The 72,089-nt window shown below is 37.9% G+C and overlaps 5 protein-coding genes across 5 annotated transcripts; 3 read left to right on the forward strand and 2 right to left on the reverse strand.

Moving 5' to 3' along the window:
* The first annotated feature begins 8,133 nt into the window (after positions 1 to 8,133).
* Positions 8,134 to 15,606, forward strand: LOC127977496 (extracellular calcium-sensing receptor). Its single transcript, XM_052582382.1, has 6 exons — positions 8,134 to 8,222; positions 8,333 to 8,618; positions 8,778 to 9,350; positions 9,695 to 9,817; positions 10,053 to 10,176; positions 14,699 to 15,606. Exons 1-6 carry the CDS (start codon positions 8,134 to 8,136, stop codon positions 15,604 to 15,606), a joined length of 2,103 nt encoding a protein of 700 aa, XP_052438342.1.
* A 6,805-nt stretch (positions 15,607 to 22,411) lies between these two features.
* On the forward strand, positions 22,412 to 26,630 carry LOC127977346 (extracellular calcium-sensing receptor-like). The gene is made up of 6 exons (XM_052582221.1): positions 22,412 to 22,638; positions 22,895 to 23,192; positions 23,453 to 24,286; positions 24,460 to 24,681; positions 25,517 to 25,640; positions 25,735 to 26,630. Exons 1-6 carry the CDS (start codon positions 22,412 to 22,414, stop codon positions 26,628 to 26,630), a joined length of 2,601 nt encoding a protein of 866 aa, XP_052438181.1.
* An 18,608-nt stretch (positions 26,631 to 45,238) lies between these two features.
* On the reverse strand, positions 45,239 to 46,970 carry LOC127977396 (extracellular calcium-sensing receptor-like). Its single transcript, XM_052582293.1, has 3 exons — positions 46,643 to 46,970; positions 46,272 to 46,395; positions 45,239 to 46,134 (listed from the first exon to the last, which is right to left on the reverse strand). The coding sequence occupies exons 1-3, from the start codon at positions 46,856 to 46,858 to the stop codon at positions 45,239 to 45,241; spliced, it is 1,236 nt and encodes a 411-aa protein (XP_052438253.1). The 5' UTR covers positions 46,859 to 46,970.
* On the reverse strand, positions 46,933 to 48,407 carry LOC127977397 (extracellular calcium-sensing receptor-like). Its single transcript, XM_052582294.1, has 2 exons — positions 48,141 to 48,407; positions 46,933 to 47,881 (listed from the first exon to the last, which is right to left on the reverse strand). Exons 1-2 carry the CDS (start codon positions 48,405 to 48,407, stop codon positions 46,970 to 46,972), a joined length of 1,179 nt encoding a protein of 392 aa, XP_052438254.1. The 3' UTR covers positions 46,933 to 46,969.
* Positions 48,408 to 61,435: 13,028 nt separating this feature from the next.
* Positions 61,436 to 64,767, forward strand: LOC127977387 (extracellular calcium-sensing receptor-like). Its single transcript, XM_052582265.1, has 6 exons — positions 61,436 to 61,551; positions 61,688 to 61,976; positions 62,155 to 62,964; positions 63,092 to 63,316; positions 63,628 to 63,730; positions 63,866 to 64,767. Exons 1-6 carry the CDS (start codon positions 61,445 to 61,447, stop codon positions 64,765 to 64,767), a joined length of 2,436 nt encoding a protein of 811 aa, XP_052438225.1. The 5' UTR covers positions 61,436 to 61,444.
* Positions 64,768 to 72,089: the final 7,322 nt, after the last annotated feature.

The raw sequence follows: 72,089 nt of genomic DNA on the forward strand, positions 1-72,089 counted from the left end.
TTTGTTTTTTGTTTTTTAATATATTCCCCTTCATTTAACTTGAGTATGAACTGTTACCAAGAAAAAATGACCGTAAAATATGAAATGCTGTCTGCAATTGGTTTCTGTCCTAGTTTGGATGACTTGGTGCTCAGCTTTATTCTGACATTTTTTGTATGTAACCTGCCATTTATGGGTGTGACAGCAAGAATATCGCTCAGAGCATTATTAAGATAAAGCTAGTCCGGTTTACTGAAACCAACCTTTATACTTATGTTTATATATATATATATATATATATATATATATATATATATATATATATATATATATATATATATATATATATTAATACTTTTCATTTATCATTTCTTAGATACACGTGCTTAAATTTGATTGTCAAAAAGTAAAAACATAAATAGTTGTATATATATATATATATATATATATTTTTATTTTTTATTATTTATTTATTTTTAACCATCCTAAACAATTGATGTCATGCTTTTCATTGGAGTGTTATTAAAAATGATGGAATACTACAATACTGTCGCTGCAATTTTTTCAGGTAAAAAAAAAAATAATAATATATATATATATATATATATATATATATATATATATATATATATATATATATATATATATATATATATATATAAAGCTTGCACCCATATTATAGCAGTCCCCCTCTCCCCCTACTTCTATTTACAAAAACCTTTGTATTATATTGTAATTACTGTTCAATTCATTCTAATTAAACATTTATGAATGAATTAACAAACTTTGGATAAAAAATACTTTGCAAAAATCTCCTTGCAGATATTCTTTACAACTTAAAAGTACAACAAAACTTCTGAATGTATGTAAAGCTCAATTAAACGGAAATAAGTCAGCATGCCAAATCAAACAAGACCACAGGGAAAAGCCAAAGGATATGTACTATCTGGATCCATTCAGAATCACTAAACACACCAAAACACAAATAAAAAATGAAAACATTCTGAATATGTGGAAACTCAGCAATCTGAAGGTGAGCTGGCATTATCAGTGAACAGTTCCTCTTTTAGAACAAGCCATCATGTCTGTATTTGATGTGCCGATGACCTCATGAACACAAACGTCCTCACAATCTTCTCCAAAACAAGCTTCTTTGATGAGCATTCATTATAAAACCCTCACTGCACATTCATTCTGACAGCTATGTAGATATACTAAAATGTTCAAGCAAAAATATGTTGTTTTAGTGATCAGTGCACCAAGAGTGCACTGTTTTGCATATTAATAATAAAGCCTGTGTTATACTTTCTGCTTGCACAAGTGTCTGCATGATGAAACAATCATCATCGGAGGGTGTATGCAAAGGCTCTGCATGGACATTCACGTACCTCACATTTTCTGTGGCCGCACAAACTTGTCCAGTATGCTACAAAAGCACCAACTGCGCAAGCTGTGCGAAGAAGTCCGGTGGTATCCACACCCCTAATAAAGCAACTGATAAAGCAATATAAAGACAGCCATATGTGCAATAACTCTGCAATCCTTTGTTTATTGTTTACTGTTCACCAGCATAAAAGTTCAGTAGTATAAATACAAGTAGTCCATGTCTGTACTCTCCACAGTTGTCTGTGTATGCGTTCGAATTGGAATAATTGTCTGCACCTTGATTAAAACAGTCATCCTTTAAAACTTTACTAGCACGTCACTGGCTTGCTTTATCCAAGCTGTAGTTTGCTATCATATCATCCCCTTGGAATTATAAGGTTCTATCTGACATTTTTGTCAAAATTGAGTTATTTATATATTCATATTATGTGGCAAATTTTATATATTATGTGATGTTTCTTTCTTAAGTTGTGCATATTTTGGTAATTTTTTAGAAAACAAAGTCAAACTCTAACTTAGTTTGATAAGGTTCTATCTGCGTGAGCCAATCAGAACTTCGAATGCTAGGACCAATCACGATCATCTTTCTTTTTCATATCGCTGGACCGTGCCGATATAACAGAAAAGATAGCAGAAAAACGCACTAAATCAGTGAATAGAAATATACAGTACAGACCAAAAGTTTGGAAACATTACTATTTTTTATGTTTTTGAAAGAAGTTTCTTCTGCTCATTAAGCCTGCATTTATTTGATCAAAGTAATGCATTCTTAGTCAGTCTTTTATTTTGTAATTTTAAGAGCAACAAACATATATTGCAATGTTAAGGAATTCATGTTTTTTTTTCATTCAGATATGTAAATCAACATGCATAAATTGTTAGGAGTCAATTAATGGGGAGATAATGGAAATCGAATCGGTCTGAAAAAATTAATCATTAGATTAATCGATGCATCGAAAAATAATCGCTAGATTAATCGTTTAAAAAATAATCGTTTATCCCAGCCCTAATTCATCAGCTGTATCTCCTTCCTCTGTAGCTATAGTAGCAGTTTAAAAAAATTGCCATAGGAAGTTTTAAAACAACTTTTATGGTAGCGATATCAAACAGTTATTCCCTGCGTCTCAATGTGACTATATATACTACGCTCTTAAAATATGTATTCTTTTGGTGAAAAAGTACACACTTTTGAGTGTGTAGTAGAAGGGTGGGCAAGCTTTGGGACATACTAGTCACGGGTCTCTCATGCGGAAAACTCTGCTCAGTTTCTGCATAATGATGCATTTAAAAGTTCCAAATGGATGTTTATAAAAGTTCACATTGCTGTTGCAGATGAAATATAACATGGATAACAATAAATACATTTTTTTTTTTTACCAGGTTAAATGTTGATTATTAGTAACTCAAACCCCTTTTGTAAACCTCTCTACCTAACCATTGATCGCAGACATACAACACGTTTGTAGTTTTTTCTAACACTTTTTATTCATGTTTGTAGTTCTGGACCGAATCCTTTGCCAAAGCACACTCGATTTTGGGCAATTTTAGCCATGACTGCATCCGAAAACTTAGGCAGGTGACAGCGTCGCTGCCTTTTCAGGCAATGATTTTCCAGACATTGTTTTTGCATGAAGGCACCTCATGAAACTGATTTTGGACAGGTTTCTGAGGCAAAGTAATGGTTTAATGATCTACTGCAAAATATAGAGAGCTTTGGTAATAACTAAGTAGATATTTCATTACTGCAATATTAATTTCTCACTAGAAATTACATAAAAGTGGAAAATGTTAAAACCATTTGAGGTTTTAAATAAACACTGTTTAAATTGTTAATAATTTGTCTCTGCCTTTCATTGAAGTTATGTATTTATTGTAATGACCTTGAAAGTGGATTCAGCATTGAGGAACAAATAGCAAATTGTATAATACATTTATAGAATATAGCTTGTGTGTTTCAAAGATGTACTCGTAATAATAATAATAATAATGAACTTTAATATAATACTTTAATATTTAAACTTTAAATAGGCATATACTTGTGTAGTGTTCTAAGTGCACATTAAGTTTTTCCTAATTTAGCTGTTGATGAAGGCCAAAACAACAGATGGATTAAGTCATTCATTCACAAAAACTGATCTTCAGAAATGGAGCAAGCACTAAGGAGAAGTTTTGATTATTGGCGCCAGTTTAAATATTTGGGAAAGCTGATTGTGTGTTTAATTCAATATCTTTGCCGTTTCCCATAGTCTACTTATAAGCAAAATGAAATTATAATGCTATTTTAGCTTAGACTGAAGTAATTTAAGTCTTTGGTTCTTTTAATTGTGAAGATTTGGCTAACATTTAACAAAAACCCGCCAATTCACTATCTCAACAAATTAGAATATGGTGACATGCCAATCAACTTATCAATTCAAACACCTGCAAAGGTTTCCTGAGCCTTCAAAATGGTCTCTCAGTTTGGTTCACTAGGCTACACAATCGTGGGGAAGACTGCTGTTCTGACAGTTGTCCAGAAGACAATCGTTGACACCCTTCACAGGGAGCCACAAACATTGCCAAAGAAGCTGGCTGTTCATAGAGTGCTGTATCCAAACATGTTAACAGAATGTTGAGTGGAAGGAAAAAGTGTGGAGAAAAAAAAGATGCACAACAACCGAGAGAACCACAGCCTTATGAGGACTGTCAAGCGAAATCGATTCAAGAATTTGAGTGATCTTCACAAGGAATAGACTGAGGCTGGGGTCAAAGCATCAAGAGCCACCACACTCAGACGTGTCAAGGAATTTGGATACCGTTGTCGTATTCCTCTTGTTAAGCCACTCCTGGAGTGTCTTACCTGGGCTAAGGAGAAGAAGAACTAGACTGCTGCCCAATGGTCCAAAGACCCCTTTTCAAATGAGAGCATTTAATTTGGAAACCAAGGTCATGGAGTCTGGAGGAAGGGTGGAGAAGCTCATAGCCCAAGTTGCTTGAAGTCTAGTGTTAAGTTTCCACAGTCTGTGATAATTTGGGGTGCATTTACATCTGCTGGTGTTGGTCCATTTTGTTTTTTGGAAACCAAAGTCACTGCACCTGTTTACCAAGAAAATTTTGAGCACTTCATGCTTCCTTCTGCTGACCAGAACTTTTTCTATACCAAATAATGCAGATGAGCTGAAGGCCAGTGTCAGAGAAACCTGGGCTTTCATACCACCTCAGCAGTGCCACAAACTGATCGCCTCCATGCCATGCTGAATTGAGGCAGTAATTAAAGCAAAAGGAGCCCCTACCAAGTATCGAGTACAGGTACAGTAAATAAACATACTTTCCAGAAGGCAAACAATACACTAAAAAGGTTTTTTTTTTTTTTGGTCTTATGAAGTATTCTAATTTGTTGAGATTGTGATTTGGTGGGTTTTGGTTAAATGTGAACCTAAATCATCACAATGGAAATAACCAAAGACTTAAACTACTTCAGTCTGTGTGCACTGAATTTATTTAATACACTAGTTTCACAATTTGAGTTGAATTACTGAAATTAATGAACTTTTTCACGACACTCTAATTAATTGAGAAGCACCTGTATATCGACATAACTCAATGACAACTATAAAAGACCAAATTCAGATCTTACTGATGATGCAAACTATATACAGGCAGATGAGCATAGCGCGCAAGTTACGGAATGTGCAAAACTGCATATTAAACATTTCCACAAGAGAAAACACTTTTAATGTGGTTTATTGCCTCAAGACAGTGATAATAAATTATTTACCCTTGTGCATTGTTCAAATTCACTACCCTTTCGTTATGTTCGGGATGAAAACATCCACTCAATTAAACTGTAAATTTGATAAACACTCATAAATTTGATGCAAATTAGATTTTTTACAGAATTTTAAGGTTTTAAACTTGCTTTACCATCAAGAAAAGACAAGCATTTCACACATAGACCATCCATACTTTTCACCATCAAAAGGCAGCAGGTGCATAAACACACTTCTTTTTTTTATTGTTTTCTCCAAATAGTTCTGAGAGCATGAGGTACATATTTGGATTTTTTCAGATACATCAAGGTAAGTGCACAAAGGTCTCTCTCACACCTTCTCTTTCTCTCTCTCGCTCTCACACACACACAAAAACACTGTTATTGCTGTTATACTCCATGTAACTCCATATACAAGCCAGAAACTAAGCCTTTTTTTTTTTTTTTTTTTTTTTTTTTGCACAGGCCTATCTAAAGGGTTAATGGTCCCACCTAGTGATCAACTGCCCCCAACAGGGAAAACCACCAACAGTCAAGAATCTCTCTCACACACAAACACTATAATTTGCTGTTATACTCCATATAACTTCATATACAAGCCACAAACTAAGCCTTTTTTTGCACAGGCCTATCTAAAGGGTTAATGGTCGCACCTAGTGATCAACTGTATAAGACTGTATAAGTGTAAGAATGCATGATTATTTGGTGTCATGGCTTTGCAAAAATGTCGTTATAATGGAAGTCAATGGGGCAAAAACAGCCACCAACAACAAATTAGGGAGAAATATAATGCTGCACAAAAACTAACAATGCATCAAATCTTGTTACTAATGTTTGACATGCCCAAGACTGTGATAAAAGGTAAAAAAATATCCAGTCCACAATCACTTTTTAAATTGAAAATATGGATCTTGTATTTTTTATTTTTCATTTGGTAGTTTTGATCAGGACTGAGGCTGATTAATAGATTTATGCAAAAAAAAAAAAAAAAAAAAAAAAAAAAATATATATATATATATATATATATATATATATATATATATATATATATATATATTTATCTTATACATGTTTACAGCAGTTTAATTTTGTGGATGTTTTCATCCATGAACATAACGAAAGGGTAGTGAATTTGCCCAGAGTGTACCATTGAGTTTTTGAAAAATTTCAAAGCATTTTCCCAAAATATCGGCCAAAAAAACATCCGTCACCAAAAATCATTCCATTAGCTCAAACACAGGGAAAGTTGTGGCCAAAATAAACTTTACCCCCTAGTGGACGAAAACGTCCCCAACAACGCATAAGGGTTAAATCCGGCATCTAATTAATAAAATACATTACTGTATATTATGTACAATTAAGCAGATGAGCCCAGAATATGAGCCCACAACCAGCAAAGTTTCACCAAACCATTTTATTTCTCCCACAGAAATACAAGCTTGCATATTCGCTTAAGGGTGCCTTAGTGAAAAATTTACCTCCCATTACAAAATGAAGTCCAATATTTTTTCAAATGAATGTTTACAGTAAATTAATAATTTACTCAAACTGACTAAATATATTTTGTCCAAAACTCTCCTTAAGACCCCTGATACACTTCAAATGAAATCAAACAGTTCGCTTGCGCCACCTGCTGGTGAGCGACTGACAGCAGTATGAGATCAGGCATCAGTGCTCTACTGCTATTCCTGCAGCTCCTGGTTGTACAATGGCAAATATTCAACAGAATTTTAAACACTGAATTTGGAAAGTGCAATAAAATGGACCGAACTTTGGAAGGTGAATATAAATTATTTAATTTTTAATTAAGTAAAACTGTGTGAAATATTTTGAATTGAAATATTCAAAGATTAAATAAACAACAATGTTAGATTCAAGGACCTAAAAATACAAAATACAAGGCATTAAAATGCAAGCACTGATAATGCAATGCATTTTTGTTTCAGTTAGTACTTTTCAAAATATAATTTTTGAAAAATGTTAAACTTTTCAAAATAAAATAAATGGTTTCCTCTATACTACTTGTACTATATTGACTAGGTTAATTAGAATTGCATTACTGAAAAGAGACTAAAATACAATTTTCATTGACTAAAACTAGACTAAATGTCATCAGTGTTCGTTGACTAAAACTAGACTATAATGTCATCAGCTTTCGTCGACTAAAACTAGACTAGATTAAGAGCATGAATGTGACTAAAGCTAATAAAAACTAAAATGACAGCTTCACACAAAGACTAGACTAAAACTAAAATTAAAACAGGCCGCCAAAAACAACTCTATGTGTCAGTCACATATTAATATTGGAAATTAAGAGGCAGCAATATCAATCTGGTGCAGAGAACTGAAAAAGATGGAAGAAAGCAATATAAAGGTAAGTGCCAGCAACTATTTAATAGTTTTATAATACCAGTCCTAAGTACATAAGGTTCCATACATTTCCATTTGTGAAATTTTTTTTAAATAAAAGTTCCAACATAAACATAACCTAATAATAATAATGGAATTGTTGTTAATTGTTGTTGTTAATGTTACAAACCAAACCAATAAAGAAATGAATTAATTGAATGAAATTAGAGCGTAAATATCTTAAAAATAATCAAACACTTACGCTGACCATGTAATCACATTGCAAAGCTTTTACCAATGATTTACAGTTATTACGATTACTAATGTTACATTGTTTTATTTTTACTTAATACAAGATTGCATGTAAAGGAAACAAACACACATAAAAGTGCAATCACTATTAATTTACAACATGAGTATTGTGTGCACATATTGCTTAACAGCTCACTGGGGAAAACATTCAGTAATAATTGGCCATTGTTCACTATGGATAGAAAAGCTGTATATAACTGAGCCAGCAGAGCTCAGTCTTATTTTCTCTCAGCCACATCTGAACTATGGGAAGATTTAATATATTGCTATTTTTCTCTATGCTGATCAAGCACACAGGCTCAATGTGTCAGTTACATGGTAAATTCGAAATGCCAAATATTTTTAAAGCAGGGGAAATTATGATTGGAGGAATTTTTCCAATTTTTAATAAACAAGAAAATGTTATTGCTTCTTTTGAGAGAAAAATGCAACGGATTAATTGTACAGGGTAAGTGCAGAAGCATGCTTGTGATTCAAATGGGGAATGGATGTTTTTTGGGTGAAGTTATTGGCAAGATTCAGACATGCATTGTTGTTCATGACAAATTTTCTGCACAGATTTGACCTACGTGCCTTCCGTTGGGTGCAAGTCATGATGTTTGCAATAGATGAGATAAACCAAGATGAGGGTTTACTTCCTAACATTTCTTTGGGCTATAAAATAATGGATTCTTGTGCTTCTCCCACTAATGTTTTACGTGCGGCATTCACACTGGTGAGTGAGCAGAAGGAAGAGGAATCTACAACTCAGTGTCACCTTCCGCTTACAGCTCTTGTAGCTGAATCAGGCTCATCACAGTCCTTAGCTGTTGCCGGAACACTTGGACCATTCAGAGTGCCAATGGTAATGGAAATATTAATCAGTCCTGCAGTGTAAATGCATTTAAGTACTTCTGATAATGAAATAAAGGCAATTTATAATTTGTATGTTTATTATTATTATTATTATTATTATTATTATTATTATTGTTATTATTGTTATTATTATTATTATTTAATCTAGGTGAGTTACTTTTCAACATGTGCATGCCTGAGTGATAGAAGAAAATATCCATCATTTTTTCGCACAATTCCAAGTGACTACTACCAAGCAAAAGCCCTGGCCTGTCTTGTAAAACGATATGGATGGACTTGGATTGGAGCTTTGCAGTCTGACAATGATTATGGAAAAAATGGGATTTCAGCCTTCACAAAGGAAGTGGAGAAAATGGGAGTTTGCATTGCATTTGTAGGCACAATTTTAAGGACATATCCCCAAAATAAAATCATAGAAGTGGTTGAATTGATAAAACAATCTACAGTAAAAGTGATCCTGGCATTTGTGCCAGAGGGAGATCTCTATCCTTTAATGAGAGAAACTGTGAGACAAAACATCACAGGAATCCAGTGGATTGCAAGTGAAGCCTGGGTAACTGCAGCAAGGCCCTCTACACCTGAAATGTTCAAGTCTTTTGGAGGCACAGTTGGATTTGTGGTACGAAAGATGACTATGCCCAAACTTGGAAGTTACCTGAAAAACATCAGTCCTTACTTTCCTTCACAATCCACTTTTGTCAGTGACTTCTGGGAAACAATGGTGGGCTGCAAACCATGTCTTAATTGTGAAACCCTGACATTTGCAAATGCTACACTCAACAGCCATATGTGCACAGGAGAAGAAAAACTAAATTACACAGACAAATTCTTTGACATAACACAAGTAAGAGTAACATATAATGTGTATCAAGCTGTGTATGCAATTGCACACGCTATTCACAAATTGTTGTTTTGCCAAAGAGATAAAAATAATGTTTTGAGACCATGCCTAAATGTATCACAGATAACTCCAAAATTGGTGAGCAAGTTGATTTATTTATTTATCAAAACATTTAAACATCATAAGGTGACGGTTTCATTAATTATTTCATAATTAATTTTAAGGTCAGCGATCACTTACAGAGTGTGAATTTTGTAGATGAATATGGAGAAAAAGTATTTTTTGATGAGAATGGAGACCCACCTGCATCATACGAAGTGATAAACTGGCAGCTAAGAGATGGAGAGGTACAACATGTAACTGTGGGATATTTCAGTACATCTACAGATGGAACATATAAACTTACAGTTAAAGAGGACAACATCCGCTGGAACACAGGAAATTTGGTACTTATAACTCTGAATAAGTATGTCTTAATTGTTGTTATTATTATTATTATTATTATTATTATTATTATTATTATTATTATTATTATTATTGTTGTTGTTGTTGTTAATTGGCTAAAGCATATTATTTTGACAGATACCAAAAGCAGTGTGCTCAGACACCTGCCCAAATGGCACAAGAAAGGCCCAAATAAAAGGACGGCCCATTTGCTGTTTTGACTGCATCCCATGTGCTGATGGTTCAATATCAAATACAACAGGTACCCATTCATCTGTAATAACCCCTTTAAATAATCATTATTTATTTTTTGTTTGTTTCGGGGACATTGTGTGAACAGTTCTGTTTTATGGTCAGCAACAATTGTGACTGGCGGGATAATGTGCACAGTGAATTAACATATTTCTGCAGTCATTAAAATGTTTATATATCTTAGCCCAGCTATTTTTACTACCGTTACTATTATGCATAAAAAGCCCTTGTACAACACTTATAGGAATACTGAGATAAATAATAATAACAATAAAGACAATAATAATATTTTATAAAAAAAAGTGCAATCATCAACGTATTTCAAAATTGTTACTTTATTGTAGGGGAGTCAATCGAATAAAATTTTTAATCAAATTATTCACACACTTCATGAAATTAAGCATAGACAATTTATCTTGTTTCAAATGTTTATTTTGTCATAATTTTCTATATCCAGCAAAGTAAACCAAAAAAATAAAGGGTGATTCTCAAAAATCTGCATTTCAAGCTTTTTTCAAGATAAATTTAGATGTCTTTCCAAAAGCAGGACACTTACAAACCTCAAAAGGACAACAAATTAGCCCATATAAGCACATAAAGCACATATACAAAAAAAAAAAAAAAAAAATTGATCAGACTTGTATATTATGTGTACCATGTATTTTAAAGAAGTTAAGTTGCGATAATGCGATCCAGGACCACATGGAAATGGCAAAAAAAACAGTGATACCAACCGCTTGCTGAGTAACCAAGAGCACACATACACATATAATTATTAACAGACTCAAGCGTGCTTACTGTGCGACCCCTGTACCACCGCAACCGCAGTTGCAACTTTGTTTGCAGTACTAATCCATCAAAACTTTACTACCGAGACTGATTATCCAGTCGAGAAACTGTAGGCGTCTCATCTGGCCATACAGTGGTGGGATGTTGACAATCCATTCAGTCTGTACTTCACACAGCATGTGTGAGGTGGAGGGCTCGCACTCTGCAGAGACAATCACAGAATATTGCAGAGCTCTGGTTACCTTTATTTTAGCACTGATTTGGACTTATTTGTAACATTTGAACTTTTAATTTGATGCAGTATTTTGTCATTGCAACATTTTAGTGCAGCCTTCACTAACAACTGCAATTGGATTTATATGCACTGTGGGGGGAAATGCATTCCCAGACAACAATAGTGTTTGCTCAGATCCAGCACACATCTGGCCCGCTTGAAATCCATGCAGTCCCGATGTAGGTGGGAACTGGGACAAAACTGGTTGCTGTCTGGGTTACAAATAACGCAAGTATGTATTGACTGACAGCGCTCTTAGTCCATGTCGAGAAAAATCATGTGTAGTTGTGGAAATTTGTATTATTTCAAGATAAATTTTCATTTTCAGTTCGTTCACCAAAATGATTTGTTCAGATTCAGTCACTGATTTGGTCAGTGACCTCTTCATATTATATAAATATGCCACCAGGTGACAAAAAGAGTATCTGTGTTATGTCTTAAGTCACCAAATGTATTTACTTGATTTGGCTTTATTAAAATGTACGCATATACTGTAAAAAAATATTCAATGGATCTGTTGCCACTACTTAATTTTAATGCATTAGTGCAAGTAAAAAATTCAAATGTATTGATTTAATTAAACATTTTAAGTTTTACATTTATTTTAATGAGTTATCCTCACATTTTGATGTTGATAATTACATCAACATAATATTGTGTGTAACTTAAATATCGGTGTTAGCTTGTTTAATTAAAACATTTAAGTTTTACTAACTCAATGTAATTAGCTCCATAACTTGATGAGTGGTAATGTAGAAATAAACTCATATTCTGTGCATTTCTATTCAAGATCAGAACAGGATAAGATTTAGTAAAGTTCAGCGTTCTAATCTTTTAGAATTTAAAAGTGTTTTTGAGCATTTACTTAGGTTGAGAACAGACTCTCTGGCATTGTCTTACATGCTGTTTCAATCGGAAGCCATTTGGTGGAAAATGCTTAAATATTGTTTTCCTGGCAGCATTAAGTGTTGTTTTATCAATAAATTATATTTTATTAGTTTTTGTAACTAGAGTTCATGATTGAATCAAAGTTTAAACAATGTGAAAAAACAAGTTAGTATGAGTATTTAACTTAATAATAGTTAGTTTTAACACAATTTGTCAAGTATATAGAGCCCAATATAGATTATTAGTTGAATTTAATTTCAGAAGTTGCCTTAAAAAATAAATAATGCAAACTGTGTTGTGAGTTATGTTCTGTATGCTGAATATGAATATATAAACAAGCGTATGTGCACAGTACCTATAACTGCACTTTGCATTCTCTTTAATCTGATGCTGATCGAGAATGACATGCTAAATGGCCGACTGCTCCAGTACACTGATTTTGTTCACCAACGAGATATGTACCAGTTCATTCAACTAATTCACAAATGACATGTACCAGTTCAGTCATTTCATTTATGAACAAGATATACCAGTTCAGTCATTTCGCTCACGAATGAGAAGATCTTGTTCAGACTCAAAAGAAACTTGTTCAGTGAAGGGCGTATTCATTCACTACATGCAACAACTCACATGATCTATCACATCTCACACTCGAAGGCAGTTAGCTTGAGGTTTACTCATTCTTTGACAGGATGAAACATTTCACAGAGCTACCCGGTTCGCTCATCTGCGCATGCACTGCTAAATTGATTATGTGAACAAGAACGATTCGTTCCCCCAAAAAGATTTGTTCAAAAAGAATGATTCATTCATGAACGTGACTTCATTAATTAGGAGTTAGTGCGGAGGCATTGTGTGCACTGTTTGTTATCTAGGGCTGTGAATCTTTTGGTAGACAGCGATTCGATACGATTAATGATTCATAGGTTTCGATTCGATTCAAGAAAATTTTTTTGCAAATTCAGAATGATTTAATTTGATTCGATTCACAATTAAATTTGATTTGATTCGATTAACGATTCGATTCTGTATTCTTTAAGCACATTCACAGGATTCTTTAAATGCTTAGTCACAAGGCAAATTACACAGCAGCCTTTATGGTTAGAGAAACACTTTTGTCCATTGTTAGATGATAGTTTAATAATGTTTATATTACGTAAGCCAATAAATCACACATGTGCAGTATCACCAGCTACTTGGTGCTCGAATCGGACGCGTCCGACAGAAATGGTTCTTGACTCAAGAACGAGTCAATATTTTCTTCATTATCTGGCTCGGCTCGGTGTTCATCTTCAGTTCTTTCTTCACAGCAGTTCAGTCAGTGTACTGTTTGAGTACATGAATTACTCCGGGATATTGGTTTGTTTTAACTCAGAGGTAGTGTCAGCCACATTAAAAAAAGTTAACAGCTGAAGTCATTTGTGGATTAATGCTTATTAAAGGCGAGAATCATTTCAAACGATTCAGTTTGATTTGGTGAAGTGGTTCAAGAAGATCCGGTTACATCGAGTGATTCGTTCGCGAACCGGATATCACTAAACTGTTGTGTTTTGAACTCGCTCACAACAGACATGGAAGAGTAGACAATTCTGATAAAGTCGTAGTTTTTGCTAATTTTGGACCAAAATGTATTTTCGATGCTTCAAAAAATTCTAACTGACCCTCTGATGTCACATGGACATGTCACATACTTTGATGATGTTTTTCTTACCTTTCTGGACATGGACAGTATACCGTGCACACAGTTTCAATGGAGGGACTGAGAGCTCTCTGTCTAAATCTAAAATACTGTGTTCCGAAGATAAACTGAGGTCTCACGGGTTTGGAACGACATGAGGGTGAGTTATTAATGACTTAATTTTGTTTACTGGGTGAACTAACCCTTTAAACTTTCACAAACCATGCTATAAGATTTATAAGAGCACTAGACAAAGTTATCAGCTATATAATGGTTAAAAATAAAAACTTTAACAGCAATATGTATGGTTGCATGAATAATAAACAACTGATAAAATTATCCACCCCATAAATATAGTAAAACTACTTCACTTTAGCATTATTGGCAATGAGTAGACTACTAAGGAGGAATCACACATCGGCTGCTCAAAAAAGTGTTAGTGAGATGAACGGTGCATGAGCGCAATCCTGTGACAGTCACAGGTGGTAAAGTGGAGTGTGTGAAGGATATATGCAAGGCTCGAACACTGTTTAAGTTCTCCATTAATTCCTTCTTGTAGTAATTTAATGTGTATATATTTTGAAAGCATTAATTACAGTCTGAAATCAGCGATTCACGATTCAGAAAATCCAAGTTTGAAGATCGATGCATTGCACCATCAGGGTTTGTAATCGATACATCGAGAAAACGAGTGAATCGTTACAACCCTTGTGTTATCCCACCGATCACTATTGTGACCATCAAAATCACTCAACAAAACTGAATACAGTATATGTGGTTTCATAAATTAATTCTAGACACCTTAAAGATAATGTGTACCAAAAATATTTGTCATATCTTTAACATACTTTACTAGACTTTTGTATTTTTTTTATTTTATTATTATTTATTTTTTAGGAGCAGCAGACTGCATTCTTTGTCCTGAAGAATACTGGTCAAATGAGAGACGAGACAAGTGTGTCATGAAAATAAAAGAGTTTTTGTCTTATACAGAAACAATGGGGATCATTCTGACTGCTCTATCACTATTTGGTGCCAGCCTTAGTGTAGCGACTATGATTATCTTCATACGCTTTAGAGAAACACCTATAGTCAAAGCTAACAATTCAGAGCTGAGCTCACTATTACTTGCTTCATTGTTCTTTTGTTTCCTTTGTCCTCTTACATTCATTGGTGAGCCAACAGTGTGGTCATGTATGTTACGTCATACAGCATTTGGTGTTACTTTTGCTCTCTGCATTTCTTGTGTTTTGGGGAAAACCATAGTAGTTGTCACTGCTTTCAGAGCCACATTACCAGGAAATAAATTGGCTGGAAAGTTTGGGCCAGTACAACAAAGAGTAATTGTGTTCTCATGCACTGCAATTCAAATAGTCATCTGTGTTCTATGGCTTATAATAAGCCCACCATTTCCTGACAAATCCCTGAAGTACAACAATCAAAAGATAATTTTAGAATGCAACACAGGCTCAGATGTAACATTTTATGCAGTTTTAGGATATATTGGTATTCTTTCAGCAATCTGTTCGATTTTGGCATTTTTAGCTAGAAAATTACCAGATAATTTCAACGAAGCCAAATTCATCTCATTCAGTATGCTTATATTTTGTGCTGTCTGGGCAACATTTATACCTGCTTATATTAGTTCACCTGGCAAGTACACAGTAGCAGTAGAGATTTTTGCAATTTTGTCATCTGCCTTTGGTTTACTGTTATGTATATTTGTGCCAAAATGTTACATTATTCTCATTAAACCAGAAAGAAATACTAAAAAACACGTGATGGGGAAATTTCAAAAGATTAGTCTCTAATGTATGATAAAAATATAATAATAATAATAATAATAATAATAATTGTTGTCTTATTGTTTGCCAATACCTGCCATGTATTTATGCACTGACAAGCAAGCAGAGAGGCATTAAAAGCAACTATTAATGCAGCCTAATGTAAATGCCTCAGTAGACCTTAAAGGCTGTGAATGTGTTTGTAATTCAATAAAAATGTTCTAGTACCCAGACCTTAACCAGTATTAGCAAATTAACAATTATTATTGTTTGCTTTTGTTATAAGGGGGTGATAAAAGTTATTTATGCAGTTATTTTAACAGCATAATTAGGACATAAACAATCATTACCTCAAATGTTGTTGTTATTATTGCTGTTATTAAATAATGTTATATTTTATATGTCTGTTTCATTGTAGCATACAAAATGATCATGTCAGTGAGAACATTCAAGTGCATGATAAAGAGTTATATGGTTCACCAGCAGGGCCTGTTTGTTAACAGGACTGTGTTTGAAATTATACCATTTACATCCAAAAAAAAAAAAAAAAGGTATGTTTATAAAAATGACTTACATGTCATAACTGAACTATGACCTAATACTGGTTTAGTCTAAGCCCTGTCTGTGAAACAGGGCCTTTAGGTTGTGATCTTTTTTCACCCCTAATCCTAAATACAAAGCATTAAGTACACATTTTGAGAAACAATTGTTCAGAGTTGTGTCAAATTTGCATTTGGAATGATTGTTATAACAACAACAAAGTTTATATTATATTTTAAATAATCAGATATGTATTTATTTAATTTATATTGACGATATGAGTAACCTGAGACATGGGAACGAGTACTGTGTTCCTTGCCGTGCCATGACACTGCACGACTCAGTGTCATTGCTTCAGTTGAACTGACCTGTGATCCTATGGCGAAATGCCGCTTATATAGCCAGATGGCTGTGCTGGGCATCGACGCCATAGGCTCATGCAATTGAGCCATTGGTTTGTTTTTCTAATCACTGGAAAAAAAAATAGTTTTTCCCATATCTCGGGAGCCGAGGTTTCGAAAGTAACTGAGTACTTTTTCATTTTCTTTCTTCTTAAAAATATCATTAATTGAGGAGTCATGAGGATCACACCTGTTTGATTACTGATCTCTCCCTCAGCACACAGCAGACAGGCTTTCCTTTTTGTCTGGCTTTCCTGGACCCTGGCAAACAGCTTTGCCAGCACAACAATTCTGGTGACCACAAAACAACAACAACAACAACAAAAAATACTAAATAGTCTGAAAGCATAAATCAATAGATACTTTCCTTGCATAGAGAAATATCCAACATACAATTACTCTATATATAGTGCTTTTACATTAATTAAATGGCCAGTGTGAAAACCTAAAATGTTGCTAGAATATCTGTAAAAACTGTGAATAAATACACATGTATAAATATATTCCAAATGTTAAATACAAAATAAAAGCAAGAATGATTTTTTTTTTTTTTTTTATTATAACATTGGATTATTAGTTAAGCCATAAATATTAAGTTGAGTTGATGGCAAAAAAGCAAAAGCATAATATAATATATGGTTATGGGTGAAGTGGCACATTCTCTCCTTTGTGCCTCATAATTACTGGCTCATCTACTGTATTACTAGGTCTTACACAATGCTATTAGATGCAGTTAGGGAGACAAAAAACAAAACAAACAAAAAAAAAACATAGTAAAGCAAATCCATTAAAATATGTACATGTACTACATTGCCTACTATAATTGCCAGTGGGCAAATATGTTGTATTCACCCCTTCAGTGTCAAATCTGAATAGGAGGATACCATTTGGCATCAAACTCAAAAAAAAAAAAAAAAAAAAAAAAAATCATTTTTGGGTACATTTTCCCTTATGTAAGCAGTGAAGGTACAGTACAAGTAGTTTTATAAATGTACACAAACATATTTGCATGCTATACTTTATTTAAATATGTAAAATAGCACTTATTTAATGAATAAGTACATACTGATTAGGTAAAATGGATTAACCCTTAGAAAGTCATTGATATTCATGAAATTAATGATTACATAAAATGTATGCTTTTTTTTATATATAATTATCATGTATAGGCTACACCCATGACTGTTTCTTTATTCATTTATTTATTATTGAACATGCAGGTATTTTTATTCTTAGAGGCATGTTAGTTCAATGAAAATAAATAAAAATGAGTAGAATGAAGAAAATATTACATCTATATAATAAAAAAGGTATACCTGAAAGAAAATTATACATTTTTTTTAAGCCCATAGTATTCAATAGCTGACTGTAGTAGATGATTTCATATAATAATTTAAATGTAAATTTCAGCATTATAATGGAATCATAAGTTAGTAGTCATAAAAATAATTAGGGTCCTTGACCTACAGTATTTGAGCAAAACATATCCAAACTTGATAAAGGGGCCTCAATAATTTGCCACTTACATGACATAATGTCATAAATGGAGGGGTGGGTGGGGGGAGATAATCTACAGTACAGCAAATAATCCCATGTGCTAGCTCTTTATCTTTCCATTCTCCCTTTTGTGTGACTGATGGAAGTTTGTAAACTGCTGCTGTCACCCCCCATGGCAAAAACAGACACAAAAGTGGGGCAGTACAGCTGTGGAAAGATTGCTCTCTCATTTCCTCATTTTGACAGACTTATTCCCTATCAAATTAAAGTCTACTCTACAGTAAGGTGTCAGTTAAAGGGTTAAGTTGTGTTTTAGGTGGGATATTATGAAAGCAAAAAGTACTAAACAAGACCAATATCATTTATTTATGAATGTATACATTTTGTTTGCAGAAAAGTATGAGGTATACCAATGCAGAATACACATTCAATGTTGTATATGTATTTTTCTAAAACTGTTTTAAGATGGCTGTGGAGGAGATAAACAATGTAACAGCAGCCACTCCTGCCTCACAAATCACTATGTACAGTATGGTGCAAATACAGTGTAATTAATATTCACGCGCATGATGTGAAAAGCCACAAGTGCCATAAATGTAAATGTTTTACTATTGATCAAACAGGTGCCTCGTGGTGAATAGATTTGGTTGGAAGTCGCTCCGTGAACATTCATTCATTTTCTTTTCAGCAGTGCTATTTATTTTACCTTTTTTTAAAGCAAATAATCGACTATGATACATTAACAAAGAAGAATGCCAAAACCAGGAAAATCAGGTCGAAACATTTTAGAAATGCTGATTGACAAAGGGAGCGACCAAGCTGCTAAAGCTAATGCTACCACTTCAGTACAGGTGGAGGAAGAGATCACACCAACTTCCTTGAAGGATTTAATTTCATCCACCATCTGTTCACTATAGTCTGAATTTTTGTCTGAAATTCATTTTGCCATTTCCACATTACAAACGACCCTGTCATCGCAAGCTCAAAAGATCGGAGACATTGAAGAGGCACTCAATGACTCAGTCGGCCAGTTGATGGAAGTGGAGAAACTGTGCAGCACGCTGCAATCAGAAAACACCAGCCTCAAACTCAAGCTGTACGACCTGGAGTATCGGTCACGGAGGCAAAATCTAAGAATTATTGGAATACCAGAGGGCTCAGAGGGCCAAAGTCCGATGCTTTTGGCCTCATTTTTTTACTGAACTGTTTGGAGACGGCGCCTTTAAGTCGCATGTGAGTATAAGTTGCATCAGTCCAAAAATATGTCATGATGAGGAAAAAATCATATATAAGTCGCACTGGACTATAAGTCACATTTATTTAGAACCAAGAACCAAGAGAAAACATTACAGTCTACAGCGGCGAGAGGGCGCTCTATGCTGCTCAGTGGTAGACTACAGGAGCACACTGCAGCATCTCTGGCCGCATAGAGCGCCCTCTCGCGGCTATAGACGGTAATGTTTTCTCTTGGTTCATGTCAAATTAATTTTGATAAATAAGTCACGCCTGACTATAAGTCGCAGGACCAGGCAAACTATGAAAAAAAGTGCAACTTATAGTCCGGAAAATACGGTACTTTGTTGAATCAAGTCCAAAAAATTAAAAATAAATACAAATAAAATTGGCCAAATTTGTCCAGGAGGATTTTTATGTAAAATATGCATATTTTTAACTTCAGTAAAAAATAGCATTGCAGTAAGTTCAGACAGCCAAAACCTACAAATTTGGTAAATTTGATGCCATCTGGTGACATATGATGTTTTTTATTTTTTAATATATATATATATTTTTTTAATTCATTGAATTTTGATATTACCCATTCATTTCATATGGATGCCCATTTTTGGGCACAAAGGTCAAATTAAGGAGTTTATTTATTTTGTATTTTTTCAACCACTTAACAGTGAGTACATTTACATACTCTAGATGTAATACTGTCCCATGGAATTGATGTTGATTGTGTTGAAATTATGCCGCCAAGCAATGATATCTCAGATAATTATTGTTGTTTTGTGCAAACTTCATATAGCTAAAACTGTAAATTCTACTTCTTGTTACAAGTATGGTAGAACCATCACTTCTACCACAAAAGACTGCATTGTAAGTAATCTTCCTGATGTATCCCAATTCCATAGCATATTCAAAACCTCAGAACAACTTGATGATGTAACAGATACTATGGACTCTCTCATTTCTAGCATTTATGCTTAAAACAGTCTGACACCATGGAATAATGAGTATACCCGCACCCTAAAGAGAGGAGCCCGAAAAATGGAGCGCAGCAGGAGGAAAACAAAATAAGAGGTATTTTCTATTGCTTGGTGGGAAAATAACCTATCCTAGAGAAAAGCATTAAAAACTGCTAGGTCCGATTACTTTTCTTCTCTTTTAGAAGAAAACAAATATAACCCCAGGTGTTTATTTAATGCAGTGGGTAAATGAACGAAAAATAAAGCCTCAACAAGTGTTGACATTTCCCAACATCACAGCAGTAATGACTTTATGAACTACGTTACTTCTAAGATCGATACTATTAGAAATAAAGTTGTAACCATGCAGCCGTCAGCTATAGTGTCGCATCAGACAGTGCACTACAGATCCCCTGAGGAACAGTTACACTCATTCCCTACTATAGGAGAGGAAGAATTGTATAAACTTGTTAAATCATCTAAACCAACAACATGTATGTTAGACCCAATTCCATCTAAGCTCATAAAAGAGGTGCTTTCAGAAGTCATAGATCCTCTTCTGACTATTATTAATTTCTCATTGTCATTAGGATATGTGCCCAAAACCTTCAAACTGGCTGTTAAAAGTTATGAGAGAGAGAGAGAGAGAGAGAGAGAGAGAGAGAGAAAGAGAGAGAGAGACTACCTCTGTGAGTCTGTGCACTTAATAGTGTTTGGCAGCAACATATCTAGTAATAGGGAAACTTTAAGTTAATTTTCAGCACGAACAGCGCCGTTGTTATCTCACTTGTGAGAAGTCATGTAGTTTTCAAGTTGTTAAACTATGTTACTGACAAAATCTTAGCAGTAACAACATTAGCACTTATGTTAATGTTTGCGCATCTGTGAGGGAGAGAGAGCGGGAGAGATAGAATATGTGCTTTCCTTACATACAGTAATTCAACTTAATTTTGTGGCAAAAACATTAACATGATCTGTCGTTTTTATCCTTTTGTTTACAGTATTTATTTGTTTGGGCAGTGTTGTTGTGGGTTTTGGTTCTTTTGCTGTTTTGGGCTGTAAGGACCTTTGAAATAGCTCAAATCATTGGCGAAGTGATACAGGCATGTAATGCGGTCAAGACCTGTCTGAAACTACGTTTGTCATGCATTTCCCTGAAAATAATTGCACACGTTGGAACATTTGTCTGCCAATCAGATTCAAGCATTCATCAGCCATGTAGTATAATTTACATTAAGGTTCATTGATAACTAATACTGGAATTCGAATTTTCGTCATTAATATCTCATCAAGTCACGGTTGTGCTTTTATGATCCATAAAATATATATAAATATATAGTTTCTGGTAATCAACATAATTAGAAAATTTGCACGAGCCATGAGATATAAATTAGAAAACCATAAATAGGTACAATACCCTACAGTCTCGCTATGATAAACTACTTTTGCTATGTGATAAAATAAATTAGGAATGTAGTTTTCAGTGAATAAGTGTGAATGAATATATTTATTAAGCATTAATAAAATGTCAATTAAAATGGCTCACTCTTTGGCAGGTGTTGCATTAAAATAACCTTTTTTGAAGTGAAGTGAAGTGAAGTGACATTCAGCCAAGTATGGCGACCCATACTCTAACCATTAGGCCACGACGGTTAGAGGGTTGGACTCCCAATCGAAGGGTTGTGGGTTTTATTCATTAAGCTTAACAATGATGTGTAATGCATTTGTAAATGAGTCATTTATGAACACCTTTATAAACCATTTAAAAGGGAACCTTAATGTAAACTGTTACCATAAAAATGTTTATCAATAACATATAATGATAATTAACTTGTGGTAATAATTATAGCCTATATTAAGAATATGTAGATAATTGCTGTTACTTATGTTACTGCCAGTTACAGTTGGAACCCAGATTACACTTTAAAATTAACAGTTTCATTGTGCTAGTAAAGCTAAGGTTAAACTGACAAAATACAAACTAGCAAGCCTTACTTGAAAATGTTAGAAAAAAAAAAAGTTATCTGAATGTACAGCAGGTGTTCATTACTATTAGCTTTCACAGTCTCTTGGTACTTAAAAGACTGCAGGATATGATTATTCTATTGGCTTGTGTGTTCCCTCATGAAATGTTAAGGCCATCCCTCAATCACAGATGATGTTTATAAATTCTGTACTCACCAGATTTATTTGTCTGTATAAATTATGGCACTACTTTCTGCAGCTCTCCTCACGGTTTGGTTTCTGATGTGCATTGGTGTGCAGAGTCAGTATAAAAGCAACAATAAGTGCATCTATCAGGGAGATGAGGATACATACACTTTTTACCAGCAAGGAGATGTGGTTTTGGGAGGTCTTTTCCCTTTGCATTTCAGTCCCATATCATCGATTTCTTCCCTTAGGACCAAACCTAAACCAACTAAGTATAAATTGTGTGTTAAATTTTTGTCGCCTTATAAATTCTGTGTAACAAAAACTGTATATATATATATATATATATATATATATATATATATATATATATATATATATATATATGTGTGTGTGTGTGTGTGTGTGTGTGTGTGTGTGTGTGTGTGTGTGTGTGTGTGTCTAAAAATTGTCCAATCAGCTGTCTGAACTCAAATGCATTTTTTACTTGTTGAATAGCAGTTATGTAATTCATTATGTGTGTGAAATCCGTTGCAGCTTTACCCCTCGAGCCCTGAGGTGGATGCAGACAATGATATTTGCTGTGAGGGAAATAAACCAGCGGCAAGACCTTTTGCCAAATCTATCACTGGGCTACCACATCAAGGACAGTGGTGATGACATACCTGTATCTGTGAAAAGGTCTCTTCTCCTGGTCAATGGACAGCCAGAGAAGGGCAGTGGACAAAGCTGTGAAGACACACAAAAGGAGCCGAGCCCTGTTATCGTAGGAGAAGCATCATCAGGCATATCCATGGCTGTTCTGAGAAGTCTAGGCTCCTTCAAAATACCTTTAGTAAAACAAAAATATTTAAGCATTACTTTATTAGAAATACAATTGTTTTGTCTTGGTAATAAATAGCCTATCGTTTAGATTCACTTACGTTCAAATATATACCTTTTTCTTTTTACATATGCATTAATTTGCATTTAATTTGTATTAATTATAGTATATATTGAACATTTAGGTCCATATAAAATAGTAATATCTGGTTGTTTCCTTTTCATTTTATTGCATTGCTGATTTTACTGAAATGTTGTGTTTTCATATTTTAGGTGAGCTACTTTGCATCCTGTTCTTGTCTCAGCAACAAGAGAGAGTTTCCAGCATTCATGCGGACGATGCCAAGTGATCTATTTCAGATTAAAGCTTTGGTAAAACTTGTCCATTATTTTCAATGGACATGGGTTGGAGTGATCGGTGTTGATACAGACTATGCTCGATTTGCCATCCAGCTCTTCTTAAAAGAGTCAGAAAATTTACATATTTGTCCTGCTTATGTCCAACTTTATCCTGTTGCACTGACGCAAAATGCAGCTGAGGAACTTGTAAAGATTTTAAAATATTCTTCTGCCACAGTCATAATTAGCTTCACTGTGGATTCCTATTTGCATAGTATTTTAAAAGAGTGCAGACGACAAAATGTTACTCATCTTCAGTGGATTGCCAGTGAGGCCTGGGCAACTTCAAAAGCCCTCTGGGATGACTTTGGTGATTTGTTAATAGGAACATTAGGGTTTGCCATACGGAGAGCTGATATACCACAACTTGGCAGTTACCTCAGAAGAGTAAGTGATTCCGTTGCTCAGAAGTCACATTTTATCTCTGAGTTTTGGGAAGAGACTTTCCATTGTCGACTGAATGGGTCTTTAAATACTCATGTACATGGGGAAGAGCCACAGAACTGGCCACTTTGTAATGGCAGTGAGAGTTTGGATGATGTATACACTCCTTATTTAGACGTGTCACAACTCAGAGTCTCCTACAATGTTTATAAGGCTGTGTATCTTATAGCACATGCACTACATGACATGAGCACATGTGAACCAGGAAAAGGCCCCTTTCAGAACGGGACATGTGGGAGTCTGTATCCTATTCTGCCATGGCAGGTGTGTGTTATTCTCTATTTTACATTCTCCTCCAGTAATATGCTTAGAATTAATTAGCATACAGTGTACAAATATTAAATCAATGATTCAATTATATAAAGGGAAGAATCTCTAAAGCTACATTTATATGTTTTAATGTGTTTGCTTTTCTTTGCTTTATGCTGTCTCCTAAGCTCTTGTACTACATGAAACGAGCACATTTCACAACATTTGGAGAAGAGGTCAGATTTGATGAAAACAGTGATCCAATTGCATCCTATGACCTGATGAACTGGCAAAGAGGTTCTGATGGCTCCTTTCAGCTAGTGAGGGTGGGATTCTATGATGCCTCCCTCGAAGATGACAAAGACCTAGTAATAAATGAACCAGTGATTATGTGGCACAGAGGAGAGAAGGTCTGTGCCATCCCAGTCATTACAAGATACTGCTTACTATGTTTGCTTTTTCTTCAACTCTACTTAAAATTAATGGCTGAACTAACAATAATACAGTTTCATAATTTTAAATGGAAATGCACTGTTCATTTAATTTTGTGTACACATGTGAATATATTTGTAACTGTTTAATTTTGCACTGATAATATATACATCCAATCCTGCTCCTGGATAGCCACTGTCCTGCAAAGTTTGCCCTCAACTCAAATTCCATTTGATGTAACTCGCATACCCTGAAATTATGAGATGTTAAAAAAAAAAAAAAAAAAAAAAAACACTTGTAAAAGCCAATATAAATTTCATTAGATTAGATATAATTTGGTAATGCAGCCTAATAGTTCAGTGGGTAGTGCTGTTCCCTCAAAGCAAGTCCTTGTCTGTGGCCCGAGACATTGGAATAGGCTACGAATCTCCAACAGAGTATAAGCAGTTTGAAAAAATACAAATAAATAGGATGGATATAATTTTGTAGTAGAGTGTTCAAAATTTGATGATTGTTATCTCATAATTAGGTTTTGAGACTGTAGACTGGTTTTCACAGAGGGGGTCACATATTAGAAACTAGTTTTTGCATACTTGAATCATGCCAACTTGTATACAGTACTTGGACCAAATTCAGGAAATACATATTGTAAGTAGACAAGTGGTATATATATATATATATATATATATATATATATATATATATATATATATATATATATATATATATATTTATATATATATATATATATATAATTTTTATTTTATTTTATTTTTTTCTACTTTCTATTGTCTCTTTTGCTGTGGTCATTAGGCACCAGATTCATTGTGCAGTCAAAGCTGTCTTCCAGGCTCCAGGAAGGCCAGGCAAAAAGGAAAGCCAGTTTGCTGCTTTGACTGTATACCATGTGCTGAAGGAGAGATCAGTAATCAAACAGGTGTGAATTTCTTCACAGTCCTCATTTAATGGTATTCTAAGAAGAAAGGAATATTGGTGGTTTATGTTCCCCCTTTCCCCCAATGTTTCCACAGACTCAATTGACTGCCTGACCTGTTCAAAGGAAACATGGCCAAACCAAGCCCAAGACCAGTGTATTCCTAAAACTTTAGAGTTTTTGTCCTTTCAGGAGCCCTTGGGAATAATTCTATGGGCATTTTCAGCATTTGGGGCCTGTGTAGCATTAGCAGTGATTGGTGTGTTTATAGTGTACATGAAGACACCAGTTATACGAGGAAACAATATAGAGTTAAGTTTCCTCCTCCTTCTGTTCCTCTGTGCATGCTTTCTGATTGGCCTAACATTTATAGGGAAGCCGACTGACCGGTTATGTCAGATTCGTTATCCAGCCTTTGGAATAAGCTTTACTCTCTGTATTTCATGCATCTTGGCAAAAACTGTAGTAGTTTTAATGGCTTTCAGAGCCACACTCCCTGGCAGTAATGTCATGAAGTGGTTTGGCCCTGCTAAACAAATATCAAGTGTAATCTTGTGCACTTTTGTGCAAGCACTTATTTGCATCATATGGTTAACAACGAATCCACCTTTTGCTTCATACAACACCAAGTTCTTAAGTTCAACTATGACTGTTGAATGTGCTGTCGGATCTGAAACTGGATTTTGGTGTGTGCTAGGATATATTGGCTTCCTAGCTTCTTTGTGCTTCTTATTAGCATTTTTGGCCAGAAAATTACCAGACAACTTCAATGAAGCTAAATTCATCACATTCAGCATGCTTATATTTTTTGTTGTGTGGATAACATTCATTCCAGTTTATGTGAGCTCTCGTGGAAAATATATGGTTGCTGTCCATGTCTTTGCTATTCTAGCATCTGCATTTGGTCTCTTGCTTTGCATATTTGCTCCTAAATGTTATATTGTATTACTGAAACCTGAGAGAAATGACAAAAAGCATATGATGAAAAAATAGTATTATTTATAGCTGTTAAGTTTAACTTGTATAAAAATTTCGTGGTTAATGTTTGCAGTCTGTAAATATGTGTGTGTGTGTATGTATATGTATATGTATATGTATATGTATATATATATATATATATATATATATATATATATATATATCATTTAAATATCTCAATTCAAACACCCATGCTATCTTATTCCTGAATGACAACAATTCAGCCATGTCTATTATGACTGTTTCACATCGCGAGTGTCAGTGGAGCCTGAGAATCATGTTTTGTTGCTTCCCATCTTAATTAATCATTCCTGCTGCAGCTGATCCAGAAAGAGCGTATTTTCAAACACACATCATTATTTCTGTGTTACATAACAGAAGTACTCGGATACAAGTTTACAGTATCGGTATAAACACTTATTCTCTCTACAGAAGTGATCAAAACGAAGGTAACACGTGTATGTATTTATAAGGCGATATCCTCTTCCGCCACGAGGTGGCGACAAACTGCCTATTAAAAAAAAAGTATTTGTCATTGAATCATTCATTCGAAAGATTCTTATTGAGAAACAGGTCTTGATGAATTGAGACACTGACCCCATTTAATAATAAAAAAAAATAAATTAATATATATTTTAAAAAGACTTAAGTAAATTAATAGTACATTTATATTTTGTTTAGTTTTCTAATATATTTTTTTTCTGTAGAACCATGAGCATCGTGATCTCCAATTTATAGGCCTATATATATATATATATATATATATATGTGTGTGTGTGTGTGTGTGTGTGTGTGTGTGTGTGTGTGTGTGTATATATATATATATATATATATATATATATATATATATATATATATATATATATATATATATATATATATAAACAACATGATTTTCAATTTATCCAGAATCTTGCAGGTCTAGTTTACATGCTGTTTATTGCTGCATATAATTCATTAAACTATAAGTTTAATTTAATAAAGTACAAGATGTTTACTTGTATATACACCCATTGATTACATCGCATGAGTGCCTAGGTCATAGGTGGAACTTTTGCAATGGGTTGAAGTGATATGTCTTAAGCCCTTGATCACTTGGAATGGTAAAAATATAGCTACTTAAGGAATAACTTAACATAAGTACTGAAAAATAATATGACTCAAGTAAGAGTAAAAATGTAGCTTGCTTAAAAACTACTCAAGTTACTGCATTACAAAGTATTATGTTTCTGTTTTTTTCCCCAAAATGAGACGATGTGAGCATTATGGAGCAGGGTTAACCCTAACCCTAATACACATGTACGTTAATGTCTGTTTCACAAGTGAGAACCAGGAAATCCCTTATATGGACAAATGTATCAGATATCACTACAGCTGAATGACATGCAGTTAGAGATGCTTTGACTGATCAAACGTGGAAGACAATAAACACCCAATTGCAATACAACGTTTTACAGTAAAGATTATTATAAAGAATATTTTCTCTTTCACTGTGATAAGAAGCAACATGGAACTACAGAGGCTTACTGTTCCTAACTCGACTGATGTTATATAGTGACTTTGAAGTTAAACGTGATGTTAATCTCATAGATTGTCAAGTTTGACGCTATGTTAAGCAAACATACTACCTACAGTATATGCCTGTTGCCAGGGGCAACTATTTTATACAGAAATTTTTGAAAAGTGCATTCACGTATTAGATCATGTGGTTGTTTTTAAGAAGGGCAAAAGCAAAGAGGGTGGTACGTGAGGGTTTAAAAGAAAAGAAAGTGTTTAAAAAACGTATGAGTTTGGGTAAGGTCGGGCATTGTTTGAATTTTTATGGTACCAATTCTTGTAAATTCCTAATTTTGATTCCAATAAGGTAAATAATAATACATTAAAAAAAATAAAAAAATATGGGGGACAGAAATGTGTACCCAAGTGATTATTGGCTGGCAGTGACCTTAGTGAACGTGCAAATTCACAGTACACAAATTTGACCATTACCGACATCTGATCTCATGCATTGCACGGCTTTACAGTCTTTCCATTGACAAGAGATTGTCTGATGATATTGCAAAGGATGTACATGAGTGGATATTTCACATGAATCAACTGTAATTTAGGCAAAACAAAGATTAAAATGCTTATCATCTGGCAAAGGATGGTGCACAGCTTATGACTGACATCTCCATTCACAGTCAGTAAATACTGCATGAGCTGTGAGTTTAACCTGCTTATTTTATGACTCCTCCATATCCAGTTTAAGCTGCATACTTGTTCTTGCATTGATGTTATGTTAGTAGCAATTTCAAACTCAGCAGCAAAGGTGGGAGTAAGTCACACATGTGCAAGTCACAAGTAAAGCCCTATTCGGACGGCACTAGTTTTCTAAACTGCATTTGAGTTTCGATTCTTACCACGACGTCTGCGATTTTCATGTATCAATTCGGACGGGACTAACATCTCCATGTTTATTACAGAGGTGGGAGGGTCTGTTTTGTGCATCTGAGCATCACAGAGATCACATGCTCTGTATGAATGCATTGCATATAGTCATTCGGATTGATTACCATTAGTATTATTACACAATAAATACATAATGGCTAGTATAGCAAAGCCATGTTTAAAATATCACGAGCAATCACAGACATTCGCATTCCGGTGGGACTAGTTTTACAGGGGGCCATTAGAGAAATCTGTGTTTCACCGACGTACTTGGTGATTTTAATCCCGTCCGAATCTTGTGACGATCGTGTATCCAGAGAGACACAGGGAGAGTGAGAGATCCAAATGGAGATGTCTTTATTAAAGGGTAATCCAAATCGTAATCCAATAACATAAGCCAAAGTTCAAAACCGAAAAAGCAGTCCAAAACAAACAAACAAAGGAAAAGAAAGGAACAGGAAAGGGAACTCGGGAAACGAGAGGACTTGGAGGACGAGCAGACTGGGAAGAATCTCGAGAAACGAGAATGCTGGATACATGAAGGGTAAGGACTCCATACAAACAACATGAAAAGACTGGTATTTATAGGGAGGCTAATGACAATAAAGTTACTGCACCTGGTGCAATTAACAGGAGTGCAATTACTGTGATGACAGTACAAGATTAGAGGAATACTAGTGCCTACGGTGAAGTGCCTGAGGGGAAGTGAGCACACTAATGAACACCCAGGGAAACAGAGACTAGACAGCGTGACATTACCCCCTCCTTCACGGAGCAGCTACCAGATGCTCCACCCGAACCCAAGGGAAAACCAAAAACACAAAGAGACCAGGAGGGAGGTGGAGGGGCGGAGGACCAGGGGGAGGGACGGAGGGCCAGGTAAAATGGGGCAAACAGAGACAAGAGGACCAGGTAGAATGGGGAAATAGAGACAAGATGACCAGGTAAAATGGGGAAACAGAGACAAGAGAAGTGCAACACAAAATAAAGAGTCCAGGAGGGTGGTGGACCGGCAGAGGATCAGGGGGAGGGACGGAGGGCCAGGTCCTTAGAGGGAAACAGAACGAAAGACACAGACAAGAAACCCAGGAGGGAGGTGGACCGGCGGAGGATCAGGGGGAGGGGCGGAGGGCCAGGTCCATAGGAGAAAAACAGACAGAAGAACAAAAAAACAAAACAAAAAAACAAACAAACACAAAAACACAAGTCCAAGAAGGACATCACGTGAGGCCCACCAGGGCGGAGCAGAAGACCACCACATACGTGCGGCCGAACCAGACGCCCCCCAGGGCAGAGCAGAAAACCACCACATCCGAGCGTCCAAACCAGACGCCCCCCAGGTTGAAGCAGAAGACCATCACATCCGTGCGGCCGAACCAGACGCCCCCCAGGGCGGAGCAGAAGACCACCACATCCGTGCGTCCGAACCAGGCGCCCCCCAGGGCGGAGCCGAAGACCACCACCTCCATGTGGCTGAATAAAAAGGAGGATAAGTCTGATTGGGCAAGTCTGAAACAAAAAACATGAACAAGTTAAGGGTAGCCTCCGTGGCCACAGCAGGATCAGTCGGGTGCTCAGAGAGTTCAACTGAGATGTGATGAGGCTCTGGAAGTTCCGCAGAAGTGAGGAGAGACTCTGGTAGATCCTCAGATAAGTGGAGAGACTCTGGTAGTTCATCAGAGACGTGGAGAGGCTCTGATAGTTCAGCAGAAACGTGGGGAGGCTCTGGTAGTTCATCAGAGACGTGGAGAGGCTCTAGTAGTTCCACAGAGAAATGACGAGAATCTGGTATTCCCATGGTGTTTCCTTGTTCATGAAGATCAATGGTGACTTGCCTTTGTTCATGAAGATCACTGGTGACTTGTATTTGTTCATGAAGATCACTGGTGACTTGAATTCTCCCATGAAGAACCCCGGTGACTTGACTCGGTCCTTGAAGATCACCGGTTACTTGACTCTATCCCTGAAGATCACCGGTGCTTTGACTCTGTCCTTGAAGATCACCGGTGACTTGACTCTGTCCTTGAAGATCACCAGTGACTTGAATCTGTCCTTGAAGATCACCAGTGACTTGAGTTGACTCTGGAAGGTCAACGTTGACTAGCCTTGACTCTGGAAAGTCCACGGTATATAGCCCTGACTCTGGAAGGTCAACGGTGACTAGTCCTGACTCTGGAGGGTCAACAGGAACTAGCCCTGGCTCTGGAAGGTCAACAGTGACTGACCCTGACTCTGGAAGGTCAACAGGAACTAGCCCTGTCTCTGGAAGGTCGACGTGACTAACCCTGACTCTGGAGGGTCCATGAGCACCTGACTCGACTCTGGAAGGTCAACAGCAGTGTTAATTTTGACACAAAATTTTTATTTAGTTTTAGTCTTAGTCTTTTGACTATAATTCTTTTTAGTTTTAGTCAAGTTTTAGTCATCTGATTTGTTTTAATTTTAGTCTTATTTTAGTCGACTAAAATTGCTTGGTATTTTAGTCGACTAAAATTGCTTGGTATTTTAGTCGACTAAAATTGCTTGGTATTTTAGTCGACTAAAATTGCTTGGTATTTTAGTCGACTAAAATTGCTTGGTATTTTAGTGGACTAAAATAAGACTAAAATCAATAACAGATTTACTAGACAATTTTTTTTACAGCTGGTATAGGAAACAAACTTAACCAAAATATATAAAACACAAATTCAACTTTATTTCAACACAACTGTGTCTTTATTTCGATTCAAAAGCTTTTATGCAGCAACAAACACTGTCATGATAATGTAAACAATAACTAGCTGCCAATTAACCATCAATAAAAGAAAAATAAAGTTATGTCCAGAACCTTAAAGCTTACAGCTGAGCTGAACAAGGAGTGCATACATTTAAAGTAAACATTTAATAAGTTGGGTGGATAAAAAAAGTAACAAGATTTTATAAGGTATTCATTTGTCTAGCAATATTGTATGTTTTAAATACTATAATATTGCTAGATTAGTATGTATAATGATAGGATGTGAACATTCACGTTTCACATGACTAATATAGAAATATTTGTGATATTGTCAACAAGTAGAACATTATAAAATATACTAAACATTAGTATTAATCAAATGTATGTATCATAATATTACGTATTAGTATTGTGCTCTCATCTAACTTGAAGTGGGGCTATTTTACAGTACTTTTCAGTTCGTAATATTTAATGCTACAACATCTACGCACTGCAGTCTTCCAATTTTGCTTAACTCAATAAACAAAAGAACATCATTGTGAAATTACATTTGAGAAAATGTCCGGGTGGCTCGTCTGTAAATGTCTTTTCAAATTGGTTGTGTTGCCACGAATGAGCGCTCCGCATGCTTTACACTTCGTTTTGTTTTGTTCGTCGTCAATCGTGAAGTGAGCTGTGGACATTTTGTCGCTCTTTTAGACATCACCTCTTCGAATGCCGTCTTCCCGGGAGCTCATTTAAAAACTGAAAACCTTCGCTTCACGTCTCAATAAGTCAGGCTCGGATTGGTTCTCTTCTCTCATGCAGTCTCGCCTATTCCGTTTTGCCGGTTCTTTTGTTCATTCCTCGCATCTCTCCTGTCTGCTGATTTGATTTTTGTCACAGTCTATTTTCGTCTCGTCCTTTATTCGTTGACGATAATGTCAATCAATTTAGTCATAGTTTTAGTCTCCATCAGTGCCTTCTTTTTTAGTTTTCGTTTCGTTTTCATCCGCAAAAATATATTTGTGACGAAAATAATGACGGAAATATTTAGTCAACGAAATTAACACTGGTCAACAGGAATCTGACTTGATTCTGGAGGATCAACTGGAACGTGACTCGACTCTGGATGGTCAACAGGAACCTGACTCGACTCTGGATAGTCAACTGGAACCTGACTCAACTCTGGAGGGTCAACCGGAACCTGACTCAACTCTGGAGGGTCAACGGGAACCTGACTCAACTCTGGAGGGTCAACGGGAATATGACTCGACTCTGGAGGGTCAACCGGAACCTGACTCAACTCTGGAGAGTCAACGGGGACCTAATTCAACTCAGGAAAGCCCACTATAGCTGCCATCCTCTGCAGTGGCTCCGGGCTAGCGGCCACCTTGTGCAGTGGCGCTGGGTTGGTGGCCATCTTGTACTGTGGTGCTGGCTCAGCAGACATGACGTGAACAGTTTCTGGATCAGCAGACGTGATGTGAACACTCCTGGGAATCTCTAGGATTTTTGACAGCATGGAGAAATAATCCAAAAATGTCTCAGCGGCTATCTTGGGCGTTGGCGCTGAGCTGGCGGCCATCTTGCACCGTGGTGCTGAGCTGGTGACCACTTTGTGCTGTGGCGCTGTGCTGGCATCCATCTTGCCTCGTGGCCCTGGGCTGACGGCCATTTTTTGCAGTGTCACTAGACCTGCGGCCATCATGGGCAGTGGTGCTGGTCCGGCGGCCATTATGTGCAGTGGCTCTGGGCTGGCGGCCATCTTGTGCTGTGACACTGGGCTGACGTCCATCTTGTGCTGTGGTGTTGCGCTGGCTTCCATCTTGCCTCGTGGTACTGGGTTGGTGGCCATCCTGTGCAATGGAGCTGGGTCGGCGGCCATTCGGCGCAGCGGCACTGGGCTGGCGGCCATCTTGTGCAGCGGCACTGGGCTGGTGGCCATCTTGTGCAGCGGCGCTGGTTCGGCAGACTTGCGTCTCCTTTCCCCTCTCCGTCCATAATGGTGAGACTGCGGCTCCCATCCATTCCTCCCGAACCCAGGGTCGACGGGGGGCCATAGTGGAGAGTAATGCCGAACCTCCTCTCGACCACTCATTCCTGAGCGACCTCCCCTGGTCCCACGAAGCACGACCAGGCGGGTACCCTCGAAACCATTCCTCTCCCGCTCGGTGACTGGGGAGGAAATATGAACAGACATACCGCTGGATCTCAAGAGATGGAGTCCTTCTGTGACGATCGTGTATCCAGAGAGACACAGGGAGAGCGAGAGATCCAAATACAGATGTCTTTATTAAAGGGTAATCCAAATCGTAATCCAATAACATAAGCCAAAGGTCAAAACCGAAAAAGCAGTCCAAAACAAACAAAGGAAATGAACAGGAAAGGGAACTCGGGAAACGAGAGGACTCGGAGGACGAGCAGACTGGGAATAATCTCGAGAAACAAGAATGCTGGATACATGAAGGGTAAGGACTCCATACAAACAACAGGAAATGACTGGTATTTATAGGGAGGCTAATGACAATAAAGTGACTGCACCTGGTGAAATTATCAGGAGTGCAATTACTTTGATGAAAGGGCAAGACTAGAGGAATACTATTGCCTACGGTTAAGTGCCTAAGGGGAAGTGAGCCCACTTATGGACACTCAGGGAAACAGAGACTAGACAGCGTGACAAATCTGCCACGTCTGAATTTTCCTCACACAACCTCTGTGATAATTCCAGAGCAACCTACCTGCTGTTTTAGAGCAAACTCAGTGATTCTCTGAGAAAACTAATCCCATCCGAATGCGAATGTCTGTGATTGCCGGTGATATTTTATTTCACAACACGTTTCCTTGTGTGTTTTGGCCAACGTAAATTACCATAGATGCTCTTACCATGCGCATGTTTGATATATCTGTTGCAAAAGGTTTGTTGGGAGCACAACTGCTGTGACAGTTGACGTACAATGCTGCTGATGTGTTATCTTTGTTATTGGGCACAACGGGTCATAAGTCAGCAGCATTGTGAAAGCGCTCACAACAGACCCAGAGGAGAAGACAATGAATAAAGTCGTAATTTTTATAATTTTGGGACCAAAATGTATTTTCGATGCTTCAACAAATTCTAACTGACCCACTGATGTCACATGGACTACTTTAATGATGTTTTTATTACCTTTCTTGACATGGACAGTATACCGTACATACATTTTCAATGGAAGATCAGAAAGCTCTCAGACTAAATCTAAAATATCTTAAAGTGTGTTCCAAAGATGAACGGAGGTCTTACGGGTTTGGAACGACATGAGGGTGAGTCATTCATGACATAATTTTCATATTTGGTTGAACTAATCCTTTAAGTTAGATCCTTCATTTTATACACAGAATAACAACAAGAACAATTACTAATAATTTATGGAGTATGGACTATTGATTATTATTTATTTGTGTGTGTGTGTGTGTGTGTGTGTGTGTGTGTGTGTGTGTGTGTGTGTGTGTGTGTGTGTGAAAATCACTCTGGATCCCTCTCATCCAAGTTACCCCATCTTTGAACTTTTGCCATCTGGCCGGTGCTTCAGAGCCGCAAATACCAGGACAGTCAGGCACGAGAACATTTTCTTCCCCCAGACAATCCACCTCATGAACAGTTAAATGTTTCCCAATTACACTATAGAAATGTGCAATATCCTTATATTTATTTGTTACCCCTCCATCCTAGTACATCCCTGCATCTTACTCAATTCTATTCAATTATCATCTATAGCACAACTGTTTATAACAATTTATGTTTTTGCAATTAGCTTTTTTTCTGTGTGTTATTGTCTCTGTGCACTGGAAGCTTATATCACTAAAACAAATTCCTTGTATGCGCAAGCATACTTGGAAATAATGCTCTAATGATTCTGATAATGTTATCAGAGTTTACAAAAGGGTAAAGAACATGTAATGTTTTTGTATTGTTTTTTCACTTGCTAAAGTTAGATGCGCATTTGCTGTTGTGTATTAATGTCACTGATCTATATATGTTCTCTATCATAGATCAGTGGTTAATCTGTTGTCTTTTAGAGATTTTTCCACATTTTCCTCATGTGAACTCCATGCATTAGGTGATATATGCATTTAATGAAAGGATAAGTTCACTTTTAAATAAAAAATTCCTGATAATTTACTCACCCTCATATCACCCAAGATACTTATGTATTTATTTCTTCACTCAAAAACAAATTAAGGTTTTCGATGAAAACATTCCAGGACTTTTCTCAATATTGTGTACTTCACTGGACTCCAAACGTTTGAAGGTCAAAATTATTCTGTGCAGCTTCAAAGGACTTTAAAAGATACCAAATGATGAATAAGGTTATTATCTAATGAAACGATCGGTCATTTAAAAATATATATATAATAATTGGGGCAGACGAAGATCTAAAGAGACATGGTGGTGCACATGTGGCAAATGTCAACCATTGCCAACAGAGGAAGAATCTCAGTGCTGCCATGACTGGACCAATTTAATTCCGCCATTAGAAACAGTCAGTGAGTTAGCTGGTGAGACCACATCTCTCTGCATTACCAAACAAAATGGTTTCCCAGCGTTACTAAGCAACTGCATTTAGAGGTGTTTTTTAGTTTGCCCAAAATTAACTGGAGACGCCGTCCAAGGCCACAAGAAACCACACATTTATTTTATTTTACAGTCAATACAGGCTGGTGGCATACAGGATGGTTCTGGAATGGATGCTGAAAGTAGAGAGATTGGGAAGACGAAACAGGAGGGTTCATACCCTTCTCCATTGGGACATTATGTGGGCTTCAGAGAAGCATAAGAGGCTTTTGGTCTTTTGTAGTTATATTAATTGGAATTAGATTAATGTTACATTTTTAATAAACATTATATTTTGCTGTAGTTTTGTTACTTTCATATTCAATGCTATTTGTTGTTGTATATGCATCAACACTACATACTTATTGATGTCTCGCACAAATGTTTATTTGGAAGAATAAAACAAATTTTGGCTAACCATTCTTTGGTATGTTTTCAGAAAACCACACTGTACACCTATAATAAAATGAACTCAAATCAATTGACATCACCCTACATATTGAGAAATGTTTACTAGTTATGCACAGTATGTTGTTTCCCACTTACCAGTAGTGGTTGTGGCTTGCTGACAACCTACATTTTCATAGTGGTCAAGGATAGTTGTCTCCTTGCAACCATGTAGGCATAATGAAAATTCAAGATGTTTGAGCAGTTCTTCAGTAGGGCAGAATGAAACACCTCAAGTTGTCCCAAAAATAATATAAAAAATTGTATCCGGTGTACCTACATGTGTGTGTACATAACTATGTGTATATAAGTAACTAAAAGAGACATTTGCCTCAAATCCTTTAGAAGTCCTTTGTCCAGAACAAGTCTGTAGTGTGTGGAAGGCACGTGAGTTTTTCCAAGCCATTTTCTTCTTTGTTGCTGTTCCAGACTGAGATCATTGTGTCCACATTTGTTTTTGCAGCTTTCCTTCTTCAATCCAAGTGTGCACACCTGTAATGTGAAAAAGAATGGACTTCCATTTCTCAATCAGTTCCAGTATAATACATGGATACACAAAAATTAATAATAATAATGTATGAATTATTAACTTTACAAGGACACATTTTATTATGTATTAATTATATTAACATATTATTACACACACACACACATATATATATATATATATATATATATATATATATATATATAGCATTAACGTTACTTTTAATATATCGTCCGTCAGTGTCTTGTGTCATATTTACATAATATTTTACAATAATATTTTACATAATATTTTAGAATATTTTCTGCACTTTTTGAGGTGTTAATAGATGGTTATGGTTACGATTACACTCATGTTAATTTGATATCTTATTTTTCGCATTTAAAATTAATATATGTTAGTTTCCTAAAGGAAACTGCGTTAAGTAATAAAGATTATCATAATTATGTTGAGGCTGTTTAAATGGTAATTGTTAAAAGTAATATTTTGCATGTAATATTTCAGACTTGTTGAGCTTGTGTCTTCATTGTGCCCACGCTGGGAGTTAACTAACGTTACACAGAAGCCTGTTTATGTGAGGAGGAGGTGGTTTTCTCAGCTTCTTCAAAAGAGAGGGAAAGACGGGTTTAAGGCATAAACTTCATTATTCCATCATGTTCCATTCATTTTACTTAGACTAAAAGAATGTTTATTTTTGTAGATGTTGAAAGCCGGAGACATAGAAGAGCATCTGTCTTTTCAGACTGATGTGTTATTTTGAGAAAATAAATGTTTCTGTTGTGTCCTGCCTGTTTACTTCACATTTTGATGCAACAACAGTGTGATTAAATGTACATATTTTAGTTTATTTGCAGATTTATTGAGCTTTCTCAATCCTCCTGCCCTGCGTATGTAGAGCTGTTGGAGGTTATGGATCGCGCCAAGGCAAACTTGGACTTGCCATGAAAGTGCGCTAACAAGGTGATGCTGTGAAGCAGCAACCCCCAGATGATGCTAACCCTGACACAACATACATAACTAACAAATATTGCTACCTACTATGCAATCACATTATAATTGCTGTTAATAGTGTTCATATTATATATGTTTTTTTTTTTTTTTTTGAAAATTCCTGTCATTTGGAGATAAGCTGATCACCACTTATAAACTACTACTAAATATTGTAAAAATCTAATTTTCTGTAAAGTTGCTTTGCAATGATTTGTATCATGAAAAGCGCTATACAAATAAACTTGAATTTAATTTAATTTAATTATTACAATATATATCTGTGCATTTTTTAAGGATACAACATCACCAAATTATTAAATACAACATTTCTAATTTATAACACGAAAGCATAATTGACCATTATTAGATTTGGTTAACTGGTCACAAATGAGGTACATACAGACTGGTGGGAATGTATTGCAGGGAGGCATAATATGTCCCAGATGTTGAGGGTTTTGTCCTCTTTCCAACACTTTCAGGAATTGTTGTGAGCACTGAACAAAGTTTAGAATGAGCATCTGCAAACTGCAAACATTTCCTATGTGCTAATCTTTTAGCAGGAGCTGTTGGATAAGGGGTGCGCCCCTTCACACCCAAAGTATATGTGCCAGCTTTCACAGTAAACCATTCTCTCGAAGCTGGCCAATAGATAGGCATAAATTACTTGATCGTTAAGTTCTTGAAGAGACCTAAGAGGCTGAACTCTTCTCATCCTCAGACTGTGCAATCTTTGGACTTGTCATGGTCCTATGAGGGCCCCGCTTTAAGCCTCTCAGTTCGCCCGATTTGCAGGCCAGATAACTTAAAATGGCTCTCCTCCTAGTCTTGGCATCGGTTAAGTTAGTTGGTGAATTTCAAGCTCTGAACTTCAAGGGCACTGAGAATATATCTAGAGTGTTGTAGTCTGTTTAGACATTCAGAGAAGCACTTTTTTGTTTTGGAGGCCACCATAAGGGACTGCCGACAGTTTAAATAGTATCTGTGCAATCATGTTGACGAAATTGCTGGAAATTAAGTGTCCCAAATGAAGCAAGCCAGAGGCGACAGCGGCAATGAACCAAAACCCCATCGGTGACAGAATGAAGAAAAAACCTTGGGAGAAACCAGGCTCAGTCACGGGGGCAGTTCTCCTCTCGCCATACAAAACCAGGAGTTCAATTCCAAGCTGCAACAAAGTCAGATTGGGCAGGATAATTATCTGTTTCCTGTGGTCTTGTCCCAGTGGCTGTCTAGAAGACAAGGTCTTGACTGTGGATCAGTCTCTGGGGCTCATCTAGGTGTCTTGGTCTTCGCTGACATTCAATGCTGTAGAGGTCCTCTCTAGGTACTGATCCACCATCTGGGCTGGATCCAGGTGATTGCAGTGACCATCTGACCTGGACATAGACTGGATCTGGTGGCTACGGTGACCTCGGAATAAGAGAGAAACTGACTAATATTAGCATAGAAGCCATTATTGTACATTGTGTGTTATGGGAAGTGTTCCCGGTTCCGGTTTTCCTAATTAATGCAGCCTAAAAATCCTTTAACGGAATTGAATATTAGAAATGTGTTAGTGTGTTATGTGTAAACTAGGTTAAAGAGGTGGGTCTTTAATCTAGACTTTTACTGACAGAGTGTGTCTGCCTTCCGAATAATGTTAGGTAGGTTATTCCAGAGTTTGGAGCTAAGTAGGAAAAGGATCTGCTGCCCATATTTGATTTTGATATTCAAGGAATTATCAAATTGCCAGAGTTTTGAGAATGCAGCGGATGTGGAGGACTGTAGTGCAATAAAGGGCTCATTCAAATACTGAGGTGCTAAACCATTCAGGGCTTTATAAGTAATTCGAAAGGTTTTAAACCTATACAATGTTTGATAGTGAGCCAGTGCAGTGTTGACAGAACCTGGCTAATATGGTCATACCTCCTGGATCTTGTAAGAACTCTAGCTGTTGCATTTTGGAGTAGCTGGAGTTTGTTTATTAAGTATGTACAACAACAAAATAAAGCATTACAATAATCTAAACTTGAGGTCATTAACGTTAACGTTTAATGAATTAACATTTTTTGCATTTGACATTGAGAGCATAGGTCGTAATTTAGATATATTTTTGAGATGGAAATAGGCAGTTTTACAAATTCTAGAAATGACACTTTCAAATGAAATATTGTTATCAAATAACAAACCAACTGATGATGAATAATTAATAGAGCAGCCATCAAGTCTTGAACTGTTCTAGGTTTTTTTTTTTGAATTTAGCAGAAATAAATTATTCCTCATCCAGGTTATACTGACTATGCATTCTGTTAATTTTTTAAAATTGTTATGTTTCTCTAGGCCTCAAAGAAATACAGAGCTGAGTATCATCAGCATAATAGTGAAAGTTAACAACATCCTTCCTATAATATCTCCCAAAGGCAACATGTAAAGTGTGAAAAGTAACGGCTGTAGTACTGAGCCTTGAGGAACTCCATACTGCACTTGTGATCGATGTGATACCTCTTCATTCACTGCAACCAACTGATGGTGGTCAAAAAATACAATTTGAACCATACTATAATGCACTTGCATTAATGCCAGCAAAGTATTCTAGTCTATTCAATATAATGTTGTGGTCAATAGTGTCAAACACAGCACTAAGATCCAATTGTTCTAATAGAGAGATACAACCACAATCAGATGATAAGAGCAGGTCATTTGTAACTTTAAGGAGAGCAGTCTCAGTTCTATGATATGGTCTAAATCCTGACTGGAAATCCTCACAGATACCATTTTTCTCCAAGAAGTAATATAATTGTAAGGATACTACCTTTTCTAGTATCTTGGGCAGAAAAGGAAGTTTCGAGATCTGTAATGTCTGTAATGAACTAGTTCTTTGGGGCCTAGTTGTGTTTTTTTATGAGAGGCTTTATAGGTTTTGGGGACATATCCTACTGACAATGACATATTAATAATAGTCAGAAAAGGATATATGACTTCTGGAAGCACCTCTTTTAGGAGCTTAGATGGAATAGGGTCTAACATTCATGTTGTTGGTTTAGGTGATTTAACAAGTTTATACAGTTCTTCCTCTCCTATAGTAGATGATAAGTGGAACTCTTCCTCAGGTGATCTGTAGCACACTGTCTGATGCAACACTGTAGCTGACGGCTACATGGTTACTATTTTATCTCTAATAGTATCGATCTTGGAAGTAAAGCAGTTCATAAAGTCATTACTGTGGTGCTGTTGGGAAATGTTAGTCTGGTGATGCTTTATTTTTAATTAATTTAACCAATGTATTGAATAAATACATGGGTTTATGTTTGTTTTCTTCTAAAAGAGACAACAAATAATCAGATCTAGTAGTTTTTAATGTTTTTTCTGTAGGATAGTGAATTTTCCCACCAAGCAATATGAAATACCTCTAGCTGCACTCTATTTTCCAGCCTGCTCTCTTTAGGGTGCGAGTGTGCTCATTATACCAAGGTTTCAGACTGTTTTCCTTAATCTTACCTAAGCGTAAAGGAGCAACCGTAACTAAAATGCTAGAAAAGAGAGAGTCCATAGTTTCTGTTACATCATCAAGTTGTTCTGTGCTAAGAAATCAGGAAGATTAGTTACAAAGCAGTCTTTTGTGGTAGAAGTGATGGTTCTACCATACTTGTAACAAGAAATAGAATTTACAGTTTTAGCTATTTGAAGTTTGCACAAAACTAAATAATGATCTGTGAGATCATTGCTTGGCTGCATAATTTCAACACCTTTAACCTCAATTCCATGTGACAGTATTACATCTAAAGTATGATTTCCACAATGAGTATGTTTTATCTAACCCCTATAGAGTTCAAAATGTCTATTCCTCTTTATCCCAATGCATATTTTTCATTATCAACATGGATATTAAAATCACCAAGAAGTAAAACTTTATGTGCAGCCAGCACTAACTAAAATCAGCAAATTCTTTAATAAATTCTGTATGGCGCCCTGGTGGCCTGTATACTGTCGTGCAAAATATTTTGGGGACATTCAAGCTTTTATCATGTGTAAAAGTATCTTGAGCCAATTTTGTTGTTTTTCCAAAAAATTATTTGGTCGTCTTAACCGTAAAAAAGGTTAAAAGCCCCAGAGAAACCAAGGCAGGGGACTATAACACAGATATCGCTCTTTCACTTTCACTTACAGTGTTCTGCCTTTGTTTAGCCGCACGTCAATATGAAGTAATGGTTCCAGTTTGGAGTTATACGGTGATCTGCCTTTGTTTTACTGTCCATTGAAGTCTGCCGCATTTTAATTACAGTGTAGACAAACAAATTAGATGGATTGGGATCTACCAAACAGCTCTACATAACAATGCACTATAAAGAATTGATCAATCAAGAGAAATATTGCACAATAAATCGATTGTATGAACATTTGTGCTATAGATGATAATGAAATAGAATAGAATGAGATGCAGGAATGTACTAGGATGGAGGGTGTAATAAAAAAAAGGATATTGCACATTTTTATTGCATAAGTGAACATGAAATTTTTTCGTGAGGTAGATTGCCTGGAAGAATAAACTGTTCTTGTGCGTGGCTGTCCTGGTATTTGCGGCTCTGCAGCGCCGGCCAGATGGCAAAATTAAAAAAAAAGTGGATTACTGAGCCCTTTTCCTCACTCTGGATGTATACAGTTCTTGAGGGGTGGTCAGGGGAGCACCAATAATCATTTCAGCAGTCGGAACCACTGTCTTTAGTCTTCTCATGTCCGATTTTGTTGCTGAACCAAACAAGACAGTTATTGAAGTGCACAGGACAGACTCAATGACAGCTGAGTAGAAATGTTTCAGCAGCTCCTGTATCAGGTTAAACTTCCTCAGCTGGCTAAGGAAGTACAACCTTTGTTGGGCCTTTTTAACAGTGGAATCAATGTGATTCTCCAACTTTAGGTACTGAGAGATGGTGGTTCCAAGGAATCTGAAAGACTCCACTGCCGCCACAGTTCTGTCTGTGATGGTGAATGGGGGAGTACAGGGGGGTTTCTCCTTAAGTCCACTATCATCTCCACTGTTTTGAGAGTGCTCAGCTCCAAGTTGTTAAGGCTGCACCAGACAGCCAGCTGCTCAACCTCTTGTTTGTAAGCAGACTTGTTGTCGTCCTGTATGAGACCGATGACTGTAGTGTCGTCTATAAATTTCAGGAGCTTGACAGAGGGGTCTTTAGAGGTGCAGTCATTGTCCACGAGCATTTTGAGCATTATTACCATTTGTTGGCTTTCAAATCAATCCACAAGTCATTCCTTTAGGTTAGGCTTTTTCATACAAATCAATATAAAAGCAATTATGCTATGTAGGGCTGGGCGATATATCTAACGATATGATCATGCGCATCTAATCAGTAAAGCTGCTTCCGTGATTACCGCTAAAATCGACATCACCTGCTTATAATTGGAGTAGCATTTAATAGACAGAGCCGTAGATCGCTCGCAAGCTACGCAATATCGCGTTCATTATCCCAGATGAATCACCTTCGATAATGAACGCAATATTGCTTAGCTTGTCAGCAATCTACGGCTCTGTCTATTAAATGCTGCTCCATTCAAAAGCAGGTGATGACGATTTAGCTGTAATCACGGAACCAGATTTACTGACTAGATGCGCATGATCATATCGTCAGATATATCGCCCAGCCCTAATGCTATGTCTAACATTCTTTTACATTAATTGAGCATATCAAATAAATTGGTATCCACGGTATCCACTCCTGTTTAACTTTTAATCTGCTTGTTATGATAAAAAAACTTAATACTGTCACATTACTATATGCATTATCATATATGAGACATACCATGATCACTAGATCTTATACAGGTGTTACTATAACAATTTTGTAAATGGTGATCAGCAACCAAATATTGATAATGTGGAAGTTACTGCCTTTTGCCTGGGTGTGACTTTTCAGGTTTTGCAGACAATGCAAAGGCAGAGTATATTCACTTCAGAATAAAGGTAAAAATCAAGTTTGAGCTCACAATTTTTTTTTACGTAGATCATTTCCATTACTGAAACATCTAATTGTTAATTTTCCAGTGTACTACCTATAATTAATTTTGCGGAACAAGTAAACAATTTTAAAGCCATTTTTCCTCAGTTTCACACTCTAGCGAGTTAATGTATTTTGCCTTTGTAGGGCAGTATACAGTAGACAGTACAAGCATCACAGGGGATTTATCATTAATACTTGTTTCTCTGGATAATGTTATATGAAGCACCATTACTTTAAACAAGTTATACCATGAAACACCTTCCCCTTTACCTTTTAAATGTGGCAAATGTTTATGAAAGTATTCTTGTGGGGTAGACTCTTTTAAAATAATGTTATCATCAGGTTTTAGCCAGGTTTCTGTCAAACAGAGCAAATCTAGGTTATCATTTACATAAAGTGCATTCATAGATAGAGACCTGATATTCAATAAGCCAAGCTTCATCATTTGTTTATCTGTATTACATCTGTTTTTTTATTTTTTTTTGAACATCAATTAAATTGTTACTCTTAAATTGGTTTGGATGTTTGTTTGTTTTTTGTAATTTCTAGTTCAGGGAACAGATACAGTCTCTATAGTGTACAGTTTGCAGCCTAGAAATGCTGCTTCAATGAACCCCAAAGGATGCGGCTACTCTGGACATAAGTGTCCTGCTGATCGCTCTCACAGTCCTGCAAAAGGAAAGCTGTGCAACTCTGTGGCAAATTAAACCATTTTGCAAAAGTATGTCATTCTACCTGTGAGAAAACTGTGCATGCAATAAGCCAAGAAGGTTCAGACCAGCTTGAGGAATGTGATGAACTGTTTATTGACTCAGTGACACAGAACAGGCTTTTGTGGACATTAATATAAAAAGCTAATTGTCATAACCAGGTAACTTCAACTCTTTATTCAGTTGAAAAAATACAAATAAACTGTGGACTACAACTGTACTTTTGACTGTAGTGTATTATTCCAAATGTTTAAAACTAATAATAATAATTATTATTATTTTGTTATTTTTTCATCATGTGCTTTTTGTCATTTTTCTCAGGTTTCAGAAGAACAATGTAACATTTAGGAGCAAATATACAAAGCAAGAGACCAAAGGCAGATGCAAGAATAGCAAAGACATGGACAGCAACCGTATACTTTCCACGAGAGCTTACATAAACTGGAATGAATGTTATCCACACAGCAAAAAATATAAGCATGCTGAATGTGATGAATTTAGCTTCATTAAAGTTGTCTGGTAATTTTCTCGCCAAAAATGCCATTAAAAAACACAAACAAGCTAAGAGTCCAATATAACCTAAGACACACCAAAATCCAACTTCAGATCCTACAGCACATTCAACAATTATAGCTGCACTCATAAACTTGGTGTTGTATGATGCAAAAGGAGGCTTTGTTGTTAACCATATGATGCAAATAAGTGCTTGCACAAAAGTGCACAAGATTACACTTGATATTTGTTTAGCAGGGCCAAACCACTTCATGACATTACTGCCAGGGAGTGTGGCTCTGAAAGCCATTAAAACTACTACAGTTTTTGCCAAGATGCATGAAATACAGAGAGTAAAGCTTATTCCAAAAGCTGGATAACGAATCTGACATAACCAGTCAGTCGGCTTCCCTATAAATGTTAGGCCAATCAGAAAGCATGCACAGAGGAACAGAAGGAGAAGGAAACTTAACTCTATATTGTTTCCTCGTATAACTGGTGTCTTCATGTACACTATAAACACACCAATCACTGCTAAAGCTACACAGGCCCCAAATGCTGAAAATGCCCATAGAATTATTCCCAAGGGCTCCTGAAAGGACAAAAACACTAAAGTTTTAGGAATACACTGATCTTTGGCTTGGTTTGGCCATGTTTCTTTAGAACATGTCAGGCAATCATTTGAATCTGTGGAAAAAATTGTGAAAATGGAGTGCATAAAATGCATCTATAGTTTAATTTTAAATATAACCCCCTGGCCCCCACCCAAAAAAAATAAAATAAAGAAAATAAAAAAAAGTGAGGAGCTTTGAGAAAATCCACACCTGTTTGATTACTGATCTCTCCTTCAGCACATGGTATACAGTCAAAGCAGCAGACTGGCTTTCCTTTCTGCATGGCTTTCCTGGAGCCTGGAAGACAGCTTTTACTGCACAGTGATTCTGGTGCCTAATGACCACAGCAGAGCAAGCAGTAAAAAACACTATAGTCTCAAGACTGCATGTCACTACATATTTCCATTGCATAAATAAATATACAACTTAAAAAACTAAAATTTTTATTATAAAATAAAGTCAATAGAGCATTGCCATTTCAGTTTAAAAAAAAATACTTTATTTAGTTCTGCCATAACTACTGGGTAGAGTTGAAGGAAAAACAGACAAAGCAAGCAATATCGGGTGATGAGTGGGATGGCACACACCTTCTCTCCTCTGTGCCACATAATTGCTGGCTCATCTATTACTAGGTCCTTTTCATTTTCGAGGGAGGCATCATAGAATCCCACCCTCACTAGCTGAAGGGAGCCATCCGACTCTCTTTGCCAGTTCATCAGGTCATAGGATGCAATGGGATCACCATTATCATCAAATCTGACCTCTTCTCCTAGTGTTGTGAAATGTGTTCTTTTCATATAGTACAGAAGCTTAGATGAATGTTGGGAGATAGGATGATGCAAAGCAAATCATTAAAATGCATGGATGGCAATATATAGAATGCATATATGTTACATTTAAACATTGTTTTAAAATGTGTACAGTGTTTGATAATTTCTTATTAGCACAATATAGGCAGAAAATGCAAAATGGTGAGTAAGACACACCTGCCATGGCAGAATTTGAGACAGACACCCACATGTCCCATTCTGAAAGGGGCCTTTTCCTGGTTCACACGTGCTCATGTCATGTAGTGCATTTGCTATGAGATACACAGCCTTATAAACATTGTAGGAGACTCTGAGTTGTGACACGTCTAAATAAGGAGTGTATACATCATCCAAACTCTCACTGCCATTACAAGGTGGCCAGTTCTGTGGCTGTTCTCCATGTACATGAGTATTTAAAGACCCATTCAGTCGACAATGGAAAGTCTCTTCCCAAAACTCGGAGAGAAAATCTGACTTCTGAGCAACAGAAATATTTACTCTTCTGAGGTAACTACCAAGATGTGGAATATCAGCTCTCCGTATGGCAAACCCTAATGTTCCTTTCAACAGATCACCAAAATTGCCCCAGAGGGCTTTAGATGTGGCCCAGGCCTCACTGGCAATCCACTGTAGATGAGTAAGATTTTGCCGTCTGCACTCTTTTAGTATACTATGTAGTTCTGATTCCCCAGAGAAGTTTACTATGACTGTGGCAGAAGATGATTTTAAAATGTCCACAAGTTCCTCCACTGCATCTTGCATCAAAACAACAGAATAGAAGTGAACATAAGCAGGACAAATATTAAATGTTTCGGACTCCTTTAAGAAAAGCTGGATTGCAAAGCGAGCATAATCTGATTCCACACCGATCACCCCAACCCATGTCCATTGAAAATATTGAACAAGTTTTACCAAAGCTTTAATCTGAAATACATCACTTGGCATTGTCCGCATGAATGCTGGAAACTCTTTCTTGTTACTGAGACATGAACAGGATGCAAAGTAGCTCACCTAAAATATGAAAACACAACATTTCAGTAAAATTGAAAGTAACTAATAAGTGAACTAATACAGTACAACCAAATATATGCTAGCACTTTTAATTGACGATTTATGTATGCACACACACACAGAGAGAGAGAGAGATTGTTTGTCTTTTTCTTAACTTTTGTTTGTATTTCATATAAAGGAAATCAACATTACATCACCAAAATGGAAAGGAAAATGAAATGCAATTGCAAGAGATTAATTAAGAAATATTTTATTTTACCATGGGTATTTTAAAGGATCCTAAAGTTCTCAGAACAGCCATGGAGACTCCTGATGCAGCATCTCCCACGATTACAGGGCTCGGCTGCTTTTGTATATCTTTTGTACAGCTCTGTCCACTGTCCTTTTCTGGCTGTCCATTGACCAGAAGAAGAGATCTCTTCACAGATACAGGTATGTCATCACCACTGTCCTTGATGTGGTAGCCCAATGATAAGTTTGGCAAAAGGTCTTGCCGTTGGTTTATTTCTCTCACAGCAAAGATCATCGTCTGCATCCACCTCAGAGCTCTAGGAGTGAAGCTGCAATGGATTTCACACACACACACACACACACACACACACACACACACACACACACACACACACACGCACACGCACACACACACACATGTATTAAATGTGACCATTATTGCATTTAATGCAAACTTATTAACTTCATTATTGTAAAATATAAATGTAACATGAATAAATAAATAAAATAATTTCTAAACATTACAAAACATTGATCAGATCATGAAAGCATGACACACAATTGATACTTGGTTGCCTCAGGTTTGGTTTTGAAAAAAGAAAAAGATGATATGGGGCTGGAATGCAAAGGAAAAATCCCTCCTAAAACAACATCTCCCCCTTGGTAAAAACTGTAGGTATCTTCATCTCCCTGAAAGACACACTTAATCTTGCTTTTATACTGACTCTGCAAACCAATACACAGCATAGGCCAAAATGTAAAATGCAAAAGCAAAATTGCATTAAGCTGTGCCATAACTGATAAATGAGAGAATCTAATGGGTACAACATATATAGATAATCTGCGATTGAGGGATGGCCTTAACTTTTCACCTGAAATAAATAAATATATCATATGCCCCTCCTGCTGTCAATATTTTATGTAGCAAGCCCATGTGAATGCAATTATTTCTTTGAGCCAATGATAATGCACACATGATACACATTCATCCATGAGACAACGTCAGTCAATAAAATAAAAATAGTCACATTATAACTTATTTTCTTTGTTAGTTAATTTCACAGTAGCTATTCTGGTGCACATTTTACAGTGGTGTGTAAAAACTGTATGCGTAAAACATTTTGTGGGAGTTATGCCTGTAGCATTGACAGTGTTGTCTACTTATTTAAAAGTTGTATATTTACATGAAGTAATTATAGATCATATGAAATACACTGATAAAAATTGTGTACTACATAAACACAAATGTTACTTCTACATTAAATAATTAAGTTCAGACAAAGAATTAAAAAAATAAATGAAATTCTATATTACTTATAAATTAAAAATTAAGTTAAATTTAAGTTTTAAGAAGTTTAAGTTTTAAGAAGTTAAATTTTTTAATTATAAGCACATTTTACTTGGAATTGTTTGTTATGTTTACAATGATTTACTTTAAGTAAATATCAAAGTAGTAATCCCGTTTTCCCATCATGCACTGGGGCATGAATAATTAAAAATATTAAATTTCCACTGTTTTCGAGTTGTATTTACATTGTTTTATGGTTGATTTTGTCATTAGGTTTAGTAAGTTACATATTTGTGATATCTGGAGTTAATTTTCTACTCAAAATGACCCATTTATACTCAAACACAGTCCATTGATTGTTACCGCCATTGTGTATGGTGTACCAAGTATCGAGGTCTCGGTGTTGTCACACACCTGGACTCATTTAGTGTTTTTGCCCCAGTGACCCAGTTTCTGTCTTCCGTGTTTAGTTTGATTAGTTCCCAGGTGTGTCTATTATCTTCCTCATGTGTTCCATGTCCCTGTTAATTTAGTTATTCCATCCACCTGTGTTTCCCCATTATCCTCTGTACATAAGCCTTGTCCTTTCAGTTCTGTTTTGTCGGGTCTACTTGTCATCAACTGGTTACTTGTCATCAACTGGTTACTTGTCATCAACTTGTTACCAACTTGTTACTTGCTCACTACTTGATACTCACGAGCTGTGCCTTCCTCTGTGATCCATGTTTGGATAACTCCTATGTTGGAAAATAAAACCTTATTTCGTTTATCCTCGGCTCCGTATTCCTTCAGGCAGTGTAAAACCGTGACAGAAGACCCGACCTAAAAGAAAGTAGAAAACTGCGTGTTTTCCCTCCGTTTTGTTTTTGTGTTTTCAAAGTCCTTTTGTTTGTTTTCAAAAAAAAAATAACTTTAAAGAGGTGTGTGAACTTGCAAGCACGATGTCAGACACTGTAATATGCTCTGGTCCCCTCCCTGCTTACCGTGGTGACGAGATGCATAGCAGATTGTCATCACTCAATGGCTGGATGTCTAAGTGGTGCCCACAGAATAACATAGGTTATATAGACAATTGGACGAGCTTTTGGGGCAGACCTGACCTGTTTAAAAGAGATGGTCTTCATCCCTCCTGGGGTGGCGCCACTCTTCTGTCTAGAAATATGGCAAATAGTCTTAGTGTTTATACTTGACTAACTGGGGCCCAGGTCAGGAAGCAGACAGACTGGCTAAACCGACCGTCTGCTAGCTGCCTCCCGTCACAGAGGTCAGTTAATTCTCAGCACATAGAGACTCTTTCACCTAGATATCACACTATAGAGACTGTGTCTGTTCCCCAAACTAGAAAATACAAAAAACGTCCAAACCAAGTTAAGGTTAACAATTTAATTGAGGTTCAACAAATAAAAAACAAATGCAATATGGATAAACAAATGATAAAGATTGGCTTATTGAATATCAGATCCATTTCTACGAAAACACTTTTTGTAAATAATATGATAACTGATCATAATATAGATGTGCTCTGCTTGACAGAAACCTGGCTAAAACCTGATGATTACATTATTTTAAATGAGTCCACCCCCCAAGATTACTGTTATAAACACGAGCCGCGTCTAAAAGGCAAAGGGGGAGGAGTTGCTTCAATTTATAACAACGTTTTCAGGATTTCTCAGAGGGCAGGCTTCAAGTATAACTCGTTTGAAGTAATGGTGCTTCATATAACATTATCCAGAGAAACCAATGTTAATGATAAATCCCCTGTTATGTTTGTACTGGCTACTGTATACAGGCCACCAGGGCACCATACAGACTTTATTAAAGAGTTTGGTGATTTTACATCCGAGTTAGTTCTGGCTGCAGATAAAGTCTTAATAGTTGGTGATTTTAATATCCATGTCGATAATGAAAAAGATGAATTGGGATCAGCATTTATAGACATTCTGAACTCTATTGGTGTTAGACAACATGTTTCAGGACCTACTCATTGTCGAAATCATACTCTAGATTTAATACTGTCACATGGAATTGATGTTGATAGTGTTGAAATTATTCAGCCAAGTGATGATATCTCAGATCATTATTTAGTTCTGTGTCAACTTCATATAGGCAAAATTGTAAATTCTACTTCTTGTTACAAGTATCGAAGAACCATCACTTCTACCACAAAAGACAGCTTTTTAAGTTATCTTCCTGATGTATCCGAATTCCTTAGCATATCCAAAACCTCAGAACAACTTGATGATGTAACAGAAACTATGGACTCTCTCTTTTCTAGCACTTTAAATACAGTTGCTCCTTTACGCTTAAGAAAGGTTAAGGAAAACAGTTTGACACCATGGTATAATGAGCATACTCGCACCCTAAAGAGAGCAGCCCGAAAAATGGAGCGCAGCTGGAGGAAAACAAAACTAGAGGTATTTCGTATTGCTTGGCGGGAAAGTAGCATATCCTACCGAAAAGCATTAAAAACTGCTAGATCTGATTACTTTTCTTCTCTTTTAGAAGAAAACAAACATAACCCCAGGTATTTATTCAATACAGTGGCTAAATTAACGAAAAATAAAGCCTCAACAAGTGTTGACATTTCCCAACACCACAGCAGTAATGACTTTATGAACTACTTTACTTCTAAAATCGATACTATTAGAGATAAAATTGCAACCATTCAGCCGTCAGCTACAGTTTCGCATCAGACAGTGCACTATAGACCCCCTGAGGAACAGTTCCACTCATTCTCTACTATAGGAGAGGAAGAATTGTATAAACTTGTTAAATCATCTAAACTTACAACATGTATGTTAGACCCTATACCATCTAAGCTCTTAAAAGAGGTGCTTCCAGAAGTCATAGGTCCTCTTCTGACTATTATTAATTCCTCATTGTTATTAGGACATGTCCCCAAAACCTTCAAACTGGCTGTTATTAAGCCTCTCATAAAAAAGCCACAACTTGACCCCAGAGAACTAGTTAATTATAGACCAATCTCGAATCTCCCTTTTCTGTCCAAGATACTAGAAAAGGTGGTATCCTCACAATTATATTCCTTCTTAGAGAAAAATGGTATATGTGAGGATTTCCAGTCAGGATTTAGACCGTATCATAGTACTGAAACTGCTCTCCTTAGAGTTACAAATGATCTGCTCTTATCATCTGATCGTGGGTGTATCTCTCTATTAGTTTTATTGGATCTTAGTGCTGCGTTTGACACAATTGACCACAACATTCTTTTGCATAAACTTGAACACTTTGTTGGCATCAGTGGAAGTGCATTAGCATGGTTTAAATCGTACTTATATGACCGCCATCAGTTCGTAGCAGTGAATGAAGATGTATCATATCGATCACAAGTGCAGTATGGAGTACCTCAAGGCTCAGTTCTAGGGCCGCTACTCTTCACGCTTTATATGTTACCCTTGGGAGATATCATCAGGAAACATGGTGTTAGCTTTCACTGTTATGCTGATGATACTCAGCTCTATATTTCCTCGCAGCCCGGTGAAACACACCAATTTGAAAAACTAATGGAATGCATAGTCGATATAAAAAACTGGATGACGAGTAATTTCTTACTGCTAAATTCAGAAAAAACAGAGGTGTTAATCATAGGGCCTAAAAACTCTACTTGTAATAACCTAGAACACTGTCTAAGACTTGATGGTTGCTCTGTCAATTCTTCGTCATCAGTTAGGAACCTAGGTGTGCTACTTGATCGCAATCTTTCCTTAGAAAGCCACGTTTCTAGCATTTGTAAAACTGCATTTTTCCATCTCAAAAATATATCTAAATTACGGCCTATGCTCTCAATGTCAAATGCAGAAATGTTAATCCATGCATTTATGACTTCAAGGTTAGACTACTGTAATGCTTTATTGGGTGGTTGTTCTGCACGCTTGGTAAACAAACTACAGCTAGTCCAAAATGCAGCAGCAAGAGTTCTTACTAGAACCAGGAAGTATGACCATATTAGCCCGGTCCTGTCCACACTGCACTGGCTCCCTATCAAACATCGTATAGATTTTAAAATATTGCTTATTACTTATAAAGCCCTGAATGGTTTAGCACCTCAGTATTTGAATGAGCTCCTTTTACATTATACTCCTCTACGTCCGCTACGTTCTCAAAACTCAGGCAATTTGATAATACCTAGAATATCAAAATCAACTGCGGGCGGCAGATCCTTTTCCTATTTGGCGCCTAAACTCTGGAATAACCTACCTAACATTGTTCGGGAGGCAGACACACTCTTGCAGTTTAAATCTAGATTAAAGACCCATCTCTTTAACCTGGCATACACATAACATACTAATATGCTTTTAATATCCAAATCCGTTAAAGGATTTTTAGGCTGCATTAATTAGGTAAACTGGAACCGGAACACTTCACATAACACCGTACTTTCTACATCATTAGAAGAATGGCATCTACGCTAATATTTGTCTGTTTCTCTCTTGTTCCGAGGTCACCGTGGCCACCAGATCCAGTCTGTGTCCAGATCAGAGGGTCACTGCAGTCACCCGGATCCAGTACGTATCCAGACCAGATGGTGGATCAGCACCTAGAAAGGACCTCTACTGACCTGAAAGACAGCGGAGACCAGGACAACTAGAGCCCCAGATACAGATCCCCTGTAAAACCTTTTCTCAGCTGACCACCAGGACAAGACCACAGGAAACAGATGATTCTTCTGCACAATCTGACTTTGCTGTAGCCTGGAATTGAACTACTGGTTTCGTCTGGTCAGAGGAGAACTGGCCCCCCAACTGAGCCTGGTTTCTCCCAAGGTTTTTTTCTCCATTCTGTCACCGATGGAGTTTCGGTTCCTTGCCGCTGTCGCCTCTGGCTTGCTTAGTTGGGGTCACTTCATCTACAGCGATATCGTTGACTTGATTGCAAATTAAAACAGACACTATTTCAACTGAACAGAGATGACATCAATGAATTCAATGATGAACTGCCTTTAACTATCATTTTGCATTATTGAGACACTGTTTTCCAAATGAATGTTGTTCAGTGCTTTGGCGCAATGTATTTTGTTTAAAGCACTATATAAATAAAGGTGATTGATTGATTGATTGATCATAGTGTTGATGGATCCCCTCTCTAGCCCCGGATTCCTCCTCCTCATGCTGGAGCAGGAGGGACGCTCTCTCGAGGGCCACACCAGATGGTTCCTTCTGTTAGCTAATGCCACCAGCTACCCGGACGACACGCTCTGCGCCTTCTACAACGCCAGCCTGAACCCCAAGTGCAGAGCGTTGTCGTCCGAAGATGGTCCTCGGGAGGATTTCGCTGCATTCGTGGAGTGGACTCTGGCGATAAATGGTTCACCTCTCACCGTCTGCCCCATAGAGGACCTCGCCAGCCCCACTCCCGACCCAGAGACCAGCCAGCCACCATCACGCCGCACGGAGCCAGAGCCCACCGCAGCCGCAGAGCCCGAGCCATCCACTGACAGGGAACAGGATCTCGAGAGCGCGACTGACCAGGTGTGTGAGCCGGCAACACCGTGCATCGTGGGAGTCCTAGTGGAGATCGAGGGCGTGGAGGAAAGCCCTGCCCACACTCCTGCGACTGAGGGTGAGCTGTATGCAGTCTCTGAAGATCGTATGGAGCAAGTTCTGGATCTGATGGACTGGTCTATGGAGGTAATCCCTAATTTTCCTGTTTCCCCGCTGGTTCCGTCCAGCCCTGATTCCCCTGTATACCCTCTCAGCCTCCCACTCCTACCTCCTCCAGTCATTTCCTCTGCTCCATTTCCGCGGGTTCCATCCAAACATGAATCTTCTGTCTCTCCGCTGGTTCCGCCCAGCCCTGTATCTTCTGTCTCTCCGCTGGTTCCACCCAGCCCTAAGTTTTCTGTCTCTCCGCTGGTTCCGCCCAGCCCTAAGTTTTCTGTCTCTCCGCTGGTTCCGCCCAGCCCTGAATCTTCTGTGTCTCCGCTGGTTCCGCCCAGCCCTGAATCTTCTGTGTCTCCGCTGGTTCCGCCCAGCCCTGAATCTTCTGTGTCTCCGCTGGTTCCGCCCAGCCCTGAATCTTCTGTGTCTCCGCTGGTTCCGCCCAGCCCTGAACCTTCTGTGTCTCCTGTATTCCCTCCCAGCCTCCCTCTCCCACCTCCTCCCAAACCTGCTGGTCCCTCTACTCCACTTTCGCTGGTTCCGTCCAGCCCTGATCCTCCTGTCCTTCCTCCCATCCTTCCTCTCTGTCCTCCTCCTAGACCAGCCAGTTCCTCGCCATCCCTGCTGGTGCCAGTCAGTCCCGCAGCTCACCCTCAGTCCGCGCCATCGGGGCGCGACGGTTCGCCACTGGACTGCCAGTCTCCAGCTCTGCCTTGGCGCGTTAAAGCCCTGTCTCCGCCTCCAGCCTCCGAGCCCTGGACTCCTCCTCGGTCCTTCGACCCAGCGGCTCCGCCTTGGCTCTTAGCTCCCTCGTCTCCACCGTGGCCTGTCATCCCACCTGCTCCACCGGGCTCCCTCGTCCCTCCGGCTCCACCTTGGTCTGTCGTCGACCATCCGCCGCCTCGGGACTCCACTCCTCTGGTTCCACCTCGTCACTCCATCCCTCCGGCTCTGTCAGGCTCCTCCTTCCCTCCGGTTCCACCTCCATCCTCGGTCGCTCCGGCTCCACAGCGGTCTGCCAGGACCCTGCCTCCGCCTTGGTCGCCTGAGCCTTCTGCTCCACCTAGGCCCTCCGGATCCTCAATGTCCCCCTGGCTCTGCGGCTGTGCTGCTCCATCTTGGGCTCCTCACCCACCGGTGCAGTCTCTGCCTGTCGGCCCCCTTGTGTCGTCGACCCCTCCTTCACCATGGCTCCTCCCGCCGTCGACTCCACCTTGGATCTCCGTCCTGGCTGGTCTCTGGTGGACCATCTGGCTCCTCCTGCTCCTGTCTCCTCCCTGGCTCCTCCCTCCGTCGTCTCCTCCCTGGCTCCTTCCTCCGTGGTCCCTGTCTACTGGCCCCCTCCTGGGAGTCCGTCCTCCACCGGAACCTCCTCCCAAGTTACCACACACGCCTTCCTTGGTTGTTTTCTACGGTGCGAGGACGCACCTACAGGGAGGGGGGAGTACTGTCACACACCTGGACTCATTTAGTGTTTTTGCCCCAGTGACCCAGTTTCTGTCTTCCGTGTTTAGTTTGATTAGTTCCCAGGTGTGTCTATTATCTTCCTCATGTGTTCCATGTCCCTGTTAATTTAGTTATTCCATCCACCTGTGTTTCCCCATTATCCTCTGTACATAAGCCTTGTCCTTTCAGTTCTGTTTTGTCGGGTCTACTTGTCATCAACTGGTTACTTGTCATCAACTGGTTACTTGTCATCAACTTGTTACCAACTTGTTACTTGCTCACTACTTGATACTCACGAGCTGTGCCTTCCTCTGTGATCCATGTTTGGATAACTCCTATGTTGGAAAATAAAACCTTATTTCGTTTATCCTCGGCTCCGTATTCCTTCAGGCAGCGTAAAACCGTGACAGGTGTTCATTTGGGTAGTAATTATATTTAGTGGACATATTATCTTCAAAGGATAACAAGCTGTCTAATTGCTTACATGTATGCAAATTAACCACATGCTTTAATAGCATGGTTGTTTTCCAGTGCTACCTTTTTTGAGTAAATTATATAAACTATAACTGAGGAAAATGTACTTGATGATTGTGTATTTAACAAAATAACTAGATAGATATTACTCAAAATCTAACTAGCCATGCTAAATTTGCCCATTTAGATTTATTTATTAATTCATCTGGATAAAGTTAATGTGCTAATATGCAATAAAACTCTAAATTATTATTATTATTATTATTATTTTTTTTTACTTAATAAAACAAATTGGTGCACAATACATTTTAAATTACATGTTAAAATATTTCAAATGTGAAGAACATGACTTTAACTCAGTATCTCTAAAACACATTGTTTTTTAAATAAAACAAAACTGGATAAAATCTGGATAAAAATATGGTAACACTTTATGAAGCCCATATCTTACTACAGCTTGTGAGTGGTTAGATGTTAAGTGTTTCCTTTGGAGCTAATATTAATTAATTGTTATGATCTTAATACGCCAACTGCAAAAAAAATAAAATAATAATAATTAAAAAACAACAATGTTTTATATGGTTACATTTTATTTTGATGGTCCCCTTAATCAGTAGACTATAAATAAACTTTGCCAGTGCCAACTATCTCTCATTAGCGTATTAGTATGCTCAAGAATGGTCGAATCTAGTTTGGTAGAATACGATGTACTTGCATAGATAATTACAGTATGTCAGTTTATCTGTTGGTTGACCATCAAAATAAAGTATTAGCATATATTTACAGTAAGTAACATACTAATACTCAAATGACCACTAGCTGATATGTAGTTGCAGAGTTACTTAATCAACAGCTGTCTAAAGGGTACCATCAAAATGATCAAATGGATATTACAATAAAAATAGTTTAAAGCAAATGTGTCATATTACACATTGTATTGAGTAGTCCACTGAAGGCGATCATAGATGAACCCAAGGTGCAGTTTATTTATAAGGTGCAATCCAAAATCCAAACAATAAACAACGAGGTATGAATGGACTTGTCTCACCAACAGAAGGTACATACGTTAATACACGACAAGAGACAATAGGTGCGTTCGACTTCACGCAGCATTGCCCAAACCGATCGCTATCTGACTTGAAGCAGTGCATGCCGGTTAGAATTTTTTGTCCGACTTGAGACAGTGCCAATGCCACATGACTGTCAGGTGTGGAATCAAAGTACCACAAGAGCGTTTTGAGAGCAGCCGGCTGACTCAGCCGCCGCAGTTTCTCCAGAGTGGCTACAGGAGCGCTGATGATGACACAGCTGCTTCCCGATTGGCCAGATCCACCACATGACAACGATCACGTGTGTTTCGGATTAGTCGAAGCATTTCAATTCCAATAATGGCAACGAATCTTTATTTTTAGAAAGGTAAAAGCTTCAATAAAGGATAAAGGGGGTTCTTGTGGGTGTTTTCAGGAGTAGATGAATCAGCTGTAGTAGAGTCAGAGAGTCAGAGTTAGAGTTAGATAGTTGTGTCGTCGTCGTTATTGTGTCATAAATGTGTTATGGCTGTATATTATTAGATTATATCAGGTTATTTAAGTTATAGTATATTGTTATTATTAATTAAATTAGTTATATTATAGTATTGTTATATTAATTAGATACGATTTTTTGGATTGCTTTGGTTTTTTGGATTTGGACTGGACTGTTTTTTGATTTGGATTGCCCTCTTTGATTAGTTTTTTGTGACCTCTTCGTTTTTCCTTGTAATGGAGCCAGCAAGAAAGAGGAATCCTCCCCTGTCTGGGAGTTTTTTGAAATGGTTGGTCACAATAAGGTATGTGTATTATTATTGATTTAATGTCTTGATCTAATGATGATACTCACTATAAGGCTATATTATATTTCATGTCTATTCGTTTATGTTTCAAGTTGAAATGCTTGCTGTTCATAAAAAGCTGACATACAACAATAACACCTCCTCCATGCTCAGGCATTATCGAGCACTGCACGAGCATGCACAGACTACTAACAATCTTTATCAATCAAATCAAATCAATATTTATTCGAAGTGAATCTCAAAAGATCTGAGGATCCACTAGTATATTTGGCTCAACATAAACATCTGTATCCTCATTTATACCAGCTGGCACTGACATTTTTATGTCCCACATTCTCTGTTCCATGGGAAAGGGATCTTTTCCAAGGCTGGAGAGGTTCTGTCCAAAAGGAGGAATCGTCTAAGCCCCAACACACTTGAAAAAATTATTTTACTCAATAAAAATAATGTGTGATCCTTCCTTCACCCACCCAGTGTTGCAGTTTGTTCCTTTAAATCCATAGTCCCATAAGCACAACACTGCACTAAAATTAGTAACACTTCAATGCACAAAACACACCAGAAACAATTCTTAACCTTTCCCACCCCACACTTTTCTGTTGCAATTTGCGTTATTACACTCCCTCCACCGTAAGTACTACACTCAACACAGTCTCACTTATGTTGTTCCTACTGTCACTATCCAAACAATTTATGAATAATGAATGAACTGTGTGTGACAGTCTTTGCAAAAGTAAATTAAGAGGTCATTGATTCAGTATTATTTTTTTGATCTGCTATTTCTTTGCACAGTAGCTAGGTGTCACTAGTGAGCAATAATGAATGAAGCTTTGAGTAATGAACCTTTTGGTGAAGCAATGGGCTGCAAGGTCTCGGGGGGTTCAGGAAGCCTCCTTTTGCCATCACTAGACGTGACTAAAGAGACGTGACTCACCAACAGAAGGTACATACATTAATATATGACAAGAGACAATGGCAAAGACATGGCTACTTATACAGACAATGAGGGTCACATGACAAGAACAAACCAGTGGGAAACAAGACACGTGACCTATAGCAACCAATGAGCAAACAGAACTGATAATCACATGACAAGACAATAACCAATAAGAACATGACACATACACAAGGCAGAGATACATGGGGGAAGGGAAGCATGACAAAAACAGCATAAATCAAACTACAAAATAAAAGACATAAAAACAATGAACAAGAAACAAAACCCAAAACAGCCCTTACACACATTCATCTGACCTTTATTTATATAGCGCTTTGAACAAAATACATTGCATCAAAGCAACTGAACAACATTCATTAGGAAAACAGTGTGTCAGTAATGCAAAATGACAGTGAAAGGCAGTTCATCATTGAATTCAGTGATGTCATCACTGTTCAGTTTAAATAGTGTCTGTGCATTTATTTGCAATCAATTCAATGATATCGCTGTAAATGAAGTGTCCCCAACTAAGCAAGCCAGAGGCAATGGCGGCAAGGAACCGAAACTCCATCTGTGACAGAATGGACAAAAATAACCTTTGTTGGGGGGCCAGTTCTTCTCTGACCAGACAAAACCAGCAGTTCAATTCCAGGCTGCAGCAAAGTCAGATTGTGCAGAAGAATCATCCGTTTCTTGTGGTCTTGTCCTGGTGCCCACTCTAAACCCTTGTCCAGTTGACACCCACATAGCCCAGATAATTCCCATGTGGGGCCCACGTGGACATATTGGCTGGGTTAGTTCAGTAAATTTTACTTAATTCATTACTTAATTTTTATTTTAAAAATAATTACTGTTTTTTTTCAGTGTAGTAATGACACAAATATCCCACAAGAATATCGGTAGCACTTTATTTTACAGTCCTGTTCCTCATGTACATACTATGTACTTATTATAGTAATTACAATAACTATATGTAATAACTAGGTACTAACCCTGAACCTACCCCTAAACCTAACCCTACCCCATGTAGTTACCTTGTATTACAGAACTTTCTTAGATAAATACACTGTAAGTACACTATAAGTACATGTAAGTACATGTATTGTAAAATAAAGTGTAACCAGAATATCTTAGATAATGAATGAATGAATGAATGAATCAATCAATCAATCAATCAATCAATCAGAAATAAAGTATTTTATATTATTATTATTATTTTAATAAAAAATAAAATAAACCTAATCACTTGGAAGACGCTTTTTATCAGTTCATACATTTCCTGGAAATCTATGTATCTTACTTTCTTAATTTGGGAGCTTTTTTCAATGTAACTGATTATGATTAAGTTGTTTAGTTAATCAGCATATGTAAATTACTATATTGTTTAATGAATCCCCATATTAATCACCATAATCTTCTAAGTAAAGCATAAGTGATATTGTAGTTGTTGATTTTGTAATGTATAATATGTATAACAGACAATAATAATAGCTTCAGATTGAGGCATAATGGGAAACATAATAGTGTACCTGATTTGATATATAACTCAGGATGACGTCATGCTTAATGATATGCATGATTAACATATAAAACCAAAGGTAAGACAAGCATCTCCTCGCCTTTTTTTCTTGTGAAGGTTAACAGAATAATGATTCATATTTTTGTCTCTGTATTTCATATTTCCAGTGCAGCGGTAACTTCAGGCTGCAACCCATGGGGTGACTTTAATTTGCCAGTATTCATGACTAGTGGAGACTTCACAATAGGAGGAATTTTTCCTTTGCATTATAGAGTAGAGCTTCCTCCAACAGACCACAAAAAGAGACCTTTAGCAGCACAGTGTCAAGGGTAAGGACATCTTATATGTTCTTTACATCTCTCCCAAGCTGTAATTTAAAATCTGTTGTTTACATTTTATTCATTTTCTGAATCAAACCATCTATTGTTTTACAAGAAGGTATTTTAATAAAATAATTTTATGAAGGTTTGATCCAAGAGCTTTCCGCTGGGCTCTCACCATGAAACTTGCTGTGGAAGAAATAAACAACAGAACAGATTTCTTACCAAACTATACTCTGGCTTATAGTATCTTTGACTCTTGTGCCACTCCTGTGACTGCTCAGAAAGCAATCCTGTCAGTGCTGAATGGACAGGATGTTGTTCAAAGTGTTATATGTTCTGGAGCTAGCACTTTATTAGGATTAATAGGGGAATCTGGATCGTCACAATCAATCGTTGTCTCCAGAACTCTGGAGCCTTTCAGGATACCAATGGTAAAATAAAATTGTTTTCCTGTTTATATATATATATATATATATATATATATATATATATATATATATATATATATATATATATATATATATATATATCTGTATATCTGTGTGTGTGTGTTGGCTAACATTTGTTTTATTTTTCATTTGTTTCTTATTTTTATTATTTAATTTATAGATAAGTTACTTCTCAACCTGCTCTTGTCTAAGTAATCGGAAGCAGTTTCCAACATTTTTCAGAGTGGTTCCCAATGATGATTACCAGGTCAAAGCTATTGTACAACTCTTAAAGCGGTTTGACTGGACATGGGTTGGTGTGGTGACTGAAGACCATGACTATGGCAGGTTTGCTTTACAAGGCTTAAAGCGAGAAATAGAGAATACTAACATTTGTGTGGCCTATCATGAAATGATCCCCAAAGACTATACCCAGAAACAGGTCCTAAAGATTCTTAAAGTAATGAAGGAATCAACAGCTAAAGTGGTGGTTGTTTTTTCAGGAGAGGGGGAATTTTACCCTTTCTTAAGAGAGTTTATGACCCAAAATATCACAGGAATTCAATGGATTGCAAGTGAGGCTTGGGTTACAGCTTCAATATTAGCACAAACATATCCATTCTTAGATGGCACAATTGGGTTTGCAATACGTCAAGGACACATCCCAGGTCTTCAGAATTACCTCAAAACGGTGACCCCAGAAATGTATCCTTCTAACCCTCAAGTTCAGGAGTTGTGGGAGGCTCTCTATGGTTGTTCTCCCTCCACATCCAGCTTGAACACTCATTTGCCCTCCTGCACCGGAAAAGAACCTCTCAGACAAGAACACTCTGCCTTCATGAACACATCCAGCCCTCGTGTGACCTACAATGTATATAAAGCAGTGTATGCCTTTGCTCATTCTCTACATAATCTCATTCACTGTAAACCTGGAAATGGACCGTTTGAGAATTTCTCATGTGCAAACCTCAACAATGTGTTTCCATGGCAGGTAAAAGTACCTTAGTGATTATGTTGTGCATTTCTTTTCATAAACGTTGTTAATTTGTTAATCATAAACGTCTGTCCTCTCCCTCCATTTTCCCCCACTTCTTTGTTGTTTTCTTATTTCTCTATAGCTCCAGCATTATTTACAGGAAATCTCTTTCTCTGTTTCTGGAGAAAATGTCAATTTTGATGTTAAGGGAGATTCAATCCCATCATATGATTTAATTAACTGGCAAAGACACACAAGTGGAGATATTCAGTTTGTTAAAGTGGGCCTCTATGGTGGTGCTCAGCAAACTGGGAGAGAACTGTTGATTGTGGAGCAGGCTATCATGTGGTCTCACCAACAGAACAAGGCAAGGTGTTGACTGTGCACTGCACTGCCATCTATTGCTATATTAAAAACATTGTCACTATGTGATCTTTGACAATATTCGCATAATAATATTGTGAATAAGTAAAAAGGGTGACTTGTTTATGTTTAAATATTCATAATTATGTTGTTTGGACTCACAAATTATTATAATAATTTTATAATAATAACAATTGTTTGTGTATATATATATATATATATATATATATATATATATATATATATATATATATATATATATATATTATTATAATTATTATTATTATTATTATTATTATTATTATTATTATTTAGGTACCTGTGTCTGTATGCAGTAACAGATGCACTCCAGGATTCAGGAAGGCTGTCCGTCGTGGGCAACCTTTGTGCTGCTTTGATTGTGTTCCATGTGATATTGGCAAGATCAGTAATCAATCAGGTCAGGACTACCTAGTGTATGTTTTCCTATTGACAAGTTATTTGTGTTCTTATTACATTTGTCTTCATCATTTGCCTTAATTGATCTGATTTTATAATTTCTCTTTATTTATAGATTCAGTAGATTGTCTGTCATGCCCTGAAGATTATTGGTCGAATGTGAATGGAACAATATGTGTCCCGAAGGTGGTTGAGTTTCTCTCCCATGATGCAATGGGAATCACCCTGACTCTGATAGCTGTAATGGGAGCATTTCTAACTATCACAGTGCTGGTGATATTTCTTTACAACAGAGGGACGCCAATAGTCCGTGTGAATAACTCAGAACTCAGTTTCTTTATCTTGTTATCACTGACTCTGTGTTTTCTATGTGCTTTGGTGTTTATTGGGGAACCTACATCCTGGTCCTGCATGCTGCGACACACTGCCTTCAGCATTACTTTCTCTCTCTGCATCTCCTGCATCCTTGGCAAGACTTTAGTGGTGTTGGCAGCTTTTACAGCTACCCGACCTGGAAACAATATAATGAAATGGTTGGGCCCCACACAGCAGAGAATAATCATCTTCTGCTGCACTCTGGTTCAGGTGATCATATGTACTGCTTGGCTTACAATATCCCCTCCTTTCCCCTATAGAAACACTAAATATAAACAGTCCAAGATCATCCTGGATTGCAGTGTGGGCTCTGACCTGGCCTTCTGGTGTGTGCTGGGATATATTGGCCTTTTAGCCTGTGTCTGTTTTTTTCTGGCTTTTCTGGCCCGGAAGTTGCCAGGCAATTTTAATGAGGCCAAATACATCACCTTCAGCATGCTTATATTTTGTGCAGTGTGGCTAGCATTTGTACCTGCATATGTCAGTTCACCTGGTAAATTTACAACTGCTGTTGAGATTTTTGCTATTTTAGCTTCTAGTTTTGGTCTGCTCTTCTGCTTGTTCACCCCCAAATGTTACATTATTTTATTAAAGCCTGAGAAGAACACAAAGCAACTTTTAATGGGGAAATTTACAAAATGAAATATTTTTGTATAATTGCATTGATGAAATATTTGATATTTAATGAATGTTAAAAAAGAAGAAAAAAACGGTACAATTTCAATATACTGTATACATATGGTAACTGTGGAAACCAAATGACCAAATAAATTATATCTGCAATGTTTTATATTATGTAATATTAATATCAAGCAACATTCTATTCTCTAAGATTCTATATTTATTTATTTATTTTTATAAAATACTTTTACAAATTACAATTTGGGTCTTTAGAAAACTTTGTCTGTCCATAATTATATGATACATTCTAAAGTATTTGGACACTTCATCCACACATGGGCATCGCCAGACCATCTTGATGTTTAGGAGGGCTACAGCCCATAAACAAATTTGTGATTGCCTCAGTCCCTTTTAAATTTCTTATGAAAACACTGGCAGACTTCAAACGGCTTCTCTGTCTTTCAGTGCATCCTTTTCAATCCGCAGATTATGGCAGCACAGAGTGAGAAACAGAGGACAAGATGTGTGTATATCGATAGATTGTTATGATATCTGCATCTGTGCTATTCTTTGTCATGAATGCAGTTTACAAAATATCATGGGGGAGCAATTGGTTTTCAGTCTCCTATAAACCTCTCATCACACCACAGTGTTTTTTTTCACTTAATAATGAAGCACTTAATACATATAAACACATATTAAATAAAATAATCATGTTGTCTTTTTTATTTGAAAATTGTACTTTTAATATAAAACATATTAATTAACTTGTTTAGTTGGACACTAGCACCTCTCATACTGTTGCACCACACCCAAACTACATTACCCATAAGTCACTGCATCACAGTCACCCTGCCACACCTGCACCTTATTCATCAGCCAATTTCCTTGCCACACCTGCATCTCATTTACACACACATATAAGCAGCACACTCACTCTCACTCACTGCGAAGTCTTGTTTAGCCAGTCTGACATTTCCGACCGTTTTCCTTGTGTTTTCCTTATGTACCTGACCTTGGGATTGTTTATACCGACTCTGATTCTCTGCTGCCTGCCCCCGACATCTGCTTGTTCCTGTAATCGATTCTGATTATCCCTACATACCTGACGCTGTTACTGATCATTGCCTGTCTGACCATTCTCATCATTAATGTTGTGCACATGGATCCGAACGTCTCTGTCTCATCATTACAGAAGACTTCGCCATACCAGGATCCAGCAGCCCGGTATCCCCTTGTCACTGAGGTATCGGTTCCTGTTTCAATGTCGGCATATCACCAATCCAGCCTAACCACAGATCCAGTTGACCTGCTGTTAAATCTAAAGCAAGGAGATCGATCTATTGAGGACTATGTTCAACAGTTCTGTGAATTGGTATATCGAGTTCCTCTAGACGATGAAGTCTTGTTTAAGGATTTATTCCGTTTTGGACTCAATGAACCAGTAAAATCATGGTTAGCTAGAGGGGAGTTTAATTGCAGCTTAAGGGATATAATGGACTCTTCGCTCTTGTTATGTGGTTCTCCTTTCACTGTGGGAGAGGCAGAGGACTTTAAAGCCCCAGCGCCACTGCATAAGATGGCTGCCAGCCCAGTGCCACTGCACAAGATGGCCGCCAGCCCAGCGCCACAGCACAAGATGGCCGCCAGCCCAGCGCCACAGCACAAGATGACCGCCAGCCCAGCGCCACAGCACAAGATGGCCGACTCAACGCCTGAGCCTCCAGACAAGGTTCCACCGACTTGCCACCATAGAGGGTCTACCGTTCCTCAAAGCCCGGAGATCATTCCAGAGGCGGTGCCCGAGGCCGTTCCAGAGGCAGTGCCCGAAGCCGAGGCGTCTCACGTCTCTACAGGCAGTCCAAAGTCAAGTCAGGTTCCAGTGGACCCTCCAGGGTCGAGTCAGGTTCCAGTTGACTTTCCAGAGTCAAGGCAGGTGCCCGTGGACCCTCCAGAGTCGAGTCAGGTGCCCGTGGATCCTCCAGAGTCGAGTCAGGTGCCCGTGGACCCTCCAGAGTCGAGTCAGGTGCCCGTGGACTCTCCAGAGTCGAGTCAGGTGCCCGTGCACTCTCCAGAGTGGAGTCAGGTGCTCGTGGACCCTCCAGAGTCAGGGCTAGTCACCGATGACCCTCCAGAGCCAGGGCTAGTCACGATGACCCTCCAGAGCCAGGGCTAGTCATTGATGACCCTCCAGAGCCAGGGCTAGTCACCGATGACCCTCCAGACCAGGGTTAGTCACCGATGACCCTCCAGAGCCAGGGCTAGTCACCGTTGATCAGGTCCCCGTTGATTTCCCAGAACCTAGTCAGGTCACCGTTGATCAGGTCCCCGTTGATTTCCCAGAGCCTTGTCAGGTCACCGTTGATCAGGTCCCCGTTGATTTCCCAGAACCTAGTCAGGTCACCGTTGATCAGGTCCCCGTTGATTTCCCAGAACCTAGTCAGGTCACCGTTGATCAGATCCCTGTTGATTTCCCGGAGTCTAGTCAGGTACCCGTTGACCATCCAGAGATGTGTCAAGTCACCGCTGACCGTCCAGAGACAGGTCAAGTCACCTCTAACACCCAAGAGTCAAGTAAAACAACAGTTAAACTTCATGAGCCAAGACAAGTCACAGTTGATCCTCAGGAACCAAGTCAAGTCACCAATGATCTTCATGAGCAAAGTCAGGTCACCAATGATCTTCATGAGCAAAGTCAAGTCACCATTAACCTCCGTGAACTAAGTCAAGTCACAGTTGATCCTCAGGAACCAAGTCAAGTCACCAACTATTTTCATGAGCAAAGTCAAGTCACCATTAACCTCAGTGAACTAAGTCAAGTCACAGTTGATCTTCATGAGCACAGTCAAGTCACCAACGATCTTCATGAGCACAGTCAAGTCACAGTTGATCTTCATGAATCCAGTCAAATCACCACAGATCTACCAGAGCCTCGTTACATCTCAGCCGAACTCCCAGAGCCTCGTCACATCTCAGAGCTCTCGACCTATCCTGTCACGGCCAGGGAGGCCGTCAATGAGCTGTCATTCATTCCGGTCAGGGCTACGGAGACCATACACCATCTCATCACGGCCACGGAGGCCGCTATTAACCTGTTAATGTTCTCTGTTTCAGTCCCACCTGAGCAGACTTACTCTCCTGTGCCATCGACTCCACTGTGGTGGTCCTCTGCTCTGCCCTGGTGGGCTTCTGTCCCATATGCTCGGCTGTGCTGGTCCTGTGCACCACCCTGGTGGGCGTCTGTCCCGTCTGCTCGGCTGTGGTGGTCCTCTGCACCGCCCTTGTGGGCTTCTGTCCCGTCTTCTCAGCTGTGGTGGTCCTCTGCTCTGCCCTGGTGGGCTTCTGTCCCATCTTCTCGGCTGTGGTGGTCCTCTACTCCTCCCTGGTTGGCACCAGCTCCACCTGCTCCACTCTGGTGGGCTCCCATGCCACCTGCTCTCCCTTCGTGGACCCTTGTTCCCGAGTTAGGCCCATGGCGGGCTCCTGTTCCCAAGTTAGGCCCACGGCGGGCCCCTGTTCCGGAGTTAAGCCCTGTTCCCGAGATAAACCCACGGTGGGCCCCTGTTTCCTATGTCAGGCCCAAGAGGGGCTCCTGTTTTCCCCGAGTTAGGCCCAGGAAGGACTCCAGTTCCGCCTGTTCTGCCCTGGTCCCCGACCACTGCACTTCCTCATGGACCTGGCCCTCCATCTCTCCCCCTGTTCCACCTCCGCTCCACCGCCCTCTTAGATTGTTTTGAGCATCTGGAAGCCGCTCCTTTGGGGGGGGGGGGCTATGTCACGATCATTAGATGGAGTGCCTATGAGCTTCAGTAGAGGGCACTCCACTCAGGACCATTCCACCCATCAACCACCAGATGTCACTTGGACACTAGCACCTTTCATACTGTTGCACCACACCCAAACTATATTACCCATAAGTTACTGCATCACAATCACCCTGCCACACCTGCACCTTATTCATCAGCCAATTTCCTTGCCACACCTGCACCTCATTTACACACACATATAAGCAGCACACTCACTCTCACTCACTAGGAAGTCTTGTTTAGCCAGTCTGACATTTCCGACCGTTTTCCTTGTGTTTTCCTTCTGTACCTGACCTTTGGATTGTTTATACCGACTCTGATTCTCTGCTGCCTGCCCCCGACATCTGCTTGTTCCTGTTATCGATTCTAGCATTTGGCTTACTCAGTACTCAAATGTTGTATATTTCACTGGAATACAGTGAAATACTTTTAAAGTGTAGTTTACCTCCTTTCCTTAATATTCAATTTATTTTTATTATTATGTCCCCCTTAAACAAAAATCTTAGAATTGCCCCTTCACCCACATGTAAAAAAATTAAATTATAATAAATTAAATTAAATCTGATATCACAATACACAATGAAAACCTTAGACAGCAATGCATGCGTAGTCCTTTGCTCTGCTCACTCTGTCAAAGAACAACAAACTACACTTGATTCGCTTGTGGCTCTGACTGTAAGAGAAGCAATAAACTCTGTACTGACCCCAGCACTCCCTGATCTACATTTAGATATACAAACGACTCTGTAAATGAACTAAAAGCCGAAGTTGAAAAGCTAGCCAATGCATCAAAACAGACACGGGACTGGGTCAAATCCATTCAAGTAGCTGCATGTGAAGATAGGAGGACAGTCACAAACTTAAGAACAACTCACCGAAAAAAAAATTACAGAGATTTTAGATAGAAGCAGGAGAAATAACAAAAGACTGATGGGGTTGCTGGTAGGGGCTGAGGACTCTGATGCAGCTGGCTTTCTCAGAGCTAATCTTTCCAAGTGGATCCCCTCACTGAAAGGCGGTGACATTAAAATTGACCGGGCCCATCGCATGTGTGATATAAGGAAAAACTCGGATCATCCGTCATAAATATAAATAGTGTAGTGTGTTCCACAGTTATTATCAAATGTTCATTAGATGGATTGCCTGAGGGAAGAAACTGTTACTGTGTCTGGTCATTCTGATGCTCAGTGCTCTGTAGCGTTGACCAGATGGCAGCAGTTCAAAGAATGTGTTGGATGTGAGGGGTCCAGAGTGATTTTGCCAGCCCTTTTGCTCACTCTGGATAATTACAGTTCTTGAATAGAAGGCTGGGTTGTAACGATGATTCGCTCAGCAGTCCGGACTACCCTCTGTAGTCTTCTGAGGTCAGATTTAGAAGCTGAGCTGAACCAGACAGTTACTGAATTCCAGTGGATGGATTCAATGATGGTGGAATAGAACTGCTTCAGCAGCTCCTGTGGCAGGTTAAACTTCCGCAGCTGGTGAAGGAAATACAACCTTTACTGGGCCTTTTTCACAATGGAATAAATTCGAATGTCCCACTTCAGGACCTGAGAGATTGTGATGCCCAGGAACTGAATGACTCCACTGCAGTCATGATGGTCAGTGGGGGAAGAGCAGTGGGGTTATACAATTCAATTCAATTCAATTTAAGTTTATTTGTATGGCGCTTTTTACAATACGAATCGTTACAAAGCAACTTTACAGAAAATTATGTTTCTACAATATTTAGTAGATGCTTATGGTGGTGACTGTCAGTTTGTGCATGTTTGACAGGATTTTTAGAAAAAAATAATACAAGACGTAGTCAGCTAGACAATGAACATTATTAATAATGTTTCATGTTTTTCATTTGGAATTTTGAATGTGGATATTACACTTGTTTGACATATGGAAAAAAAAAGTTCCACTTCTAGTTTCCCAAAGTTATGTTTTAGATTATTTGGATTTTAGTCTGAGGCTGGCAGTCACTAGCTGGAAACTGTGGCTCTCACAGTAACATTGGCTGGAGAAGTGGAACCTCAGGGACAGAGCAGGATTGGGCTCAGAAGGGCCTAAATGACCTACAGTACATTAGTGGTTTCCAACCCAGGTCCTAGAGAATTCCCAGGACTGAACATTTTTGATGTCTCTCTTGTCTTTTACACCTGGTATAAAGATGTGTTTTTATTTAGTGATTCAATCACAGGTCATCAGCCAAACCACACTGCCATTTCCACCTGATTTTAATATGTTTTAATATCTTTCAATAAATTCCTGTCACTTGATTTTGTTTTGTCATGACCCTATCCAATTATTTAACCAAACCCCACATCACTTTCGAGGAATGATGATTTTTCACAGATACAATGAACTAACCAAATATGCAGATTATAACTGAGCATAAAAGAAAGCAAATGAAATGGATGGCAGCTGCCATGTCTACTATAATACACGTTTTTGTTGTTGTTGTTGTTGTTGTTTTGTACAACACAAATTTTGAAATGCTTGTTTTTGTTGCTCTTTCATAACACATCAATACTATAATGTGTTAGCTAAGTAGATGGCTAGTAGATGTTTCTTTACTGTGGTCAGGAACACATTTACGAGCTTTTACATTACACATGCAAAGTGGTAACATGAATTTATGCATGCATTTGTACATGCATCTCCTTATGAGGTGTCAGTGATCTGATATATAAATATAAATATATATATATATATATATATATATATATATATATATATATATATATATATATATATATATATAAATATATATATATATATATATATATATATATATATATATATTTTTTTTTTTTTTTAAGAGCCACACAGATGGGAAATCAAAAATTACCTGTATTACAGTGTATGATGCAGCTGTCCATCAGTGTAAACAATGTGCAAAGTAATTAAACCAAAAAGTACACGATTTATAAAGTTATTGGCTTCTCAAGTAAGGAGTCGACTCTGAATCGCTGAAACGAGTCGTTATAGATTTCAAACCTTTTGCCCATCTCTATGTACTTCACTAGAACACTTTGCATAATAATCTCCGCTTACTGTTTTGGGAGAAACCCCCCACCCCCCACACAGACGCTCTGGTTGGTGTGATAGCATCATGTCGAGGAGACAGTGTGTTTTTAATTGTAAAGGCAAGTTTGTTTTATTTTCACTGCCAAAGAATGAAGATCAGAAGAACCAATGGCTAAAATTCATTTTTACCACAATACCAGAGCAGTACAACAAATCCCTTTTGTTGTGTTCACAACATTTCACTGATGACTGCTTTTGTAATCTCGGTGAGTACAGAGGGATTTTCAAAGCGTTTGGCCATAAAAGAGGGTTCATTACCAACTTTATTTAGACCAACAAGCATCTCTGAATCACAACCTGTAAGTATGATTATATAGTTATGTGTTTGTTTTCTCCCGAGCGTCATATCAGTATGTGTGCTGTCTGCAGCCTTTGTCTGCACTGATCGTCATTTACAAACACGTCATTAAAATGAAGTGTAACTCTGTGAATACTCATCGAAGATACATGAGAGAGATA

Source organism: Carassius gibelio, chromosome B18, assembly GCF_023724105.1.
Source record: "Carassius gibelio isolate Cgi1373 ecotype wild population from Czech Republic chromosome B18, carGib1.2-hapl.c, whole genome shotgun sequence".
NCBI classification, from domain to species: domain Eukaryota; kingdom Metazoa; phylum Chordata; class Actinopteri; order Cypriniformes; family Cyprinidae; genus Carassius; species Carassius gibelio.

Bases quoted from the DNA above. Each gene is read 5' to 3' on its own strand.
- LOC127977496 (XM_052582382.1), top strand. From the start codon at position 8,134: ATGATTGGAGGAATTTTTCCAATTTTTAATAAACAAGAAAATGTTATT. The intron at 8,619-8,777 runs GTAATGGAAATA...TATTTAATCTAG, and splicing joins GACCATTCAGAGTGCCAATG to GTGAGTTACTTTTCAACATG. The intron at 9,351-9,694 runs GTGGGCTGCAAA...ATTAATTTTAAG, and splicing joins GTGACTTCTGGGAAACAATG to GTCAGCGATCACTTACAGAG.
- LOC127977387 (XM_052582265.1), top strand. From the start codon at position 61,445: ATGACTAGTGGAGACTTCACAATAGGAGGAATTTTTCCTTTGCATTAT. The intron at 61,552-61,687 runs GTAAGGACATCT...AATTTTATGAAG, and splicing joins TTAGCAGCACAGTGTCAAGG to GTTTGATCCAAGAGCTTTCC. The intron at 62,965-63,091 runs GTAAAAGTACCT...ATTTCTCTATAG, and splicing joins ACAATGTGTTTCCATGGCAG to CTCCAGCATTATTTACAGGA.
- LOC127977397 (XM_052582294.1), bottom strand. From the start codon at position 48,407: ATGATCTTTGCTGTGAGAGAAATAAACCAACGGCAAGACCTTTTGCCA. The intron at 47,882-48,140 runs GTAAAATAAAAT...TTCATATTTTAG, and splicing joins GATCCTTTAAAATACCCATG to GTGAGCTACTTTGCATCCTG.
- LOC127977396 (XM_052582293.1), bottom strand. From the start codon at position 46,858: ATGAAAAGAACACATTTCACAACACTAGGAGAAGAGGTCAGATTTGAT. The intron at 46,396-46,642 runs GCCATCCCACTC...TGTGGTCATTAG, and splicing joins ACAGAGGAGAGAAGGTGTGT to GCACCAGAATCACTGTGCAG. The intron at 46,135-46,271 runs GTGTGGATTTTC...TTTTTTCCACAG, and splicing joins AGAGATCAGTAATCAAACAG to ATTCAAATGATTGCCTGACA.
- LOC127977346 (XM_052582221.1), top strand. From the start codon at position 22,412: ATGGCACTACTTTCTGCAGCTCTCCTCACGGTTTGGTTTCTGATGTGC. The intron at 23,193-23,452 runs GTAAAACAAAAA...TTCATATTTTAG, and splicing joins GCTCCTTCAAAATACCTTTA to GTGAGCTACTTTGCATCCTG. The intron at 24,287-24,459 runs GTGTGTGTTATT...CTGTCTCCTAAG, and splicing joins ATCCTATTCTGCCATGGCAG to CTCTTGTACTACATGAAACG.